The following is a 66,040-nucleotide window of genomic DNA, read 5'->3' as shown; positions in this document are numbered from 1 at the left end:
GTAACAGGCATTTTTCTCCTTACTTACAGGGTTAGGCTCTTTCAAGTGACAGGATTCCCGGACTTATTGGGAATTTTCTATAGAAATGTTCTGTTTTTGGTGTTCATTGGTCTGGACAACAGACAAGCAAATTTACAAAGAAGCATAACCAGTTGTTAGAAAGCAGAGCTCCTCCTGTGGGCAAGCTGCCCTGCAGTGGGCGGCCCCTGATTGAAGATTTCAGCCTATTGTGTACCACGGTCCCTCTGGCGGGCTGGTGAAGCCTACAGACATCTTCGAAGAATAATGTTCATAAATACATAAAATGCATAGAATTATGAAGAAAACCAATACACTAGGATATTTTATGAAAAATTTTAAAAAATGTATAGTGTAGTTGTCTTGACAGCCAGCTCTGTCACTTCAACACCTGGGGACAGACAGCGATAACGTGTGTTCTAACAGCCTTCTAATGAGTGGGTCTAAGAACTATCGTACTTTTTTTTTTTTTTTCTGAGCAGATTTAGCCAATATGCTAAGCACTTTTATTATTTATTTATTTTTATTTTATTTTCTTTAAGATCTGGGATACATGTGCAGAACGTGCAGGTTTGTTACGTAGGTATACATGTGCCATGGTGGTTTGGTCCACCCATCAACCCATCATCAACCACATGCATTAAGTATTTGCCCTCTCTCCCCTTGTCCCCCAACCTCCCTGAGTATCGTACTTTTGAAATACAATTTCAATTAAAATGATATTTCGAGATACCTGCAGCAAATTTAATGTGATATAAAAACATATGCAAATTTTTTATTGTAGATCAAAGTATGATCAGTATTACTGATGCTACTTTGGTTTGTTGCATAGTCATAATTAAAGGAAATATTAAATTTTTGTTATAAGTTAGTAAAAAATGACACTTCTTTCCCATCTAACACCCCACTCCCCCAGATATTTATCCATGGGGTATTTTGGAAGTTCTTGGACACAGATTAAAAACTCCTGCAACACAGGATCCAAGAACAAAGGCATGACAATCAGTCACAAGCATCATTTTTTCCTAAATCTATCCTCAAAGGAAATGGCAATAATAATTATCAACCATTATCATATTAACAGCAAACATTTCTTGAGTCCCTTCAGTATGTCACTTATTATAATGAGTTTTACACATAGTAGTCCACTGAAATCTCTCAACAGCCCTAGAAGGCATTACTTGTCTCTATTTTGTAGACTTAAAGCTCAGTGAGGTTACATAATCTGTCCAAGGCCATATCTTTAGCAAATGAAAAAACTGTAGCAAAAAAACCCAAAAAACCAAAAAACCGAAAAAACCGATTTGAGTCTAAGTAGGTGTAACCTGAACTCTGTGTTTTCCCTGCTCCTCTCTTCTGCCTCATCTACCTTCTCTGCCACCAGGGCCCGGGGGCTAGAGTCTTCCTCTTATCCTACACTGGCACTCAGATACTCCACCTGCCTAATGGGGACTTTGGCCCCTGAGAGCCTCAGTCATCCCTATCCTAGAGCCCAAGTTTGAGTGACTCAACATTTCCCCTTGTTTGTGAATCCTTTAATAGTAGACATTGTCATCAAGTTACCTTATACCCTCGTTAAGTTCTGTTTATAGCCTACGCTCCTGGTTTGTAATATTCTGGGCCTTTCAATTTGGCTGGAAACTCCCTCAGGGGCTGTACCAAAACAGCTCATTCTTACCTGGCAACATTAAAACAATAAAAATTACTGTAGAATCTGAATCACTTGAGTAGTACACATGGCCTCTGAGTGTCAATTTACCATAGTTACCAAATTTATAAATATATTCCTACATAAAGGAAATATCATGTATTGAAATCTCAGACAATTGATAGAATGTTACCTTCACCACAGTTTGAGTTTCTTGTGTGTGTGTGAGTTCTTTTTTATTGTTTTCTCTGACACTTACCCATGGTGAGAACAGGTATGGGATTTGATGCAACTTTTCAGAAAAGCCATTTGGTGATACGTGTCCACAATATATAAAGGCAGCACGTCCTTTAGCCAAGTATTTTTACTTGTAGAAATTTATTTTAAGAGAATCATCAAGGATGTTCACAGTAGTTCAGCTTCCAGGAATAATCATGGAGTATTGTTTGTAACACCAGGAAAAAAACAAGAGTCTAAATCTCTGATAACAAGGAATTGGTTTGATAAATGTAGTTGGTGACTGTTAAATCAGGTAAATGTATGAACCACACAACATTACATGAAAAAGAAATTTTCAAAAATATAGAAAAGAAGGGTTCTATATCTCTCTCTACTAGGTATATGTATATTATAAATACCATTTAAATATATTACTGAAAAGGAATTTCAATCAGATTCGATGTGATTTTTGTCTTGATTCATTTCGCTTATCTATACTTTCTGAAATTTCTACCATAAGCACATATTACTTTTAGAAATAAAACAAAAATGAGATGAGAAAAGAGATGCAGTCCTAAAATAATTCAGGGAACAGTGCACAGTCTTTAAGGGAAACTCCCCAGGTATGTGAGAAAACCATTGTTCTTGTGCTTGGACAGAGGAGTCATCCTGCCGTAAATGCGGGGGAATAATTATGCCTGCAATTAGGTGAAGGGATGGGCCAGGTGAGGCTGGCAGTAACCACAGGCTAAAAATATAATGGGGAGCCCATAATTTCTGTTGTGTGTTTGGGAAATGTTAAGTGCACAGTTTCTACTTAGTCTAGCCACTAAGTAAGATTTTTACAAATATCAACCATGTATCTGTTTTCTGTATTTTAAAAATGAAAGTAATGACATACCTTTACTTTGAGCATTTTTATCAGGGCTTTGTGTACCACAGCTTGGATTTTCCTTATTTTAATTTTCTCGGCTCTCTGCAACCTCCGCCCCCTGGGTTCAAGCGATTCTCCTATCTCAGTCTCCAGAGTAGCTGGCATTACAGGCGCACGCCACCATGCCCAGCTAATTTTTGTATTTTTACTAGAGACAGGGTTTAATCATGTTGGCCAGGTTAGGGGTCTCGAACTCCTGACATCATGATCCTCCCGCCTTGGCCTCCCAAAGTGCCGGGATTACAGGCATGAGCCACCCTCCCTGGCCGTCCTTCTCTTAACATTAAATATTTTCTGTATGCAAGTCCTGACCAATTTAGACACATACTTTAATTATCGTAGTTAAAGAAGTCTATTATGTTTTTCTGGAGCTAGATTTCATGTTACTTCCTAGAATCAATTACTTGCTCTCATCTCTCTCTCTCTCTCTCTCTTTCTCTCTGTCTCTCTCTCTCTCTCTCTCTCACACACACACGCACACACACACACACTTTCCTAATATACAGCAATTAAAAAGAACAAACTATTTCTGCATGAGACAACTTGGATGATTCTTGTAAATAATGAGAATCAAGGCCAGGCGCTGTGGCTCAGGCCTGTAATCCCAGCACTTTGGGAGGCCGAGGCGGGTGGATCACCTGAGGTCAGGAGTTCGAGACCAGCCTGGCCAACACGGCAAAATCCCATCTCTACTAAAAATACAAAAATTAGCCAGGCGTGGTGGTGCATGCCTATAATCTCAGCTACTGGGAAGGCTGAGACAGGAGAATCGCTTGTACCCAGGAGGCCGAGGTTGCAGTGAGCTAAGATGGCACCACTGCACTCCAGCCTGGGTAACAGAGTCAGAATCCATCTTAAATAAATAGAATCAAAACAATCTCTCCTCCTTCCCTGCCCCCCAATTTTGAGGACACAATAATTCTGCATGTAATCTCAGCTAATGTAGCTAACTCCTTGAGACAGAGACAGTAGATATCTCATGAACATGTCACACACAGATTTTCGTATAGGAGCAATAATACAGTTCCCCAAGAGGTGCCATTTCGAGTACCTGTGTTCAGTAGTTGCAGCCTGCAACTAGAAAGCTCTGTGTCAAGCATTCCACCAGCGACTAATTCTCACCACACTCCTCTTTGTTACATGTGTACAGATATCCTTGATTCGTGTGCAAGACTAAGGGACAATTGAAATGGCCACTCCTGTCTCAGATGATAGATGATATCCATATAATAAACTGTCATATATTCAATACATGAAACAGCATGAATGAATCCCACAAATATTAAGAACCCAAATCACCTACTCCCTCCTCCCCCAAGACTCACACAACTTGGGCATGGAGAACTGAAACCATAAACTGCTCCACAGCTTACTGTTGACATCCTCATGGTTTTATTATTCCATACTCTTGTTGAGCACAGTTTTACTATTCCAGGAGACTCTTTCTTAAGCAAATAACTTTATTATTTATTATTGGAACTCTCTGAAAGATCCATCATCTCCTCAATAGAAAACATCAGCAGTTTATATCTCAAGAGCCTTTGAACCCCCTACCTCAAAGCCCTTGCCTTGCTGTTTCCACCAGTCTTAAGAAATTATATCACAATCTTTACTGAAGGGTTCCTGTTTTTGGTTTATTTTCTTTTCTTTTTTTTTTTTTTTTTTAAACACCATGACCAAATGGTATTTATTTCAGGTATGAAAGTCTGGTTCAACATTTGAAAATTGATTAATGTAATCCATCACACCAACAGGCTATAGAGGAAAAATCACATGATTATATCACTAGTTGTAGAAAAAGTATTTGAAAAAATTTAACACTCATTAATGATAAAAACTTCCAGCAAGCTGGAAATAGAGGAGAACTTCCTCAACTTGATGAAGAACATCTACAAAAAGCAGCTAACATAATACTTCAAGATGAGGAACTAGAAACTTTCCCACCAAGATTGTGTACAAAGCCAAGTTATCTCCTCTCACCATTCCTCTTCTTTTTCCTTTAGTTTTTCATTTTTTTATTTTTAATTTTTTTGTTATACTTTAAGTTCTGGGATACATGTGGGGTACATGTTCTGGGAACAAAGGGGGTGTGGTAAGAATTAGTAGCAAGTGGAATGTTTGACACACAGAGCCTTCTAGTTGTAGGCTACAACTAGTGAACATAGATATCTTGAAAAGTCACCTCTTAGGAAACTAGTGTTGTTTCTATACAAAAACCTACGTGTGATTCCTTTGAATTCATTGACATGAAAAATAAATACATAAAAATAAAATACAAAACTTCTGTGTGAAATGTTGCAGTGGAGTAGAATAATATCCGTTATTCTACTGATGGACATTGAGTTGTTTTCAGTTTTGGGATCTTAGGAAATATGTTGCTGTGATCATTTTTGTACGTCTTTTGGTGCATTTGGTGCATATGAGAACTCACTGATTTGTGTGTGTTTGTTTGTTTGTTTTTTGTCAAGGAATCAAACTGCTAGTGGAGCTTCTTTTGTTTTGCATTACTTAGCATCCCAGGGTTCCCAGAATTTTCCTCTAGCCTAGCACTCTCAAGGTTTGGCTCATCTCTTCCTGTCCGGGGGACTTCCAGTCACTCACTGATTCAGTATTTATGGATTGCTCATTGTATGTCATGCACTGCACAAGGTGCTGAGGACACAGCTGTGAACAAGATTTTCCGGCTCTGTGAGAGCAGAAACCTTGACTATGTTGCTCACTATTGCATTGCCAACTTCTAGAATAGTGCCTGGCATATAGTAGGTGCTCAGTAATCCAGGGTCAGCAAACTATGGCTCAAAGGACAAATCTGGTCTGTTGCCTGCTTTGTCAATAGAATTTTATGGGAACACAGAAACACTGATTTATTTACATGTTGTGTATGGTTGCTTTTCCCCTATAATGGCAGAGTTGAGCAGTTGACAGAGATTATAAGTCACACAAAGCCTAAAATATTTATTCTGTGGTCATTTGTGGAAAAAGTTTGTTTCCAATGTAGCTGGCTATTTGCCTAGATAAAAATGGATACTTCTATTACGATGGAAAAGGAGATAAATGGGTATTTTTTGTTAATTTTATACTTATGATAGAAGTTTTCAAATATATAGTTTTTAAAACAAAGAAGTAAAGAGAGGAGAAACTGAGCCTGATTTACCCACCACCCAGCTAGAACATATGGGTTTCCTAGGGCTGCCAAAACAAAGTCTGACTAACTGGTAGGTAGCTTAGAAAAACAGAAATATATTGTCTCATGTTTCTGGAGGCCAGAAGTCTGAAATCGAGGTGTCAGCAGGCTCATGCTCCCTCTGAAGGCACTGGGAAAGGTCCTCTGTTACAGATCTCTCTCCTAGCTTTGGGAAATGTCAGACATTCCTTGGCTTGTAGATGGTCATCTTCTCCCTGTCTCCTCACATTGCCCTCCTTCTCCCCATGTCTGCCTCTCTGTCCAAATTTCCTCCTTTTTATAAGGACACCAGTCATGTTGGAATAAGGCTCACTCTAATGCCTTCATTTTAACTTGATTACCTCTGTAAAGCCTGTATTTCCAAAAAAGGTCACATTCTAAAGTGTTAGGACTTCAACATGTCTTTTTTAAGAAGACACAACTCAACTCATAACAGAAAAAGGGATAGCAGTCTCTGAGACCTCAGCAGCATCTTCTGAACTAAACACGTCTTATGAGATGCCTTGAAAAAGTCTGGGAAATAATATATACCAAATAAATCTTCCAAAAGATTCACTACACACATGGACATTCCACTAGCTCTGAAAAATCTTGTTGTAAAAACCTATTTAACTCAAAACTTCTGAATTATTTAACTGTGAGACCGTAGGGCTACAGCTTTGGAAAGAGAATGAATAGCAGATGTAACAAAAAGCGCAGAGCTGGAAACATAGTAAACTCTCATTAAATGACAATAGATACGTGGAATTTGGAAGAGTACTTCAATGACAACCAAAAGCTTAGGATGAGAGAAGAAAATTTATCACATTATAAGCTGCGGCCTGTTCAATGGATGGGAACATGGATATGCTTTGTCCATGTCTTCTGCACTCAAACAGGTCTGCAGGGCTTCTACCTTGTTGTTCTTGCTTCAGTTCTCTAGGAAAATACTATATGTCCTTTAAACAATTCAGCTCCCTGGGTTTGTAAGGCGAGTCCTGATTTCCGATGTCACAACTTTGGAGGAAAAAAGTCCTATTGTAGTTGACTTGTAAGAGTCTTCTCTAAATAGGAGAGACAACAGAATTTCAGAGATAGAAGTACCACTCAATATTTCTTAATCCCAATAATGCTTATCATAGGGTACGCTTGTATGTAAGTGTGGGCAATAGTATATGTCACCTACAATCCCCTGCAGAGGTTGAAAAGAGACTTCCATGTACATTTGCCTATGCATCCTTTTATGCATGGGAGTAGAGGTATGGGTGGCAAGGACATGCTATGGATGAGGGGCACACAAAGCTTAAGGTTGGAAAAAGACAGAAATGAAATGACATATTAGTAAACAGTTTCTGCAAAGGCAAGCTAGGTGATTCAGTCTTCAGTGTCCCTGGCCAGAGCATCGAGGTGCCCTGTGAGTCAGGCAACCTGAAAGCAATCAGGTGTTTTTTTTTTTTTTTTTTTTTGGTTTGTTTTTGTTTTGTTTTGTTTTGGCCCAAAGAAGCATCACACTGGAGGCCATTGTGAGTCTCATTTTACAGAATGAGAGACATATCCACATCCACATTGTCAGGGCTCCTTATGCATGTGAGGGCATCAGGGTTTCATGGTTGTAGAGCCATGCCAGGTGGGAGGACTGGGCTCAGGCACAGAGAAAAAGAATGAGGAGGGCTGCAGAGGCTCCCTGGGCCCTCCTTAAGCACCACCCTTTCCATGGCTCCCCATCTTCCACTCTCCCATTGGCAACACTCAGAAACAGGTTTGAAGGTAAAGCAAACTAAACAGTTCCCATAGACCAGAAGTAGGTGTTGTTTTTTCCCCATTTGGCTTTGTGAATATTAATTTTTTTCTTTGGAAATTATTCTCTCTTTAATGTCACAGAGAATTAACTGACAACTGTGTTCTTAATGTCACAGGGAATTAAATGACAACTGTGAAGTACATAGAAAGTAGCTTTAAGTAGCTGAGCAACCATATGATTTGAACAACTGAAGAAACAGGCTGCTGGGCTTCACTCAAGAACCTTTTGTTTGGGTCATGGTTGCTGATCTTAGACAAGTCACTTTTTCTCTCTGAGCCTCAGTTTCCTAATCTGTAAAATAGAGATGATAATACTACGTCTACCTGCCTACCAACATTGGGATGGTTCAATTAGATCTCATATGAAAATTCATCATAAACTATAAAGTTATGCATCAGATATGATTATTATTTTGGCCATAAAAGACTTAGAACTGTAGTTTCTATTATACAATTGTCTCCTCAGTTCTTGCCCCATTTTCCCCTTCCTCACACAAATCATGAACTTTGGGATTCTTCTTCCCAGCTTTATTGAAGTATAACGGAATAAATAAAAATGTTATACATTCAAGACGTAGAAGGTGATGATTTGATATACATATACATTGTGAATTGATTACCACAGTTAATTAACACATCCATCACCCCACATAGTTACCATTTCTCTGTGTGTGTGTGTGTGTGTAGTGAGAATACTTACAATCTACCCTCTTAGCAAATTTCAAGTATACAGTACAGTATTATAAACTATACGCACCATGCTGTACATTAGATCCTCAGAACTTATTTATCTTATATCAGAAAGTCTGTATCTTTTACCAATATCTCCTCATTTTCCCCACCATCAGGTCCCTGACAACCACCATTCTATCCTCTGCTTCTATAAGTTCAACTTTTTAAGATTTAAACGTATGAGTGAGATCCTGCAGCATTTTTTTCTTTCTATGTCTGGCTTATTTCACTTAGCACAATGTCCTCCAAGTTCACTCATGTTGTTGAAAGTTGAATTTACTCATTTTTTATGACTTAAAATATTTCATATATATTTTCTTCATCTATTCATCTGTCAATGGACACTTAATACTGAAATTAACATGGAAGTATAGATATCTCATCAAGGTACTGATTTCATTTCCTTTGAATGTATTAAACTCAGAATTGAGATAGCTAGATTATATATTAGTTCTAGTTTTAATTTTTTGAGGAAGCCTCATACTGTTTTCCATAATGGCTGTATTAACTTGCAGTCCCACCGACAGTGTGCAAGGGTTCCCTTTTCACCACACCCTTGACAATGTTTGTTATCTCTTCTCTTTTTGATAATAGTCATCCTAACAGGTGTGAGGTGACATGGCATTGTGGTTTTGATTTGCATTTTCCTGATGATTAGTGCTGAGCACCTTTTCATAAACCTGTTGGCCACTTGTACGTCTTCTTTGGAAAAATGTCTATTTAGGTTTGTTCATTTGTTTGTTGCTATTAAGTTCCCTACATATTGTGGACATTAACCACTTATTAGATATATGATTTACAAATATTTTCTCCCATTTCATAGATTGCCTTCTCATTTTGTCAATTGTTTCCTTTACTGTGCAGAAGCGTTTTAGTTTGATGCAATCCCAGCAAGTCATTTTATGGGTGTCAAAACTGATTTTAAAGTTTATATGGAGAGGCAAAGATACACCGTAGCCAACATGATGTTGCGGGAGAAGAGCAGCATTCAGCACTGACACTGTCTGACTTCAAGACTTACTATAAAAGCTACAGTCATCAAGACAATATGGTATTGGTGAAAGAATAGAACAATAGATCAATGAAACAGAATAGAGCCCAGAAATTGACCCACATAAATATAGTCAACTAATCTTTGACAAAGGAGCAAAGTCAATACAATAGAGAAAAGACAGTTGTTTTTCAATAAATGATGTTGAAACAACTGAACGTCACATGCCAGAAAAAAGAATCCAGACACAGAACTTATACCTTTTACAAAAATTAACTCAAAATGGATCATTGACCTAAATGTGAAAAGTAAAATTATAAAACTCCCAGAAGATAACATTGTAGAAAGCATAGATGACCTATGGAGATGACTTTTTAAAATATAACACCCAAGGCACAATCTATAAAAGAAATAATTGACAAGTTGGACTTCACTAAAATTAAAATCTTCTGCTCTATGAAAGACACTATCAAAAGGAATCAGAAGACAAACAACAGACTGGAAGAGAACATTTGCAGAATACATATCTTTTAAAGGACTGTTATGCAAAAAACACAAAGAACTCTCAAAACTCAACATAAGAAAACAAACAACCTGATGAAAAAAGGGGTGAAAGACCTGACCAGACACATCATCAAAAAATATATACAGAAGACAAATAGGCGTATTAAAAGATGCTCAACATCAGAAATCACTAGAGATTTCAAATTAAAACAAGATACCATTATAATCCCATTAGAATGGTCAAGGTCCTTAACATTGACAACACCAAATACAGGTGAGGATGTGGAGTAAGAAGAGCTCTCATCCATTGCTGATGGGAATGCAGTTTTGGAAAACAGTTTGACAGTTTTTTACAAAACTAAATATACTCTTACCCTACAATCCAATAATTACACTCCTTGGTATTTACCCAAATAAGTAGAAATCTTATGTTCACACAAAAACCTATGCAAGACTGTTTATAGCACCTTTATTTATAGTTGCCAAAACTTGGAAGTAACCAAAATGTCCTTTGATAGGTGAATGAATAAATAAACTGTGGTACATCTGGACTTTTGGACCATGGGATATTATCTAGCTCTAAAAATAAATGATCTATAAAGTGATGAAAAGACATGGAGGGACCTTAAATGTATATTATGAAGTGAAAGAAGCCAGTTTGAAAATACTACATATGGTATGATTCCAACTATAAATGCCATGGAAAAGGCAACACGATAGAGACAGTAACTAGATCAGTGGTTGCCAAGTGTTAGTGAGGAGGGAGGGAGGAATAGGTGGAGCATAGAGGATTTTTAAGAGAGTGAAACTACCCTGTATGACATTATAATGGTGGATATATGTCATTTTTCATTTGTCCAAGTCCATAGAATAAACAACAGCAAGTGAACTCTAATGTAATTTATGGACTTTTAGTGATAATGATGTGTCAGTGGAAGTTCATCAGTTGCAACTAATTTACTGCTCTGATGCAGGATGTTGGCAGTGGGGGAGATTTTGTGTGTATGGAGGTGGCTGTGGGCTTGAGGGTGGGGAAAGGAGGTATATGTGAACTGACCCCTCTTTACTTTCAGTTCAATGTTGCTGTGAACTTAAAAGTGATCTTAAAACTAAATAGCTTTTTGTCTGACATCTTAGCGAGGTTAAAGTGGTTACTGCTACCCCCTGGGCATCGTGATGCTGCCCAAGGATGACAAGAAGAAGAAAGACACTGGAAAGTCAGCCAAGAAAGACAGAGACCCAGTGAACAAATCTGGTGGCAAGGCCAGAAAGAAGAAGTGATCCAAAGGCAAAGTTTGGGACAAGCTCAATAACCTAGTCTCGCTTGACAAAGCTACATATGACAAATTCAGTAGGGAAGTCCCAGCTGTAAGCTTATAATCCCAACTGAGGTCTCTGAGAGACTGAAGAGTAAAAGTTGTCTGTCCAGGGCAACCTTTCAGGAGCTGTTTGGTAAAAGACTTATCAAACCGGTTTCAAGGCACAGAGCTCAAATAATTTACACCAGAAACACCCAGTGTGGAGGTATTCCAGCTTCTGGTGAAGATGCAGGAGCAAGTCCAACCAATTGTATATTTGGAAAAATAAAACCTTATAAAATAAAATAAAATAAAATAAGGTCTGTATTAAAAATATCACCCAATAGCTTTCAAAATTCCCAAAGCCTAGGCCAAACCTGAAATCAATTAAATCAGGATATATGAGGTGTGACCTAGACATCAGTAAGTTTTTGATAGAACCCGTGAATCACAAAGAACCGTCAAGGCTGAGAACTACTGCCCTAGAGAATGCTACTCAATTAGAGTCAGGTTAGACTCACCACTTGTAGCTCACTTAGAGTTAGATTAGAATTGCCAATTAGAATTATCCAGGCACTTTAAAAAAATATATAGATGAGCAAGCCCCACTCACTGAAATTCTAATTCATTTGATCTGGGGCAATGCCTGGGTATTAGTATTTTTAAAAGCTCTTCAGATGATTCTAGTATACAGCCATGATTGAGAATCACTGACCTCAAGAATAGTAAATTCCTAGAACATATGCTTCCAGCTCTCAGTTCTACACCCATGGTAAACATCGCTACTCGTTCCCAGAACTGTTTGCCAATGAACCTAGGCTTTGAAATCCATCTCTCCTCAGCCTGTCAAGCAGGATCAATAATTGTTCTGAGTTGCCAGTGGAATCCCCTTTGGCATCTCTGTATTATACATGTATTCCATCCCCAAACCAGAGATGGCTTTGTTGGACCTGACCAGCTTGATTCCTTCCTTCATCTCCATGACTTGAAAGATCTGACATTTTCACAGGAAAGCTTTCCAAGGCTGTGACCCTTCGACAGCCTTGTTTAGGCTTTAGGACAATGCTGTACTTTCACACTGTGCCTACAATCTTCATATCTCAAGGACTTTCCGCAAACATTAACTCATTTGTTTGAAAATGTCTGGTGTTGTGAGGACTAATGAGATAATGTTTCTGAAACACTCTGTGTTCCCAAGATGAGAGACAGCATGTTATTCATGTAAAAGTCACATTGAGAGGTCTCTGAAAACTCTCGCCCAACTTGGCTGCCTTTTTTGCTTTGCTGTGAAAATCCTTTAAGGCCAATGGACAGGCCACACCACCATTCTTTAGAGAAGGTGCAATGACACGGGAAGGCGGGCGGTGAGAATAGCCTGGTAGAACTCCAGCCTCTATCATTTTTTAGTTTTGTGATCTTAAGCAAGTTTCATAGCATCCTTCAGCTTCTCTTCCCTCATACGTCCGACAGGAATGATAATGTCTGGCTCAGATAACGTAAGCGAGAATGCTGGCATGGAGTAGACGTTCAGTGTCAGTTATTCTAAGGAGCTGGGAACTGCCTTAGGCTGATTTTAAAGGGCCACATAGGCAATACATTCTCAGTTAAGCAAAAGAAAATGTAGAGGACAGTGCTGATTAAGAAATCTGGAAAAGAGCCTTCCTTTGACTAACACGAGATTCAGAAGAATTTATGTCTTCAAAACACTTTCCACGTGGATAGATAGTTAAGAACAAGATCTGGGCTCACTCTGAGAGGCCAAGGCGGGCGGATCACGAGGTCAGGAGATTGAGACCATCCTGGCTAACACGGTGAAACCCCGTCTCTACTAAAAATACAAAAAGTTAGCTGGGCGAGGTGGCGGGTACATGTAGTCCCAGCTACTCAGGAGGCTGAAGAAGAAGAATGCCGTGAACCCGGGAGGCGGAGCTTGCAATGAGCTGAGATGGCACCACTGCAATCCAGCCTGGGTGACAGAGTGAGACACCATCTCAAAAAAAAAAAAAAAAAAAAAAAATTCTCCACCGAGTCCTGGTATATTATCCATCTCTATTAAAAACAAAACCTTTCAACAAACATATACTGACTGACTACTCCTCATCAAGCTGAATAATGGGGATGAAAAGAAAGCTTTTATTTTCCCAATGAATGAGAAGAAATCCCTGTTACAAAAATGCAGGCAATATGTTTCATCAATTATAAGATGCACATTTTTGTCACCCGATAACATACCTGAAATTTGAGTGTATCTTACAACTGAGGGCAGGTCATAGACTCATTAGCAGCATTTTTTGCCCTTTTAACTATTTCATAGACTAGCTCATGGACAGAAGAATGGCTCATAGATGGGTCTTCCTCAAATTGAGGCATCTTAGATTAAGTTAAATATGACAATAACTATCCCTCAGGATTGTTCAAGGGGTAACCTTGGAAAAGCACTTATTCATTATTTACAGCTACATAGCAGATTACTTCAAAACGTAATAGTTTAAAACAACAGTTTTTTTCTCACAGTTTCTGCGGGCCAGGAATCCAGGAGGAGATTAGCTCAGGTTCTGCCTCAGGGTCTCTGAAGAGGTTACAGTCAAGGTGTCAGCTGGGTCTGCTGTCATCTAAGGCTTGCTAGAATGAAGTATCCACTTCCAAAATCACCTACACAGCTCTTGGTAGAAGGCTTCAGTTCTCCACACTGTGAACCTTTCTATAGAGCTTCTTACAATAAGGCAACTGGCTTCTTCTAGAGTGAGTGATGAGAAAGAGAGCCCAAGATGGAAGCTGCAGTCTTTTATACCTAATCTTGGAAGTTACCTATTATTCCTTCTTTCATATTCTATTGTCACAGTGGCCAACAATAGTACAAGATGGGAAGGGACTACCCAGGAGGCAGGGATCACTGGGAACCACCTTGGAGATTGGCCATCATAGAACCCGACACACTGAATGATGAAAAGAAAATAAGAAATAAGTGTTAGTCGCTTTCCTTCTTACCTCATGTGGATGCTGTTGAAAGAGTCTACACTTAAATTTATATTACTGTCAAACTCAATAACTTCAGTCTGTATCAACTCCAGTTGTGTATCTGGAGTGGCAACTGGAAGGAGAGAAAGATGCTGAAGAGAGTATTTTGTGTTTGACTAGTTGGTATTGTTGGTGACGGATGAAGCGCTTTCACCTATCTTGTATCAAGTTGGAAAATCTTAGAATTTTACTGGTATCTGTTTTGAAAGAAATGCTGAAGAAAGCTGGCTTAGGCCCTTTTTTGTCCTTCTGGTTTCTGTCATATGAGGACACAGCAAAAAAGGCCCTTATCAAACACCAAATTCCAGTGTCTTGACCTTGGACATCTTAGCTTCCAGAACTGTGAGAAATAAATTTCTATTGTTTATAAATGACCCAGAGTGTAGTATTTTGTTATAGTAGTACAAAGGGGTTAAGATAGGTCACAGAAACAACTCACTGTGGCCCCGGAGTTGAGATATTTTGACAGTCCTTGCAAAGTCTATCTACCTAATTCAGTGGGTAGCTGTAACAGGCCACTATGATTGGCCAACTGAACAGGATCACATGAATGCTAGAGGGTAGTTCTCAAAAGGCAAGAAAAAGGGGATTCCAGGTGGTCAAAACAATAACACATGGTTGCTATGAGTGGACATGGTGGGAAGCTCACAAGTACCTGGGGTGGAGAGAGGGATATGGAAAATAGAGAGCAGAGTGAGGTGGCTCCAATGACCAGTTACAACTGGAACTCAGTGGCCCCTGGTCAGATGCATGTGTATTCAGTGCTGGAATGCAGAAAACCAGTGCAGATGCTGACAGACCTAACTTAACCACCCACCTCATCTCACTTCTAGCTCCCATCCAATCTGTACGTAATTATTTGGCCTTCCAAACCTAATAATACCTCCAGAAATGGAGACACAGGATCGTGTTGTGGAAAGAGCAAGTACTAGTAGTCAAGGCCCTCAGTCTCACGTTTGCCCCTGACTTGATCAAGTTCACTTCCTTCTCAATAAATATGGTACTAGGCCAGACAATATTTAAGCAGAGTATGGTGAAAATATGGGCAGGTCTGGGGGTGGGGGAAATAAAAGGATAAAATACCCCTGAGGGGATCAGATATATTTAAAATCACAAAGGTATTATATCATAGATCTCTAACTTTACTAAAAAATAAAAATGATAGAATGAAAATATAATTGTATTATTTTATCTTAGCCCTACAAGAGAAGCTAATCTTCTCTTGTGACTCTTCAGTTTTTAGTAAGAGAAGTGCAAGCAGCTTTTTCTTATGGGCCAGGATGAAAAAGAGCCTTATGAACTCCCAGGAGGAGTTTTTTCTTAAGGAAATTCATATCATTTAAACCACAGAAGAGAGGTAAGCAAAGACCTAGATTGTCTAGAAAAAGGTGGTATTAGAGAGACCCTTTATGTTTTCTGAGTTGCAGGGTTGTGGTGGGAATAACACTGCCACCTACCCCTTGGCCATCATTAGAAGGAAACAACGGGAAGCAGTTCTGTAAACGGTGGAATCCATTTGACTCAAAGCTTCTGGGGCCAGCTCCAGTGTACATAAACTGATTTTATGAATTTAAAGGGCTGCCACATTGGGGCCCCGAGCAGAGCTACATGTTGTGGGAGGCCACTGTCCTCCAAAAAGGGCCCTGTGGCCCCAGCAGGGGCTGGCACCTCCCTGGATCCTCACAGCAGACATGATGTTTGGTGAACCAACTGGTCTTCAACAGTGACACCGTGTGGCCTAGAGAAGTAAAGACAGTGAAGTAAAGACAATTTTACATTTCTGAAAATTCTTAACTACATAATATTGACTTTTGCAAGTTTTTGGGAGCCCTTGAGCATCACACTCCAGGCCACTAAACACAGCTTTGTTTCATTTCCTGTTTCACTTCGTGGTATGCAAACTTTTTTTTTTTTTGGAAGAGGGGAGAGTGGGATGACCCAATTTTTGAATTTCAAATAACACTACACTGAATTATTAGTTTTTTCTCTAACGTATCTTTCAGTTGAAATGTCTACAATTTTATACGGAACTGTTTAATTTTTAAAGAATCTCCTGGGAAAGTTATTCATTCCACTCACTATGGTCTTGTAGTTGGAATGTTTGATTTTATTTCTAGTTGAACACCGCAGTCTGTTTCTTGTGGCATTTTTTAATATATAGGAATACGACTGTGTGAATTAGTCAATGTCTATAGTTCATGTGGTTTAGAGTGTGAGCCCCAGTAAGTGTCAGGCATTTTTCTGGCATGGAACAGACAGCAGTATAGAACAGAACACAGCCTCTTCACTCAAGGAATCTACTTGGCTGGAGAGAAGTACAGGACAGTTTTAGGAACAGAGAGGAGGAAGATCTGAGCTAATTTCAGTTGCCACCACTAACTTTGAGAGGCATAAATGTATGTACAAATACCAAAAACCAAAAATAGAGCCAGTTCATGAAATCAGTAATTTACATGGGAGGGAATGCTGCTCAGAAATTGTCAGGTGTTGGAGTCAAGGATACTTGGTTTTGAATCCCAGTTCCACATTTACCAACTGTGTGATCTGAGCACATCACCCTATGTGCCTCAGCCTTCTCACCTGTGACTCAGAGAGAATATAGATCTACCTTCAGAGAGGTTTAAATTAGATAATACTGGCAAAGTGAAATGCTGAGGATTGCTTTATAAATTGAGCTTTATTATAATCATGAAAATGAGTCAAAAATGTGTAGATTGATCAGATCATCAATGCATTTTTCTTATGTTCAAATCAAGAGTTGATCCATTTAATAAAGAGCTACAGGTTTAGACCAGATGAGATTCACCATTGTTAAAAGAAAAATTTTCTAGCTGAGCACAGTGGCTTATGCCTGTAGTCCCATCAACTCAGGAGGCTGAGGTGGGAGGACCACCTAAGGCCAAGAGTTTGAGACCAGCTTGGGCAACATACCAAGACCCCATATTAAAAAAAAAAAAAAGTTAAGTATAGTGGCTCACACCTGTAATCCCAGCTACTTAGGAAGCTGAGGCAGGAGACTAGAGCCCAGAAGTTTGAGGCTGCAGTGACCTATGATCACACCACTGTACTCCACCCTGGTGACAGAGTAAGACCCTATCTCTTTACAAAAAATTTAGACAAATTAAATTTAACAGAGTTTAATTTAGCAAAAAAGGATTCATAAATTGGGCAGCCTCCTGAACCAAAATAGGTTCAGAGAGACTCTGGCACTGTCGTGTGATGGAAGAAAATGTATGGACAGAAAAAGGAAAGTGGCATACAGAAAACAGAAGTGATGAACAGAAATAGCTGGGTTGGTTACAGCTTGGCATTTGCATTATTTGAACATGGTTTGAACAGTTGGCCACCTTTAGTGGCCAAAACTCAGTGACTGGTAAAAGAGTAAAAGAGTAGGTAACAGCCCATTTATACATCCAGTTAGGTAACAGTTCACTATGTACGGAGAAAACTTTAGGCCAGATTTAAAATATGTAAGGAGGCAGCTTTAGGCTGAACTTAATTGAACATCGTATTTCTCTAATTCTGTGGATCTTGACCTCAGCTACGCATTAAAATCACCTGGGGAGTTTTAAAAATACTGTTGCCCAAACCCCAACCCCAAATAGTGTGATACAATTGATCTGCAGTATGCTTTGGGTTTAGGATTTTTAATCAGGAATTAATGTGCAGCCAGGGTTGGGACCCACTGGTTTAACTGAATATGGAGGTTGAGCAGATCTATGCTTGGGTCACAGGCAACCAGAGCAGTTGCCGATGAGGACTTCCCCCTTATACACCCACATTTTGAGCTAGAAGTGGTCTTGGAAACACCACTGGGGAAGGGAGTCACCTCTACCAACTGGAGCTCAAAATTAACTTTATCTCCCATCCTGTTAACCCCATGAGGCATTTGTGACCCCTATCAGTACCAGGGCAGGCTCCTCAACCAGCAACTATGGAATGCCTAGAAAGGTGGATTCCAGAGGCAGCTCCATCCTAGCACAGCCGAGAGACTGCCTCTCCCACTTCTCCCATCTTGGCTTTCTTATCTCTTCGTGTGTTAATGAAGATGACAGTGTCCTTCCTACATACCTAGCAGGGTAGTTGTTAGGTCCATGAGACTGTGTCAGCAAAGTACGTTGTAAACCATGATATATGAATGGAATTAAGTACCCAGTGGAGATTAGACATTATACTTTTTGAAACTGTAAAAACGGCTGTTTCATAAGTCATAGCTTTTGCTGTCCAGCGGTAACTTTTCTACCACCTTGTAGCAGAGCTGTGTTAATTCAGGCATAGAAAATCTTGTATGCAGAATTACCTTGTATAGGGAATTGTTATATATAAAATAGAAATTCTGTATACAAGGTTTCACAAAAACAATACTGCAGTGTACTCTATTTTCTATCCTAATCAATGTCCTGTCATGACAAATCTAAAACATTCATCTAAAAACACCCATTTACCAGAGGGCTCTGCCTAATGACTCCTTTGTTATGGAAAAACAATTACTGTATTTTTTTCATTATGCAAATATGGAGCACAAAAGTACACGAAATCTTAAAGAGAAAGATAAAAAGTAACCAGAATTCGAATTAAGGGTTTTAATTAGTCATGTCAATTTAGGGGTGGGAGGATGTTTTTAAGCAGAAAGATGCCTTCTGTATTGTGGTGACTTTAGAAAATGGCTTCTTGTGCTCTGATTTGCACTGCCTAGTGTGTGTGTACCTGATTGTGTGTTCTTACAGAGTTGTGTGTGTTGTGTTGTGAGTAGCTGGATGCAGTTGTGGTGCTTGTAGATGGGGATTGCAGGAGAAACGTGCAGGCTGACCTCTTCATCCCACACTGCCGAAAAAGGCAACTACCAACCTAACAAAATGTTAAAGGCACTTTCTCAAGAGACAGCCTAGAACATAGACTCCACGCAGAGCCACGTTACCCAGTTTAATCTTAGCTTAACTCTTACCAGCAGTATGGATTCAGGCAAGTAATTTGACCTCGCTGTGCCTTACTTTCCTGAAGATAGTAATGGTACCCACTTCATTGGATTGTTGTGAGGATTAAATGAGCTAGTATTGGTAGAATACTTAAAATAATAGCTGGAAGATAGTAAGCACTATATAAGTGCTAAATAAAATATACTTTCTAACTCAGTTTTGTTTTATTTTATATCATCTGTAATTTAGTCCAAGATGCATCAGTATAAACAGACTATATGGGACTTTAAATTAATCTACATCTTTGTGGTGAGAAACGAACACTGAAATACCCAGTTTAAGAGTCCTCACTCCAGGAGTGGTTAGAGAAGAGTTTCAAATATTGCTATATAAATCTGTACCAGAAGGTACCAGGTAAATCAATTTACTTTTAAGAGGAAAAAAAGGAAATTATGACAATAACAAAAAAGCAATTTATAGAATAATATGCTTTGTACTATCAGTTACTTTAAAATACATTCATTCGTTCATTCATTGAGCGAACAGTTATAAAGAATCTACTCTGTGCAAAGGGCAGAGATTGGAGTGATGCTGCTTAATTAAGGAACATCAAGGATTGTTGGCAACCACCAAAGCTAGGACATGGGTATGGAACAGATTCTCTCTGAAAACTTCCAGAGGAAAGCAACCTTGTCAGCAGCTTAATTTCAGACCTTTAATCACCTGAACTGGGAGACAATACATTTCTGTTGTTTTAAGCCACCTAGTTTGTGGTAATTTGTTGTGTCAGCTATAAGAGGCTGTGATAGATCTGGAATGAATTCACTGCCTACTTGCCCTGTGACTACCGAGGACCTCTACTGTAAGCTGTTGGGGGCTGGCATGGACCAGACCCCAACCAGACCATCCAGACCTTGCACTATAAATCTTGCTCAAGGTGCTATACCCACTGATTGCAGGACCTTAAGGAAGCTGAAATAAGCAGCTCCCACCACAAATCTTACTCAAGGAAGTTAACCCTATCTCCCTCATGCGTACAAAGCCAGGAGAGTGACCAATCCCTAAGGTTAGCTTCATTATAATACTAAAAATCACACCCAGAGGTAGAGAGTTAACATGCTAATAAGACATGTGATATCTGAAGGAGCATGAAATCAAACTGTGCAGGTCTTAAAAGTTCTCCGCCTCTGCATGCCTAAACCTCACTCCTTTAAAACTGCCTTTCTATCACCTTCCGAGGAGGCCAGCCAAATAATCTCTGTCTTGTGCTACCTCCCTTATGCTTGAGCCTTGTCTGGGAAAACTCTTTTGATCTCATGTCAATTTATTTTTCTTCTTCTTTTTTCTTTAAGAGACAGGGTCTCACTATCCTGTCCAGGCTGGTTTCAAACTCCTGGCCTTGAGGGATCCTCCTGCCTCCGCCTCCCAAAGTGCTAGGACTACAAGCATGAGCCACCACCCTTGGCCTCAATTTTTATTGCATTGAGAGCCCAAGACCCCGATGGTAGGTAACAAAACTAATACACATCTCTTTAACTCTTTGCTCTCAGTCCTTTTTCTGGTTTCCTCTTGCTAGGCATACTCCTAGTGCAATACAAAGTTTCCATCCTTTGTTAATACTCTCTCCTTATGCTGTCTTCATGCCACATCTTGGCAAACAGCCTTACTTTCCACCCTAGTCATCTGGGAAAGAAGTATGGGAGTTGGCCTGGACACTTTCCTCTATTCCAAACTCCACATTCAGTTAGTCACCAAGTCCCATGGCCACAGCACTTATAATTATATTTCAAGAGAAATAGGAGAGTAACACCTGCATATGATTTAAAAAAAATACAGTATGAATAGAGACAGACAAATGGAACAGACTAGACATTTCCAAATAGACCCAAGTATTTATGTGTTAAAGAAAAAAATAAATGGAGGCTACAGTTTAAATATACCCCAAGGCTAACCATCTTTAACTATATAACCAAAAGTTCATCTCGATTTTCCTGAAATGCTAATTTCTAAACATAAACAAAACACAAAACATAGCTTCATGTCCTTGCCAGTATAATTCAGTGAAATTAAGCCAATCAGCTATAGATAAATTAGCTTGAACAGCACTATTTGTCCTAAAAAGAATGTTAATGTATAATAGCCAATCATGAAAACGGTGAAAATAATTTCTCCTTTATGCTTTGAACACTGTGCTATAACTGCTGTAAGGTGAGCTTCTTACCATTATTACCTTCTTACATTTATTCAAATTCTCCTGGTTGGAAAACTGTTCTTTTGTAAGTATGATACATTCTTTAAAATTTTCTAACTTGATCTGATTTGTTTTTTGACATATAAAAATTAGTAAATAACAAAGATATTAAAGAAAATAATAACTTTTAAAAATGGTGTAGTGATAACTACAACAGACATTTCAAAAAGATAAATTCGGATCCCTATCTCACAGCATATACCAGAATAAATTTCAAGTGGATCTGCAATCTAAATGTAAAAAAAAAAATGTAAAGCAAAAAAGTACTAGAAGAAAGCATGAATAAATTTTTATAACTGGGTTTGGAGATAATTATTTTCAAAGCTATAAAATGAGATCCCAAAGTAATAATAGAAAATCTTGATAAATTTGACTACATGAAAATAAAGGTTTTTTTTTTTTTTTTTTTTTTTTGGCAAGGCATACATCATAAACAAAGTCAAAAGACAAAAATAAATACTAGTAAAAATACTTGTAACTTATATTGCAAAGGACTAATCTCTTCAATATATAGTGACTAAAAATCAAAAGAATAAAATTTAAAAACCTGATGGAAAAATTGACACAATCATAAACAGTTCACAGAAAGAGATATATAAATGGCCCTTAACCACATAAAAAGAGGTTCAACTTTACTGATAATAAGAAAAATGTAAATTAAAAGTACGTAGAGATATCATTTATTATTTATTACACTGGCAATAATTCAAGCACTTGAGAACACACTTTGTTGGTGAGGCTGGGGGAACCAAGCACTGTCATACAATGCTAGTGGAAATGCAGAATGATACAATCCCTGATGGAGGAAACTGGGAAATATCTAACAGTTATGATTATGGTTATTTACCTTTCCACCCAGAAAATGCACTTCTGGGAAACTACCTTGAAGGTACATGTCCACAAATATGAAAGAACATGCATACAAAATTTTTCATCACAATATCATTTATATTGTGAAGTACTGGAAGCAATCCAAGCTGCCACTAATAAATTAAACTGTGGCACAGCTACATGATGGAGTACTATGCAGACACAATAACAATAACAACAAGTTTTTTGTTGGTGGTGGTTTGTTTTTTGTTTTTTGAAATGGAGTTTCACTCTGTTGCCCAGGCTGGAGTGCAGTGGTGCAATCTCGGCTCACTGCAACCTCTGCCTCCTGGGTTCAAGCCATTCTCCTGCCTTAGCTTCCCCAGTAGCTGGGATTACAGGCACATGCCACCACATCCAGCTAATTTTTGTATTTTTAGTAGAGACGGGATATCACCATGTTGGCCAGGCTGGTCTTGAACTCCTGACCTCAAGTAATCCACCTGCCTTGGCCTCCCAAAGTGCTGGGATTACAGGCATGAGCCACCTCGCCTGACCAACAACAAGATTTTTATAAACTAATATGCAGTGACTTCTGGGAGATGTTATTAAGTGAAAAATAAAAAGAGAACATATATAGGACACTACCGTGTGGAAAATAAGGAGAAATGTGTGTGGGGGTGTGTGTGTGTGTGCTTATTTTTGCAAAACAAACAAACAAAAGAAACAAAAAGGATAAAACAGAGACTAATGAAAATATCTACTTATGGAGGAGGGTGGGAACAGAATGGAAGCAAAGGATGGGAGTGGCACTTCTTTAAATATACCTTTTTATATTGTTCTGACTGTCAAACCAAGTAAAAGTGATTCATTTAATTAAAAGATTTTAAAAAGCAAACCCTAAAGGAGAATATAAAAGAAAACAAATGAATGTCTATATCAAATTATTATCGAGATTTCTTTGCAAGACCCCTTTATCCTTAGAACACAACTTACTAAGAATATACAGTCAGAGTACTGTTTTCAAAGTTACTTGAGAGCTGGACATGGTGGCTCATGCCTGTAGTCCCGGCTACTCAGGAGGCTGAGAAGGGAGGATTACTTGAGGCCAGAAATTTGAGACCAGCCTGGGCAACATAATGAGATTCCATTTTTAATATCTGAGAAGTAAAAATAAACCCAAAGGTTACTTGAATTACTCTTTTCCATACCAAACACAATACCTGATGACCCATGCTTAGTGTCTTTAGATTCTAAAGAAAAAAAGGGACCACAAGAAATCTAAACTTTACTTCATAGATGTATAATTTATAGTTATATTGGTATTGGAATTCTAAAGCTATTTTATGTACATTGTAGAATTTTAAAATATGCTAATTCAATAAGGAATCAAGATTTTCCATTTTCAATGTGGCCATGTAGAAGAATGTTCTTGGTTTTAGAAGGTGCCTATGAAGTTTTTTTAGTGGTTTCATGATGTCTACAACTTTCAGATGGTTCAGAAAGAAATTATGTGAGAAAGATAAAGAGGATAAAATATGAACAATTGATGAATCTGGTTGAAAGATAAACGGTGATCATTGTATTATTCCTTCAGTTTTTCAAAGTACTAAATTTTCAGGAGAAACATTTTAGAATAAAGTAATATATTTACTTTTTTGGAATTTTTAAAAACGTATGTTTTTCTATTTAACTCTAATCAGAAACACATCATTTATATCAGCAAAATGAGCTAGATTATGCTTCAGTAAGCAGCAGTATCAAAATAGCAAGGGCTTAGAAAATCAGAGGTTTATTTCTTACTTATGTGATATGCCCATTAGAGTCAATATAGAAAGTCTGTTAATCATACTACAATTGTAGAGTCATCTCTAACATTGCCATTCTCCATGCAAGATGCAAAAACCAGCCATGGAGAGTCTCTCACAATTAAAATGCTTGACTGGAAATGACATGTACAGCTCATTAATCACATGACCCAACTCACCCCTAGGGGGAGTCAATGATTTGGAAATATCAGATGATTAGTGTTAATGACTATCACTCCATTCATTTGTTGTGTGTTATGCCACGGTAAACACTGATAGATGCAGTAAATTAATACAGGGTATGTAGTGGTCAAAAGCAGATTCTGCAGCCAGATTATCATAGTTATAACTCAGCCACTTGCTTGCGAACCTTTGGCACGTTATTTAACCTCTTTGTGCCTCGATTTCTTCCTGTGTAAAAATTGGGTCTAATAGTCGTAACTGGGAAAAAAAATTTGGTGAGTTAATATACCAAAAGCATTTAACAATGGCTGTCATTTACTATCAGCAGCATCATTATTATTCTAAAGTATGAAACTCATACTTGATGCAGTAAGGAAATTTCTCAATGTTTTTCCCACAAATCAAGCAGTACAAAGATTTACAGTGAAAAGGAAGTTTCTCTCTCACATCTGAGCCTCATCATCCAGTTTTCCTCCCTAGATACGACTGCGACCAGCTGTGGCATTTATGAACCCATTGCCTTTCTGTGCCAAACGCACCCTTCCTTTCTCTGCTTGAGATACTGAAACATCTTTCCTTTCCCAGCTGACACAGTGTTAAGTTTGCTAGAAGGCCTGGAGGGACTCTGGAAGAAAAAAGGGGATTCTCTTCCTTCCTGATTCTCGTAGACCTTCTGCTCTTGCTCCTGTGGTGCTGGGCTGGTATGTGAGCGACGCAGTGATGGAGCTCACACCAACAGGTTTGGTGGGTGCCCCAGCTGGTTTCCCTGTGACCAGTTCCTCAACGGTCCTGCAGCAGCATCCTGGAAGCTTTCCAGTGTGTCCCCACAGTGGCCCAACCAGTTTCCCACAAGTTCAACGCACTCCCCGTGGGCAGTTTCCCCATGAATTTTGTCAGCACCCCTCAGCCATGGATTTCTTGCTTGCCAGCCTCATCCTGATGGTTCCCCCGTGGGGGAATTTGCACCTCGCTAGCCCTGGCTTATTACTCCCAACCTGTCGACTGGGGATCAGCTCTGACCTGGAGCAGTCCAGCAAAATGCACATCCAGAGGGCTGCACCCTCTCCCAGGAAGTCTGGATCCAACCTTGAGGGACACCCCTTCCAAGCTCATTTCTTCCTTGGGTACTCTTTGTCAGCCCTAGGGTATTGTTCAGAGTTCTCTTAGTGTTCCTTTTTAGTAAATTCCCTGTACATAATCATTCTTCATATGAAACCTTCTGTATTCAAATTATTTGTGGTTTCTGTCCCTGAATCTATCCTGACTAATGCAGCAGCTTCCTATTGTAGTCTTCCAGAGATTTTTTTATGCCTACGCAAGCGTATGTGTGTATACACACGCTTTTATTATGTAATGGGAACACTTTATACACAGTCTTTTTTTTTTAATTTTTTTGAAAACGGGGTCTCTTTCTGTCACTGCAACCTCGAACTCCTGGGCTCAAGCTATCCTTTTGCCTCAGTCTTCTGAGTAGCTGGGACTACAGGTGTGTGCCACCATGGTCAGCTAATTTTTAAATCCTTTGTAGAGTCAGGGTCTGGTTACATTGCCCAGGCTGGTCTCGAACTTTTGGACTCAAGTGATCGTCCCACTTCCGTCTCCCAAAGTGCTAGGGTTACAGGTGTCAGCCACTGTGCCCAGTCACATGTTTGTTTGTTTGTTTGTTTGTTTGTTTTTAAACTTAGCTATCATTGCATATCAGCAAAAATACATTTATCTCATTTTTAGCAATCGTATAGTAGTTCATTGCATAAACAATTCCATAATCCATTTCACCAGTTTTCTATGGATGGGGAGATAGATTTCCAGTCCTTTCTTTCCACAGTAGAATTCTTATTTGATAGGTTTGTATGCCCATGTGCAACCATATCTTATCTGAAAAATTCTTCCTGTAAAAGATTCTACTCTTAAATTATCTCCACGTTCAATGCCACCACCATATTATAGGTGTTCCTCATTTATAAAAGATGGATGTGTAGTATTTTTTATTGATTAGAATTAAGAAAGCATTTTTATACATTTTAATTGTTTAAAGAACATATAAAATCAATGAAAAATATATCCCAAGGAAGTGCTTCAAGACAGGCATGCCCATGCGTATATTCACACAGAGAAACTTAACTCTGTGTGATCCTAGAACACAAATCTCTTCTTGAGAATCCTTTACATGCTTTTTAAAGTTATACACATTTAAAGTTAATAATACTTGTGCCAAATTGGCCTATGCCTCCATTCAAGTTACTATAACAAAATTTTTTTTTTTTTTTTTTTTGAGACGGAGTCTCGCTCTGTCGCCCAGGCTGGAGTGCAGTGGCCGGATCTCAGCTCACTGCAAGCTCCGCCTCCCGGGTTTACACCATTCTCCTGCCTCAGCCTCCCCAGTAGCTGGGACTACAGGCACCCGCCACCTCGCCCGGCTAGTTTTTTGTATTTTTTAGTAGAGACGGGGTTTCACCGGGTTAGCCAGGATGGTCTTGATCTCCTGACCTTGTGATCCGCCCGTCTCGGCCTCCCAAAGTGCTGGGATTACAGGCTTGAGCCACCGCGCCCGGCCCAAAATATTTTTTTGAATATTTAAAAAAAATAGTTTTCTTTTCAAATTGTAACTTGTGGTAAAACATAGAAAAATGTACTAAACAAGCTTGTATAAAACAGTAAAATGTTCAAATAAGCCCAGGGAAAAAGCACAATGCTGGAAAGAATGCGGTACAAGGGGAGAGGAGAAAAGATTTCATACAAAACTACCTATTACAATACAGAAAAAAGTATAAAATGTTCCTACTTTGGAACTTAAGTACAAAATGACACTGGCATTGGATCACTTCACTATCTAAGCCTGAGGAGCTCTCAGAGGGTGGGGAGAGATGCTAGAAAGAAAAGGAATAGCAGTTTTAAAATCTCAAGTTGATCAGTCCAAATTCCACCCGTTTTTTTTTTTTAGCTGAAAATATCATCCCCCTCTGTAACCTCTACCCATATGGCAAAGTTCATCCAGGCCTCAAAATATTCCATTAGGTAGTCCACAAACACCCTACTCATAGGGGCTGGGATCTCTGTGTGCTGGAATTTGGAAAATGGAAATAAATCTACAGGCTAAATGGTGAACACATTCAGTCTTTAAAAAAGAAAAAAAAAGCATATCCCTGTGAAATTTTATACATATATATATGTATATATATATGTATACATATGAAATTCTCTGTAGTTAGAAACATATTTAAACTAGCCACAGACCAAACTAGACCTGCATTCATCCAACGCTGGAATTTTATGCTAAATACTAAGGTCCTTCTTCTTGGTCAGAAGCAGGCAACAGTAAAAGTGGTGCTTTGTTGTGCCACTGAAACCGCTCCCTGGGTGGGTCTTCCCCATATCATGTGTTGGTAGCACATGCAAACCCCTGCTTTTAAGGAAAGGACTGCTTGGGACTTTGGGACCTGTCCAGGGCTCATGTGCTGTGCCTCGGGATAGGATGAAGCTACAGATGATAAAACAGCTACGTATAAAAGCGGGTGGATTTTGTATAGGGACATATAAATAGGAAAGGTCCTGGAGGAGGGGACTTATGCCTGTGCCCCAAAATCCAGTTTACAGTCACATTCCTGACTATACATCATGAAAATTGTGTGTGTATGTGGTGTGTGTGTATGTCCATGTATATGCTGGTGGTTTTTATCCCTACCTTTTGCCCATGCCCTTTCCTACTTCTTAGTAAGGCCTAACAACAAGAATTTATATGAAACCAAGATTCTTTCCAGGCTCTTCTCAGTCCCATAATTAGGGACTGAGCGAGGCTGGAGCCCTTTGAAAACAAGATGGCAGAACCGAAGAAGTGAAAAGCAGTCTCTCTCTTCAGATTAGGGATGTCCCTCACCCCTTTCCCAGCACCAAAGTTTCTTTGCAAAAATAGTATCTGAGATACAAAAGGAAAGGCAGATGTGCTTGTGAATGCATCTCACCAGGGCCTGGTCCAGGATCAAGGGTGCTACAAGAACAGAGGGCTGGGAGCAGCTGTTTCCAAGGCCTCTGGCTGTAGACAACAAAGAGCTGGTCCCCCACATGGTCAAGGTCTGCTAACTGAGACAGTCTTCACAAGAGTTTTCGGTGGAGGATCTCCCAGACCATCCGCTTCCGGAAGTATGGCATGTGTTGCTGTGTGAAGTTGATTGGTCTGTCTTTGGTAATACAGTTAGCATATTTGCAGGCAAACATCCCATAGTCACTTCCATTCATCTGCTGTGGAATTTCCTGGCTTTTCTTGATGAAGAGCTGCCAGCCATTGGTGTCAAACTCTGTCTTTTTCTTGTCAATGTTTTCTTGCTTTAGGTATTGCAAGAGAATTCTGCAGGCTTCATTGTTTATCCCACCCATAGAGTCGTAATAGGTAATATTCTTCTTTCTAAAGTCCACAACAGCTAGACACCAGTGCACTCCCAGGTGAATGGGCACCAAAAGAATGTCAACAGAAAATACATCTACTTTCTTTGTCCAAAACGGCCTGATAACCAGCCGTTTTTAATTTAGTGAAGAAAAACATATTAAATGCATGCACACTTGGCAAGCCCTTCTCTTTACTTCGCTCCATCAGCATATTCATGTAGAAATTGATGATCTCATCATTGAGCCAATTCAGATGGTTTAGAGTTTGAATATCTTTGCGTGTAATGGTCAGGCGAAATGCTTCACTGAGAACTTCATCCTTATTCCCATTACGAAATACATTCTTTATTTCTTTCTCCATTTCCTGGTTTTGAAGCTGTAAGGCCAATGCTTTCTGTTTTTCAATGTGGCGCAATCTTTCTCGTGCTCGAGAATCATGAACACTAGTTAATTCTTTGATCCACAGCTCTGCCTGGAAGAAAGTAGAACTGGGAGTTGGAGTCTGGGAATCTTTCACTTTCAGTAAAATCACAGAGTCTGATCCTTCAGATTGTGTATTTGAAGCTGCTAAGTTATCTGGCTGATGTGGAACAGAGTGGTGATGAGGGGGTTGATGAAGAGTATCAGAATCTTTGGATCCAAATGCAACAACATCTGGGGTATAAGAAGAGAGGGAATATATACTGTGGGACAGCTGTTCCTGGTTAGTTAAAATGCTGGCAGATCCAGATGATGAAGTATCAGAGCCAATGATCTGAGATGCACAAGAGTTTCCATTTTTAAATAGTGAGTCTTTCAAAGTATTTTTACTGGAACTAAAACATTGAGACAGGTGTAAAGGAAAATGTGTGGTAGGTTTGGCTATAGAAAACTGTTTCCCTGTGACCATCTGTAGCAGCTGTCTGTAAATCTCTCTTTCTTCCTCTTGAACTGTCTCTTCTGCTGTACTAACATGTCGCCTCTGAGTTTTCTTGGGGCTCAAAAGGCTTCGACGACATGAACCACTCCAAGACGGACTTGGAACAGGTTTAATAGGGAAAGATTTTTCATATGCAGATACATGGCAGTGATGGTTTGACTTTCCCGCAAAAATGTTTGATAATCCACTTGAGGTCTTTCGGGTTTCGAGGTAAAGACTTCGGCTGTTTCTTGATTTCTGTAAAGATGAGCTTGATGATGGAGTAGAATTTCTCCATTGGCCATTTGCACTCTGGCCAAAGGTTCTTAAGTCGCCTAAGCCAAGAAAACTGTCTGAGGAAGGATTATCTGAATAATAGCTTGGATTATAAGCTGCACTTCTTGTGGAACATGTAAAAGATCGGTCCAAATGTCCTTGCCTGGAAGATAAAATCCATTTCAAGTCTTTTCACATCACTGACTTTAGCAAAGATACAAAGTCCGAACCGGAACCGGCTGCCATGCGAAGGGGTTTCCCGCCCGGCGCGGAATGCCACAAAATGTTTTAAACCCACTAATTTACAAAGAACAGAAATTTATTTCTCACAGTTCTAGAATCTGGGAAGTCCACGATCAAGACATCAGCATATTCAGTATCTGGTGAGAGCTGTTCTCTGCTCCATGGATGGCACCTTCTCTGTGTCCTCATGTGGCAGGAGGGCAAGGCAGCTCCCTTCAACCTCTTTTATAAGGGCATTAATTCAATTCATGAGGCAGAGCCCTCATGACTTAATCACCCTCTAAAGGCCCCACCTCTTCATATTATTGCACTGCGAGTTAGGTTTCAACATATGAATTTAGGGGGAATACCAACACTCAGATCACAGTAGCCTCTAATGTAACAACATGAAAATGAACAAAAATATTTTAGTACATTCTGAATTACTCCAAGATGTAACTTGGTTCAGCATTTCATCCTTGCGGTAGTCACTTGGCTGTATCAGGTGCTATTCTCTCATATCGCTACTTCTTTTATTAGTGTATCCATCTTCTGATCACTAAAACATCTTTCACTTTTCCTATAGAATGTTTCCATTGAGTAAAATTTACACTTATAGGTACATGGTTTTGATAAATGTATACAGTTGTGTAACTACCACCAGAAAGATACTGTAGAAAGTATTTCCATGACCCCAGCAAATTATATGTGCCCCTTTGTCATCAACCGCTTCCCCTACCCCAGCTCCTCGTAACTACTGATCTGATTTCTGCTCCAACAGCTTTGTCTTTTTCAGAATGTCATATGAATGAAGTGACTTAGTATGTAGTCTGACTTATTTCACTTAGCATAAAGCTTTTGAGATTTATCCATGTTGTAGTATCAGCAGTTCTTTCGTTTTTATTGATAAGTATTCCATTTATGAATGTACAATTTATTTAAGTATTTGCCAGTCAATGCTTCCAGTTTTTGGTGAGTATGAATAAAGCTACTCTAAATAGTCCTCTATAGGTCTTTATGTGAACACATTTTCATTTTTCATTAATAAAAATCTAGGAGTGGAACTGCTGAATTGTATGGTATGTGCATGTCTAAGTTTGTAAAATAAATAAATAAAACAAAAACAAACAAACAAAAAACAAAAACAAAACTGCCAAACTGCCTTCCAAAGTGTCTGTACCATTTTGCATTCCCACCAGCAATGAATGAGAATTTCTGTTGCTCCCCCTTCACATCAGCGTTTGGCCTTTATCTCTGATGGAATGACTGTAGTTGTCTCTGGACTGATCTCTTAGTCCTATACCTTCCAAACTCTAATCTGTCTTTCAAACAGAAACCAGAATGAGTCTCTAAAAATGCCCTCAACTCCTTAGTGTCTCTGACATCCTCAGGATAAAGTCCAAATTACTCAGCATGACATAGAGAAGATCCTTCAAGCTCTGAGCTCCATCCTCCCCCACCCTCCCAATCATATCTCTTGCATCCCACAAGCAGCTGGACACAGCTAAGCTTAATTGGCTCCAAGTTACAGCGGGTGCCACTCTTTTCTAACACGGTGAACCTGTGCTGGCAAGTGCAGTAGTTTGGACAGAGCATTTATTTTCTTCTTTGTATTCCCAAGATGAAATTACCCTCTGAATTCTGGAAAACATTGTCATTCATATAACTGAGCGTCTGCTAGGTTCTTCTGTTGCAACTACTTTTTACGAAAATTTCAGGAAAGTGGAAAAACTAGTACAATGAACATTCAGATTTAAGTTCAATAATTGTTAATATTTTGTCACATTTGCTTCATTTATCTATCTACCATTCTTCTCCTCCTCTTCCTCCTCCTTCTCTTTATTCTTTTGCTAAACCATTTCAGGGAAGGTGTATGTGTCTCCTAAAATTTAGAGCAACTCCTTCATAACACCATCATTACATCCAAGTTAATAACAACCTTCTAATATTGTCTAATACTGTCTACATTCATACATTCATATTTTTCCAATCATCCCCAAAATGTGTCTTACCATGTTTTTTCTAAACCAATATCCAATCAAGCTTCACACTGCATTTATCTACCAGTGAATATCTAGCTTTTTTAGTTTATTTTTATTTATTTATTATTTGTGTGTGACAGGATCTCACTCTGTCACCCTGGTTGAAATACAGTGGCACAATCACGGCTCACTGCAGCCTCATCCTCCCAGGCTCAAGCTATCCTCTCACCTCAGCCTCCCAAATAGTTGGGACTACAGATATGTGCCACCATGACTGGCTAATTTTTAAAAAAATTTATGCAGAGACGAGGTCTCGCTATGTTGTTCAGACTGGTCTCTAACTCCTGGACTCAAGTGATCCTCCTGCCTCGGTCTCCCAAAGTGTTGCGATTACAGGAATGAGCCACCACACCTGGCAACATTTAGCTTTGATTGAGGCTCAGTTTACCCAGATACTTGCATCTTAACCGTGAAGACTCCGTTTTGTCCCCCAGACTTCCAAGAAATCTCACTTGAACTCCAGCTCCATTCAAGGTTCCTGTGTCTTTCAAAAAGCCTATGGTTAAATCTATTGGATATTCAACACTTTGTATTACAAATTTGTTGTTCAACTTTTTTATTTCCTCAACTAGACTCTGAGCATTTTGAGGGAATGAGTGTTCTTTGCATCAGTCATCATGTGTCTTCATGTAAATGTTCAATACACGTTTTAAAAATAAATGACTGAATACAGTTTCTTGCTCCCCTACTATGAAGAGCTTCAATAAATAAATCAATTCTAGGAGGCAGGGAGCCAGTCAGAAGGGAGTAAAGGGAGGATTCAACAATGGTCTGAGAGGACATTTCAAATACAGGAAGCTGCTTTGGAGAACTTTGAATAGAAATAGGAATACTCTTCTCCCTGTCTCAGTAGGGAAAAAGCTTAATGTTTATCATTAATTAGAGATAAACCTGGAATCTATTGGCACTATGAACATTTTGGCCAGATAATTCTAGAGAAAGGATTATAAATACAAAATTCAGGAAAACTGCATCAAAACAGCACACTTCTGTTTACACAGCTGCCCTGCCGTTGCTTTTCTAATGTGTTTTTAAGCAAACATTCACTCCCAGTGAGTCCCTAAATTGGACCCAGACCAGTGCTTTATGCCCATGCTCCATGGAAGAAATCACAGTTTATCTACTTTAAACTCTGAAGGTGAGATTTCTCCCTGAATATTAGCCTTTTCTGCTGTTAAAAAGTCATATTCATGGACAATTTCTCTTTTGGATAAACTTTTTTTTTCAGATATTTCCTTCTTCCCCACTTCCCATCACCTGTGGGGCTAATTCCAGGATCTTATATTAACTGATTTCAAAGTGAAGTGACTCAGAGACTGCATACCACGACTATTTTAGGTGGAGTCTTTCCTCCTGAGTCACCCTGTCCCCTGGTAGCAGGCATCCTGCGGATTTCCTCAACTCTGCTGTGGAGAACAGGAAGCCAAGGCCAGAAGCAGCCAAAAAGCAAGGCATCCCAGTGGCTCCTCCCAGTTACTGGAGGACCAGCAAGAAAACCCTGATTTAGTAAGAATTCTTTGGCAAAAAAATTAAGAGTTTACCGGAGGCAAATGGCTTTAAGAATGTTATTTATGAGCAAACATAGTTTTTTTTTTTTCCAGTGGCAGGTTAAAAGTGTTTTCTTAGAAAGGAAATTAAGTAAAATGCTGAGTTATCTGAGGAGACTTCATTAGCTATTTTCACTAATAGGGTAACCAAAGACAAATAAATTACTCAACTCCCTTTTCAACAATTTTATCAAGTTTTCCAGCCAGGAATATCCTCTTCATTCACTTCTGTCATTCTTCTGGAACCATCTTCCAAATAACAATTGGTCATGTACTTTCTCACCAAGCCTTCGTAACTACCTGTGACATGATACCATCAGTAGAGACATCATTTGGGGCTGGACAAAGACTAGGGAATACTAGCCATGCATGTTGTTCTTCTCTGACCCCATCCCCATAGCAGACATCATTCATCTATCTAGCTAATCTGTATATCTCTCCCACTGTAACCAGTGTGCTTTCAAAATAGCACTGTAGGAAGCTACTACCAAGGAATCAGAACCTCCAAATTTGAAACCAATTTACAATGAAGAAGAGAGGGGTAATGCACAGCAATGTTATCAGGCAAGGGTGAACATGGTGGAATAGTATAAAGAACGTGAAAGTCACACTTAACTGCTAGTTTCTGAGCAAGTTTCTAAATTTCTTTTGTAGAAAAATCCATGTTCTACCCAAAAGACACGTGTATGCTCATCACAGCACTATTCACAATAGCAAAGACATAGAGTCAACCTAGGTGCCCATCAATGGTAGATAGGATAAAGAACGTGTGGTAGACATACACCGTGGAATACTAGGCAGCCATAAAAAGGAATGAAATCATGTTCTTTGTGACAACGTGGATGCAGCTGGAGGCCATTATTCTGAGTGAATTAATGCAGGAACAGAAAACCAAATACCTCATGTTCTCACTTATAAGTGGAAACTAAGTATTAGGCACTCTTGGACAAAAAGATAGCAATAATAGACACTGGAGACCACCAGAGTGAAGTAGAAGGAAAGGAAGGACTTTAAAACTACCGACTGAGTACTATACTCACTACCTGGGTGATGGGACCATTTATGCCAAATGATCCAAAACTTCAGCATCATGCAACATGCCCATGTAACAAACTTGTACATGTACCTTCTGTATCTAAAATAAAAGTGGAAATTATTTTTTAAATATCAATAAAGTAAAAAGGACAGTTTTTTTTTCTTACATCCATTTTTTATACATGCAAAATGGGGTTAATAATGCCTTTAGTGTTATTGTAAGAATTCATTTTTTGGCTTTTTGTTTCTAATGCATGTGAAAACTTCTAGCACAGTGCCTCCACATAGAAGATATTCAATAGACGTCAATTTATCATAGTTAATTGAAAGGAGACCCTGACTGAGAGTGACAGTTCGCTTCACTGACACTGAAGATTCCTGGGAGCCACAGCATTTTTACAAGGCAGAAAATGCTCAATGATTCTGCTCACCACAAACGTTAACAAAACGTAATCTTAGTCACTGCTCTCCAAAGAGCAAAATATTGGCAATAAAAAGTTTTTTTAAAATCAAATCACAATTAAGTTAACCATCCTTAGAACCTTGCAAGAATGTCTGGTAGAACACAGTTACTTCTGGGTTTCCTGGTAGCCAATGACCCTCTTCAGCGATTATTCTGCCCCCACCCCTTCTTAATTCTTGTTTTGGTGCCTGTTAGAACCTCTACGAGACAAGGTTTCACATCGAGGAAAACTAAGAGCCAAATCACTTTCTTTTTTTTTTTTTTTAAACTTCTTGTTAAAAATTATTGGGAAGGGAAGTGGTGACTGCTGGTTTAAGAAACTTTAAATTTCAATGCTAGATGATATTTCCATCTCCCATCTGCAGTTCAGTCCCCCTCAAGATTACTTTCTTTCATTCCTTGAAGAGTCTAGCGCCTGGCTTTCTAAGTGTAGTCATTCTCTCCCAAATTGACATTGTCTAGTTTTTTATTTTAGTATTCATTATAAATGATCATTCCAAATACACTGCCCTTTCTGTTCCTTTTCGTCTGTCATCTTGTCCTCCACCTCCCTATGCTACTGACTCCTAGGGTCACACCTTGTGTCAGTCTGCTAGGACTGACATAACAAAACACCACAGACTGGGTGACTTGAACATAAGACATTTATTTTCTCATAGTTCGGGAGGCCAGAAGTCCAAGGTCAAAGCAGATTTGTAAATTATGTGCCAAATCTTTGTTGGCAGATTGGTTTCTCCTGGGGCCTTTCTCTCTTTGGCTTGCAGATAGCGCCTTCTCACTGTGTCCTCACAAGGTCTTTCCTCTTTGCACCCCTGGAACCTCTTTGTGTGTCCAAATTCCCTCTTTCATAAGGGCATCAATCTGACTGGATTAACCCCACCATGCTGGCCTCATTTTAACTTCACCACCTCTTTAAATGCGCTATCCAAATACAGTCACATTTGAGATTATGGGGAGTTAGAGCTTCAACACATGCATTTAGGAGAGACATGATCAGCCCATAACACACTTCCAAACTTTTTCTTCACCTATTCCTGAAACATCTCTAAAATCTCAAATTCCAGCATCACACTTCTCAATCACTACCTCCTCTCTTTCTAGCTCGCTCTGTTACCTAAAACCAATAATTTTTCAACCACACTGGGACACACAATTTACAAATCCAGTGCCTCTTTTACTATTATTTCTCACACTCCCTCACATCCTTACTTCCCTCCTTATTCAGCTGAAGTTCCACAGTCCATCATTGTAACCATTCACTTGCATATATTCTTGAATCCTTTGCCCATCCCTCTCTTCATGGTATCTGCCTGGCAAAGTCCCAATCCAGGTTGACTCCAGCTTTCTTCCCACTTGCTGGCTATACCTCTGCCACTGAACCTTACTAGGAAAAACACCCAAGTCTCCTGTCTAGTCTCACTATCCATTCACGGTCACAGACTCAAGTGTCCCTCAGCACCTGCCACATTTCTCTAGTCTGTTCACTCTCCCACTTTCCAAGCCAACTGTTTGAACCTCTCTTCTTTTAAACCTTTAACCTTCTCTCCCCATCCTCATTCTCAGCTGATAAAATTCTCTCCTGTTTCACTGAGAAAACAGAAGTATAATAATGAGAAGTTTCTGCTTACCACCTCCAAGCCCATTGCTATGTCCTCCTTCTGTTGCTGACACTGACCTGCCCTGCTGCCATCTAAGGTCAGCTCCTCCGTCTATGCACACACTCCCACCCTTTCTCACCTACTCAAGGAGCCTGTGCCAGCAATTCTCTCCTTTATCTCCTTTACGGTAAATACCTACCTCCCCTCCCTCATCCCCCCTCCTATAACAGTATACAAATATGCTACAATTTTTTCCATTAATTTTTCCCCTTGGCTTCTACTTTTCCTCTAGCTGCTGCCCAATTTCTCTGCTCTCCTCTACAGCAAAGCTCTGCAGAAGAGTTACCTCTTCTATTTCCAATTTCTTTCCTCCCATTCTCTCATGAACCCACTCCAGTTGGACTCTCATCTCATCTCTAACTCACCAAGAAAGCTCCTGTTATCAAGGCCAGCAGTGACCTCCACATTGCTCAACCCAGTAGCCGATTCTCAGTTCTTTCATATGATATGCGCTTTGGCAGCATTTAACTTAGTTGATCATGCCTTCGTCTTAGAAAGTCAACTTTGAGAATAAGTTCCTGATCTTCATTTCTGACTCACTGGCCATTTCTCAGTATCCTTTCTGCCTTCCTCTCATGTCCCCAAACTCGGTCCTGGGCTGTCCAGGATTTAGTCCTTGGGCCTCTTTTTTATCAACATGCATTTCCTTAGTGTCTCATGGCTTTAAATACAATTTATATGCTGACAACTGTCATATTTATATGTCACCCAGACCTCTTCCTTGAACTTCATATTTGTATATCCAGTCACCTAGTTGACATCTCCACTTGGATTTCTAAAAGGTATTTCAAAACTTAGTACATTCAAAACTGACCATGTCATCCCTCTTCTCCCAGCCCTGCTCAGTCAGCTGACTTGCTCACTTCTGTTAATGACAATTTTATTCTCCCAGTTTCTCAGGCCCAAATTATATCGTCTTTGAATTCTCTCTTTCTCTTACACCCACATCCAATCTGCCACCAATCTTGTTGGCACAAGCTTCAAAATATATCCCAAATCCAGCTTCTTTTTACCACCTCTGCTACTACTACCATCATGATCCGAGTCATCATCATCTCTTACCTGGATGGTGGAAATGGCTTCAGAACTCATCTCCTTTATCTCCTCCACACCCTTTACCACCTATTTACAACACAGCAGCCAGAGTGAACCTTTTAAAACATCAAGCACAGTGCCTGCCACATAAGCGATGCTCAATGAATACTCAATCAAAAATATTATTCTCTTCCCAATCATCCCAGGAACTCTAGTAAATATGATTTTATGCTGCTTCTATGTGACTGGAAAAAATGTCTAATGCCCAGATTTTTTGATGCACTTAGATCAAAAGCATTAGAGGGAAAAAAATCATATCCACAAGGGGGTGCCAAGAAACCTCTTTGGAACCTGAACTGCTAGTTTCTTTCTTTCTTTCTTTCTTTTTCTTTCTTTCTCTTTCTTTCTTTCTTTCTTTCTTTCTTTCTTTCTTTCTTTCTTTCTTTCTTTCTTTCTTTTCTTTCTTTCTTTCTTTCTTTCTTTCTTTCTTTCTTTCTTTCTTTCTTTCTTTCTTTCTTTCTTTCTTTCTTTCTTTCTTTCTTTCTTGAAACAGAGTCTCATTTTGTCACCCAGGATGGAGTGCAGTGGAACGATCTCGGCTCACTGCAACCGCCATCTCCCAGGTTCAAGTGATTCTCCTGCCTCAGCCTCTGGAGTAGCTGGGATTACAGGCGCCCACCACCATGCCCGGCTAATATTTGTATTTTTAGTAGAGATCGGGTTTCACCATGTTGGCCAGGCTGGTCTCAAACTCCTGACCTCAGATGATCCACCTGCCTCGGCCTCTCAAAGTGCTGAGATTACAGGAGTGAACCACTGCGCCAGCCCTACATTTGTTTTCTTAATAGTAGGGAAAATATACATTTATTTCTTTTATGATTTTTCAGAGAGGTAGAGATAATAGATGCAAACTCTTGGAAGGAAAGCTGTACTGATCTAACCAAGATATTTTGTTTTTCTCATCCACCAGTTCCCTTCTCAGTCCTTTCTGTATCCCTTGCAATTTGAACAAAGCTTGGTGAATAGTGAGCACATAAAAAGCATATTAGGTGAAAGACAGATACATAAAGAGGGTAAAGTCAGGACATTTTAACAAACATATCAAGCTCTAAATATAAGCCTCCTTGGTAGTTTTCTCTTTAACCCTCTCTCCACTGTTGGATGAAATTTACTACATTCAATCCCAGTCCCCACCCCAACTTCCTTCTTAACACAGGGTCAGGGTTAAGCCTTCAGTGCTTTAATCCAGAGGAAAATGACTTATTTTAAAAAGCAGTGAAAAACACCGCATTCCTTTGGCACAGGATGAAGACCAGCTCAGCTCTTCAGTTGTTGATCATTGTCTATTGTTCTCCAAACAGTAAACCACTATTTCACACTGAGATTGTCGGCTGCGGATATATTCCAATTCCCCGGCTCCTCATGAATATGAAGTGAAGGGCTCTGACCCTGAAAGTGGTAGGTAATCTCAAAAAACAAAAAACAAAAAAAAAGAGAGAGAAAAAAGGTCAGGTAGGAAGAAGAAAACTAGACTTTCTGTGGCTGTATACTCTTGAAATCTCCCACAGGTTCTAAGCAGGGCAAAATGGGGTCTCGGAAGTGTGGAGGCTGCTTAAGTTGTCTGCTGATTCCGCTTGCACTTTGGAGTATAATCGTGAACATATTATTGTATTTCCCGAATGGGCAAACTTCCTATGCATCCAGCAATAAACTCACCAACTACGTGTGGTATTTTGAAGGAATCTGTTTCTCAGGCGTCATGGTAAGTGTGACTTTGGAGACTTGGGAGAGAAGGGGGAGTTGTAATTGAAACTTACCTTGTACCTAGTAAAAATAATGAACAATGGAAAAATCATTTGCTAATCTTGGGTGTCGGATTTGAAAGAGGGATGGGGATGAAGGGGCAGGTAATCTGCTAGGATTTGGGGCATAACTCTGTTTTCAATAAGCTGCTCAGCAATGCCGCTTCAGTAATGCAGGAAATTAGTCCTAATGAAAGTCTGTGGGACACTGGCCTGTAAAAAGAGTATGTTCTCATGAACACTGCATATCAATTTAAGCTATTTGATCTTCAATGGCATTACTGTTTTCTAGAACAGATTTTCTGTCTGCACTCATGTCTTTCTAGCTTGAATGGGCTTTAGGACAGCATGAAAAAAAAGCAGCAACTTGGATATTCAGACAAACCTGCATGTCAATCTAAGTTCTGTTGTTTGTGCCATGGAACTTTAGCACGTGACTCAGTATCTTTGAGCCTCAGTATTCTAATGTGAAAAATGTGAATAATGGCATTTTCTTTTCAAGATAAAATATATATATAGATAAAGTGCCCAGGAGAGAGACTGACATGTAGTAGATAGTCAGTGACTGTTGTAATTATGATTATTAAAGAATGAGCTGTGTCATCATTAAATAATCCTACATTGAGACCCTAATAATGGAGGGAGTTTTTGAAAAGTAAATTGAATTATCAATGGTAAGAATCCATGAACGTTTTCCTGATGACTTTGTGTTCTTTAAAAATAAACAAACTGATAGTAAATCATGTTGGCAACTCAGAGGAAAAGACAATTTCCTGGTCAAGTCATTTCTTTTTTTTTTTTTTTAATTCTTTTTTTTTATTATTATAGTTTAAGTTCTAGGGTACATGTGCACAACGTGCAGGTTTGTTACATATGTATACATGTGCCATGTTGGTGTGCTGTACCCATTAACTTGTCATTTACATTAGGTATATCTCCTAATGCTATCCCTTCCCCCGTTCCCTCCCCATAATAGGCCCCGGTGTGTGATGTTCCCCTTCCTGTGTCCAAGTGATCTCATTGTTCAATTCCCACCTATGAGTGAGAACATGCGGTGTTTGGTTTTCTTTTCTTGCGATAGTTTGCTGAGAATGATGGTTTCCAGCTGCATCCATGTCCCTACAAAGGGCACAAATTCATCCTTTTTTGTGGCTGCATAGCATTCCATGGTGTATATGTGCCACATTTTCTTAATCCAGTCTATCACTGATGGACATTTGGGTTGATTCCAAGTCTTTGCTATTGTGAATAGTGCTGCAATAAACATACATGTGCATGTGTCTTTATAGCAGGATGATTTATAATCCTTTGGGTATATACCCAATAATAGTGCATTATGGACTGTAAGCTAATCAGACCACCAATAATGTAGAAGAAAATTCATTATGATCTATTTCTACGTGTTTTAGGGGTGTTTAATTATTATATTTGAACAGCTATGTTGTAAAGCAATTTTCATTTAGTTATTCATTTTGCATATTAAATTAATAAACTTTAAAATATTAATATCCAATGCTATTGAAGCTGCTATGAAATAAGTACATAACTAATGTTGGCTGCACTACAAATAAGTGTCAGTCTTTTGGGGAAGAGTTTGGTGTAATATATCAAGATCCATGAAAATGCTTATGTCATTTGACTCAGTAATCTTATGTCTCATGATTTATTCTGAGGAAATCATCCAAAATAAGGAAAGAGCTATGTGCACAAATGATTGTGGCTGCATTGGTATAATAGCAAATAATTAGAAGAAGCATCTTACAGAGAAGTAGTGAAATAAATTATGGTACATTGACTTCATACAGTGGTGAAAATTATAATTATGAAGATGTAACAACATGGAAAATGCACATTATTTCAGGTTAAGTGAAAAAAGGCACAACAACGTTGTGGGTAAATTACTATTGCAGCTGTGTCAAATAGACACATGTAGGAAAACACCAGAAATAAATGCATGAAGACACACAAGGGTGGTGGAATTATGTGTAATTTACCTCCATTATTCTTGACTCCTCTATATTGCAGTTATATTTTAAAACAAAAAAAGAAGGCAGTGTCTCTTTCGACAGTTGATGCCTGAGCAATAAGACTACAGGCTCCAGGTCTAATGATCTCTATCAGTATTGTAATGAAGCTGGTTACTATGCTTTGGCCTTGTCTCATCATTGTTTCCCTCAATATGCAATTGCAATAGATGGAAGAGCTGCAAGACATAACTAAGATTAGACCCGAATTTCTTTCAGTCTGTCATAACTAACGATGTTGGAAGGAGGGGAATATAGGACTCTTTTGCTTATATTCCATGTAAAAATTAAAACTGGGAAAAGAAACCTGTTCTCTATTTTTTTCATTTTCCAGGAATTATTAAAATATATTACTATAACTGCATCAAATCCTTTTAGGAGAAAAGGAGAAGAATATAGGTAAATAATTAAATGAACAAAAAAATTAATGAAAGCTGAAGAAATTTGGAAACTAGAAACATTGGCTACAAAGAGTAAAATAACAGTGAACTCAGCTGTAGGATTCAGTCCTGAATAGTAAGAGTAAAAACCAGGTGGAGAATTTCCCATAAGCAATTCATGGTCTGTATCTAGCCTAACCAGAGATTATAATGGTAAAGAAATACATGTTCTTTCCAGAGCTCTGGCCTTTTGCCTAAAATAAAATTTTAAAAAGGCAATAAGATGCATTGATTCTCCCACTTTGTTGGCTTGATACAGACAAAACACAGTGAAACAATTTAAACCTGAGATGGTTTGAATGCATGGGGAAATTGAAGTCACTTTAAAGAGATAGGTTTCAGGTTAACTGAGCCTCTCACCTGCATTCCCAGAGGACAGTAAACGAAGAGAGGTTGGCAAACTACCAAGCCTGCTGAATGATTTTCCTTGGTTCTCCACAACTGGGTCATTGAGAAAGGCAGGTTTTGCTGCCCAGGGTGGTATTCTCATGTCCATACCATTTACTTCTCCTTAATCATTAGCTTTCAATGGTTGCTAACCATGATAATGATAGCTAACATTTATCAGTCACTTACTATCAATCAACCACTATACTCAAAATGTCACATATATTACCTCATGACAACTTCTTGATACGATTTTATAGAGAAGGTGTTTCAAATTCACACAGCTAGAAAGTGGCAGAGCTTGGATTCAAATCCAGATCTACCTGACCCCAGAGTCTATGCTTAAAGTCACTGTCCTCTGATTATAAGCACAAATGTAAACAAGCATTTCATTACTAACATTTTATGTCTTCCCTCCTATAGATGCTTATAGTAGCAACAGTTCTTCTGGTACTGGAGAATAATAAAAACTATAAATGTTGCCAGAGTGAAAACTGCAGCAAAAAATATGTGGTAAGAGCAATAGTTTTTTGAGGATGGTTGAGTGGGTTCCAGCTTTCTTTCCTCTCACTCAGAAACACAAAAATATTGACAGTATTGTACCCTCACTACTGTTGAGTATGGTACAGAGATCAAGAATTTACTGCCAAGATCATCTTCCATTTTGCTTAGTCTTTCCTCCATCTTTGTTCTACTGATGCACTTTCAGAAAATCAACATTTAAAGATACCTAAAATTAGGAAATCTTACTTTTTCCTAACTGAGTTTCTATTAGTCTATTTTCTCTTTATAAACTTTACTGAGGGCTAAATTACATATAATAAATAGCATCCATTAAAAGTATGCAATATCATGAGTTTTAACAGTTGACTATACCCGTGAAACCACCATTGCAGTCAAGATAACAGAATATTTCTGCCAATCCCAAAAGATTAACCGTTGATTTACTTTTTGTCATTATAGATTAGTTTGTATTTTATATATGTGGAATCACACAGTATTTGTCTTTTTTTATCTGTTTTTTTTTCATCCAGGATAATAATTTTTAGATTCATCCATGTTGTTGGGTGTATGTGATGTGCATTTTTTAAGTTGGCACTTTAAAAATAATTAAAATAGTATCAGGAAGAATAATACAACCAAATTTTCTAAGCCAGTGCTCTTGCATTTCTACCATTCTCCTTATCCACTTCCTCCTCTTCATCATTATTCACACTTGCATAGAGAACCCACTCTACCTAGAAAATAACAGGTCTTCAATAGATAGTTGTGGGTTGATTGATCACGTCCTTCGGTGCATTTTCATAATAGGTGATCATTATTTTGATATCATAATTCCAGAAGGAAAGAATAAATTTAGTAAATTTCCTAGTTACCTCTATGTGATGCCAAACAAAATGTTATTTAAAAACTTATTTGTAAGATCAAATAGGTTTGGGTTACTTTTTTTTTTTTATTTGTATGTGGGCATATAGTATTGTATAGACTGCATGAGCTTGGATGAATAGGGGAATGTAGTTATCTGATAATTTATCCACAATATCCCCTTGTCATTGCATTCTATGGTACTAACCTGCTTCTGTGTTTTAATTTAGACACTGCTGTCGATTATCTTTTCTTCCCTTGGAATTGCTTTTTCTGGATACTGCCTGGTCATCTCTGCCTTGGGTCTGATCCAGGGGCCATATTGCCGCACCCTTGACGGCTGGGAGTATGCTTTTGAAGGCACTGCTGGACGGTAAGGAATAATTCCCCAAACCAAGGAGGTCAGAAAATCAGAAATACCTGGCCTCATGCTCATGCTCACGCTCATTTTCCATGATCACTTTGGGGTTCCATGTGGCTGTTTTAGTGCAGAATCTTCCTGTTAGTTTACTGACATCCAGACCAATTTGTTCTTGCACAGATCTTTGTTTAGATTTTTTTCTTCAGTCTTTTAATGCGATTTTCATTCAATGTCTTGAGGCTGTCATGGAGCTATCCAAATGAAAGGTGTGTTTCTCCCTACCTCAGATTAAAGTCGTGTGGTTACTATGGTCTGATCTGGTAACAGCTGGAGCTTATGGCCTGGCTGGATCCAGGAACTCAGTTTTGTTTTGTGGCCAGGTTGGACATGTGGTCTGTTACAACTGTGAAAGGGCTTGGGAAGGAGAGAAACCATGGTGCTCTTGGATGGTGCCACTCAGGGCTATAGTAGGAGGGATGATAAAGAGATAAAACAAGGCAGGGTGAGCAGGAAAGTGCAGTCTGTGATCCAGGGACATGATTAGGTGCAGGAGTTTGTGGAATGAGCCAGAGCTTATGCAGTTTTTACTGGAGAAGTGTCTAAAGAGGTGGTCTTGCTCAGAAGGCTAGTAATTCAGTCAGGAGTCTCACAACCCAAACCCAGATCTCAGAATGCCTCACACTAGCCTTGTGCTGGGCTTATTGGATTCCCAGCACCAGATGCAGATTAGGAGGTAGCAGGGCCCAGAAAGAAATACAGAAGAAGTCCATTGAATCTCTCCTTGTTTTTATCCTGTGCTCAGAATTCTAATGGAGTAAAATGAGGGAATGTCTGTACCATTCACTGGGGGAAGTTATATTTTCTTCTCAACTCTCCATGATTGGCTTTATTGTTCAAGGCCTGTGTCCATCTGAGGTCTTACATGTGCATCTAGGCCTGCATGGCAGAGTTGCTTCTGTGCCTGTACCTGCCTTCATTCTGAAGATTTTTACAGTGTGCTACATACCATGACCTTTCTTAGCAAACATGAATCTCCCTCAGGTCAGGAAAACCTAGACAATAACCTCAGGCTTTCCTGAGAAATTGGAAGAGACACTCCTGGGGGATTGACGGGGCTCAGTAAAGAGGACCCTAATGTAGAAATTCCCACTAGGTGCGAAAGAACCCTTTTTAATGCCATCAGTCCCTGAACTTTTCCCTACCTCAAAATCAAAACTTCCCCTTTTAAGTCATGACTCTCTAGGCTGCCTGTATGCCCCTCCATTACTCCCTTAAGCTGCCCCGGAGGCTTGTTTTCACCTGTTTCCATCTATGTAAAAATGTTTAAAGGTGAAACATTGATAGGAGGCAACACAGGGAAGCTAAGTCTCTGGTCCCCTCAAGAAGTTTCCAAGGCTTGACAAATACAGTGTGGAGCAGGTGTTAATATTGAATTGTGCATATCAATTATTCATTTGTGCATTTATTCAGCAAATATTCATTGAGCACTGACTAGGTCCAAGCCTTGCACTAAGTACTGGAGAATCAGAGGTAAATCACACAGAGTCCTTTCCCTCCAGAAACTCACACAGACCTGACAGAACATTCTACTGAGATGGAAACCTTAAGGTGAATGAACATTGCCATTGGAGTACAGGTCTTTGGTGGTTATAGATCGAGATTCAAGTCCCTCCCTCCTACTTATAAGCTACACGACCTTAGACAAGTATCTGGCTATCTTTGAGCCTCTGTAAGTTGGGGACAATAATCACTTCTACCTCATAGAATTTAGAATTAAATGGAAGTAATGGACAAATGTGATGTGATAAATTTTCAGGTTTTATTATTAACATTATTTCCCTATATATTCCTTTAGGCCACATGACATTCCCCACCTGCCAGGTAGCCAGCAGGTTTAGTCACTGCCATGGTGGCTGGTGAGGATCCTGAGTTAGTTTTCATTCAACAAATACTTAACTGATCTTTACAATTTGTCAAGCGTGATCTTAGAGCTTAGACCTGGCAATTCAGAGTGAACAAAACATAGTCAGTGCTCTCAGAGTACACAGCCTGCTAAGGAAATAGAAATAGATGCAGATACAGATGCAGCCACAAAGAGATATACAGATACAGATAGAATTACAATGAATGAAGTAAATGCTGCCATAGAGCTGCGTGTGGAGGTAGTGGAGGGAGTGGGTGTCAGGGCAAGCTTCTATGTTCCTCCCCAACCCTGCCAGGGCACTTATGCCCCTCTGCAGTTTACAAGAAGGATTAAACAGTATCATAGTCTGGGAAAAAAACAAGAGCCTTGCAATATCGGGGGAACTCCTGCCAATATTTCAGTGTAGGTTCTTTCTATTTTCCATAAGTGTTGGCTGGCTGAGAAATAAAGAGAAAGAGTACAAAGAGAGAAATTTTACAGCTGGGCTGCCAGGGGTGACATCACATATCGGTAGGACCATGATGCCCACCTGAGTCTCAGATCAGCAAATTTTTATTAAGGGTTTCAAAAGGGGAGGGGGTGTAAGAACAGGGAGTAGGTACAAAGATCACATACTTCAAAGGGCAAAAAGCAGAACTACTAATAAGGGTCTAACAAAGATCACAAGGCAAAGGACAAAAGCAGAACTACTGATAAGGGTTGATGTTCAGCAGTGCATGTATTGTCTTGATAAATGTCTTAAACAACAGAAAACAGGGTTTGAGAGCAGAGAACTGGTCTGACCACAAATTTACCAGGGCAGAGTTTCCCAACCCTAGTAAGCCTGAGGGTACTGCAGGAGACCAGGGCATATCTCAGTCTTTATCTCAACCACATAAGACAGACATTCCCAGAGTGGCCATTTATAGACGTCCCCCAAGGAATGCATTCATTTCCCAGGGTATTAATATTAATAGTCCTTGCTGGGAAAAGAATTTAGTGATATCTCTCCTACCTGCATGTCTGTTTATAGGCTCTCTGCAAGAAGAAAAATATGGCTCTTTTTGCCCAACCCCTTAGGCAGTCAGACATTATGGTTGTCTTCTCTTGTTTCCTAAAAATTGCTGTTATTCTGTTCTTTTTCAAGGTGCACTGATTTCATATTGTTCAAACACACATGTTTTACAATCAATTTGTACAGTTAACACAATTATCACCGTAGTCCTGAGGTGACGTACATCCTCAGCTTACAAAGATAGCAGGATTAAGAGAGTAAAGACAGGTGTAAGAAATTATAAAAGAATTATTTGGGAATTGATAAATGTCCATGAAATCTTCACAATTTATGTTCATCTGCCACAGGTCCAGCCGGTCCGTCCATTCGGGGTCCCTGATTTCCTGCAACATTGCAAGTCATCTTGTTTTAAATTGCTAGATGATCTGTGCAGAGCATGTACTAGGAACAGTCTAGACAAGGGATCTGGAGGGACTCATTTCCCTGGCGGCTGAGATGGAGATAGGGGCCAATGGGGATATGAGATAGGTCTAGGGAAATTTAACAGAAAACCACATCCGTGTTGTACTTTACAGGTTCCAAACCACTTGTATACACACTCTTACCAAATATTCACAATTACTCTGTGGTTAGATATTTAACCCCATTATCAAGATAAGAGTCTGTAGGCCAGAAGGGTAAAGTTCTTTGCTCAACATCCTACAGATCCAGGAATTCTGATTTCATATTCAGTGCTCATTCCCATTGGAGACAAGAGCTATTGGCAATATAAAGTAATTCTCAGAGTGTCTCTATTTCCTGGAGCATTAGAAGGTAGGAGATAAATAAAGGGGCAGAAAGAGTAAAAAAGAAGGAAGTAGGAAAGAAATGGAAGAGGGAGAAAGAAAAATGGAGAGGCCATGAGGGTGGTAAGGCAAGCACAACATTTATAATAAACTATGTATCTAGCTCAGTGCTATGCATATGATGTGTCCAATATGTGTATCTGAATGGTTTTTAAAATACATTAATTCATATCTAATAACTATATATTTTAGTCACACAGTAATTTCTCAAACATACAAATACCTGTAGCTTTCTTCCTTGGACCCAGTATGTAGATTTGGCCATGGGTTTCTCTCAGTTTCCTTACAGATTCCAGCATATGGATTCAGTGCCTGGAACCTGCACATGTTGTGGAGTGGAACATCATTTTATTTTCCATTCTCATAACCCTCAGTGGGCTTCAAGTGATCATCTGCCTCATCAGAGTAGCCATGCAATTATCCAAGATACTGTGTGGAAGCTATTCAGTGATCATCCAGGTAACAGATTCTCATGGGCACCTGTAGCTCATCCATATTATCCCCACTTCCCAGGATTCAATGAGGCTTTCTGAAAAGACTCTAGAATTCCATCACTTTCCCCCCATTTCTATTGCCCTCATCTTTATTCAAGCTCTACTATCTCATTTTTTTCTGATATCCCAATGTGTCTTGGCTTATGTATAAGGGTTGAATCAACTCAGTAATTGTAAAATCTGCATTTCTTGTTGTATGGTAAGGCTTCATAAGTGTTTTGAATGAGCAATGTTTTAGTATTCTACATAGAGATAACTCAAAGCATGAAGAAATTTTACCATTTATCAAGAATTTCCCTGTTCATAAGATAAGCAAAGGCTCCTAACCTTATCTCATTGAAATAACTTCTCTTCTGAATGCTGCTACATTCAACTAACAAACCTTTATCTTGAGTGCATAGTGAGTGCTTTTGAAGAAGAAGGGAAATATGTATTTATCCTATTGAAATTACTTCTACTTCATCTGCTAAAATACTAATGTTAATTTAGTTATGGTTGAAACTGCTATCAACAAGTCCAGTGAGAAGAAAAATTATGAATGAGATCTCTTGTATTTTGTTTAGCAACATAGAATGTGTAATACCTTTCCTACAAATTTCTAAGAGATGTGTTTCTGTTCTATCATATTTTGAATATGAAATATAAGTTTATGTTGCTACCTGGATTATGGATTACTAATCAAGCCAAGTTTATAACTTTAATCACTTTGTTTTTCCTTTTTTCCTATAGCCTGGAATCATTTGAATAAGGACAAAAATGTTTTCCATTATCAAGACATGGCCATCTATCTAAATATTATATCAACTGTGTAGACTTAAGGACAATATTGAAATGATGGTGCTTTCTCCATTTGGTGTTTATTTGTAAAATTTGCAGTCCTCACTGCACATGCAAGTATGCCACTCTTTCATTTAGAATGTTTTTTAAGCAATATGCATCAGGAACTTCAGAAATATTTCTGCCCTTTCATCAAACAAATCCATTTCCAAGAATCTATACTAGGGAAGTAAATAAGAATATGAGAGAAAACTTTATGCAAATATGTATATTGCAGCATTATTTAATATTCTAGAAAATTAGAAACACCTCAAAATTCTAAATTCAGAGGAAGGATTAAGTAAAGAGTGGTACATACTGTAAATGCTTTCTGATACTAAAAAATAAAGTAAATAAAAAATAAAGAGTACTAAATGGTTGTAAAATTATAGTCATTACAAATTATGTTTTTGAAATTATAAATACTAAATCAAAAAACAGGTCACAAATTCATGTTTACAGTATAACTATTTAAAGCAAATGAAGCACTAATAATCAAAATTTAGGATGAAACTAAATCTAAAAGGAAATATAACAAAATGCCAATTATGCTTGGTTTGGGGCATTGATGGCCCTTCTTCCCACTTTTCTATATTTTCCAAGATTTCTTTATTGAATATGTTTTACTATAAATATTTTCTAAACTCATATTTTCACTATTAAATTTTTTTTTATTTTTCCAAACTTTAAGGCATATGCTCTTTCCACATTCCTCAACATTATTTGCAAACATCATGAAATGACACTTCCATTCAACATTCAATGAGGAAAGTAGTGATATAGATAAGCCAAAAAGAGTTTTATATAAACTTATACAATCTAAACTCTTGCTCTTCCTTTCTGACTCCTAATGGTGAGTGTGATGGACTAGAAGAGGTAGCCTTAAAATAAGTGAGCAGCTAGGGAACATGCTCAATGGGCAAGAGAAAATGACCACTGACCAGTCAATACCTGTGTCAGGGGGAGGTACCAGTACCTATATTTATTTTTAAAGTAATTAAAAAGTAGAACACTTACAAATTTTCCACCTATACATGCCATGACTTCCTCCGGGACAGTAGCCACATCTTATATTTTCCCACCATCCATAGGACCCACTACACAGTGGAGCCAGTAGGCACTCAGTGTTGAATGCTCATACCAGGTTTTCTGCTTCCTGTAGTTATGCTGCTGAACACCGCTTCCATCACAGGTGCACTGGGCCTCAACACTTCTGCTATTTCCCCATTTGTCTCCTCCATGGACACTGTCAACAATGGTCTGTCAACACCTGCTCTGTGCCAAAGCCAGGGAGTAGGCTGGGGGGATACGGAAGAGAATATCTTTCTCCTTGATGCCTGCTGCGCCAACAGCTGCCTTTAAGCCCTGTTTACAGCTTTTGCTGAAACAAGCATCTTGAAAGCAAGCCATGTTGTATACCACGTGACCTTCATGCTCTGGGACCAGCTGACTGAACTGGGGCAAGCCCCAGAGTCTTCGGCAGCCTATTGTCTTGCTAATGGCCTCTGACTTAGGATGGAGTAAAAGACTATCCAAGCAAGACTGGTGGTTATTCAAGCATGAGAATTTGAACTAGGAAGCCAAGAATGAAGCAACTGGAGTATTACCATCAAAAAGTGGTTAAAGGATGAAGAAGGAAGCCAATATTTAGAGAGAGTATCTGGTTCATTTTAATAACGGTATCCTATTAAAAGGAAGATATGTGAACTTCTGCTCCAAAAGTTCCTAAAACTGCCTTTGCCCACAGTGACAGTGTACACTAGGCCTGGTTTCTGTTCTTGGATTCCTAGATAGTCTTTCTTCTTTGTCACTGTGCTGATCATTTCAGTAAACCCCACCACTAAATCAGTGCAGCTCTGCCTATTGCAACCAAAATGACCGAACCAAAGTCTCCCTTTTCCAGATGTTGGGTTGGAGGGATGCTAAGACAAAGATGCTTAGGCTCCAAAGTTTTACGGAGCTTCATTCAATAACACTTTAGTTTCCAAAGAACTTAAACATGAGATCCGAAGGACTTGGGCCAGGAGACAAAACCACGCTACAAACACCATGTTGTACTCAGAGTGACCTCTCCTCTCTGACAGCCCAGGATTTCTCTATCAAGTCCGTAAGCTAGTCATATCCAGGACCATCTTGTTAAAGATTCTCCCAGAGTCTCCTCAGCCCTCTTGTAAATAGACTTCTGGAAGGTCCACCTCATCGGTTTGTCAGATATTTTCAGACTGTCTATCTCTTGTTTAGATTCAGCATGGCACCATACATTGAATGGACTATGAATAGATGTTTGCTGAATGACTCCAACACAGCATTGGACACATCAGGGGTACAGCCAAATGCAGCATGATATCTCTATCAGGAAAATTAAATTTTAACACAGCCACCAAATATTCTATATTTGAAGAGTATATGCTAATTATGCAATTTTAAGTAAAAAAAGCTGAATACAAAAAAGCTGAACACAAAAAAAGCTGAATATGTGTGTTTCATATCCTTGTGAATTCAAAGTAAAAAGGAAAAAAACTCAAAAACCAAATATATGTATACAGTTTGAAGCCAAATTTTTAATTAAGTAACCATATAATTACATGTAGACATGCATAAACCTTCAGATATGTAAAGACCAGAAAAATATTTAAAAGTTAATAGTTACATCATCTGTGGTCATAACACCCTGAAAATGCCTAATATTGGAAGCTTAAGCAGGATTGGGCCAGGTTATTACTTAGATGGGATACCAGATGCTATAGGCTGAAAAAAGAAAGCGTAAGTATATACAAGTTAATACTTAATAATTATCTCCTGATGATAGGACTATGAGTTAGTTATATCTCTTTTATTTACATTGTTCAGTATTTTCAAATTTCCCTTTGAAAATGTGTTATGTACCTGAATTATTAGAAAAAATAAATGTCATTTTAAAAGCAATGGTCCTCTAATTCTTTCTGTAAAATTCATTTAAGGAGTTAAAATAGAAAATACATATAGGTATGTGTGTGACTGGCCTTCTCTTACCCTTTCCAGAAATAATCTTTCTACTTCCTAATCCTGAAAGAGAGTATTACCAGCTAATCCTAATTGAGAATGATTTATGTTTTATGCATTTCTGCACTTATTATTTATCTACTATTCTCCTTGCTTCTGTCTCATTGTTATTTTCCTAACTTCTTAAATTGAATACCTAGCTTATTGATTTTCTAACTTTCTTTTTCTTAAAACAAGCATTTAAGACTAGACATTTTTCTTTAATTACCATTTTGGCTGAATCTCACAAGCTTTAAAATGTTGCATTTTCCTTGTTTAGTTATAAATATTTTCTAGTTTTCTTTATGATTTATTTTTTGTTCCATGAGGTTTTTAACGCGCTTTAAAATTTCCAAGTATATGGCTGGGTGCAGTGGCTCATGCCTGTAATCCCAGCGCTTTGAGAAGCCAAGGAGGGCGGATCACAAGATCAGGAGTTCGAGACCAGCCTGGCCAACATAGTGAAACCCTATCTCTACTAAAAATACAAAAAATTAGCCAGACTTGGTAGTGGGTGCCTGTAATCCCAGCTACCTGGGAGGCTGAGGTGGAGAATCTCTTGAACCTGGGAGGCGGAGGTTGCAGTGAGCCACGATTGTGCCACTGTACTCCAGCCCGGGCAACGGTGTGAGACTCCATCTCAAAACAAACAAACAAACAAACAAAAAACTTTCCAAGTATATGAGTTTATGTTATGTTTTTGTGATTTTGAACTTAATTGTATTGTGATCATAGAAAGTGGTCTGTATGATTCCGATAATTTGAAAGTTTTTAAGATTTATTTTATGATTACTTTTTGTAAATGTTCTATGTGCTGTAAAATTATGTGTTTTCTCCAAATATGGAGGTCAGAATTCTATATGTGTACTAATATTAGGTCAAGTCGTTAATTTTGTTCAGGTCTTCAATATTCTGTTTGGTTCTTTGCTTGATTTAGGGTTGCTGTGAGGATTAAATGAATATATAGAGAGAGTAATTTTATACTTTTATTGATATACATATCAGAAAACAGTATTTGGCACATAGATATGATTTATAAGTGGCCTATAGCACAGTGGAATAAAGATGTACTTTGGAGTCAAGTTGCTTGGGTTTGAATCTGGGTTCTGCCTTATTAGGTGTGTGACTTTGGTCAAGTTTACTTAACCTCTGTGAGCATCAGTTTCTGAGTCTGTAAAACAGGAATGATAATAGCGTTGTTGTGAAGATTAATTGAGTTCAAACATGTAAAGCTCTTAGTGCCTGGGTGACTTAAATCAGAACCCAGGTGCAGTTGGAGCAGATTTGGGATGGTGGGGACATGGAAATGCCACAAAAACAACAGAAGGGGAAGGGGATGGAGAAAGGTCATAGGGTCATAGAGACAGCAAAGGGTCAGCCATTTTAGGAGAGAAAGAAGGTGAAGGTAGATAGGCATTGTTAGGCTAGACAAAGTGCACAAGAGGCCGGCACTGCCTTACCTTTTGTCATGTACTTGTAGACTGTGAGCTTAGCAGACATCATATTCAGATTCCTAAAACCCCTGCCTCTGACCTATACATTTCCATCCCTTTGGAAAGCTATAAGGAATAGGGGCAATCCAAGGTTATTATTGTGAAAACCATAACTATTTGTATTCAGAAAGAATCCTGCTAGCTCTGCTTCCTGCTTTGTGAGATGAAGCTGAAAATTAAGGACAAGATTCCAGTTCTAGAAGAACCGAGATCTATGGCAGGAAATCAAGTTAAGGAGTCAAGTTTGAGTGTGTGCAGCTGGACAGGCAGGGCAAGATACACAAACCTGGCCACTGAAATCTTTTTATGTTAGAAAGAGCACTGGATGTGGTGCCTGGCTACCGAGGTCAGAGATCACACCATGCCTAGTCAGTTCAAGGAACTTTAACCAATTCAGATAAAATGCTTGATCTGGGTTAAGATGAAAACACACACACATACACACACACACACACACACACACATTTCACTCTGCCTAAAATCACACTAAATTTACAATAAAAGTTTTTTTTTTAAGACATAAAACCACAAATATGGGGAGATTAGGAGAGGTGTCAAAAGAAATAAAATTTTGGAAGCTACAAAACATATTGATGACAAGTAACTGATCAAACCAACTCAAGAAACATGAGAATCTTGAGCTGTCAGTGGGGGAAGCTGAAGGCTACCTGATTTATACCTCAGAATTTTCCAGAGACTCCCAAATTGATAGTGTCAGAGCCCTCTGGACCTCGAAGTGAAGGAAGACCATTAAAACAGGAATTCTGTGAGTCCCTGCATCCTTTCTCCTCTCCATGCCACTGGGAAGTGACTGGCATCTGAAAATTCTCTGGACAGGGTAAAATAGATGGTCTTCTCTGAGTTGGAGGAAACTAGATTCACTAAAGATGTGAATACAATCCCAAAAATCAGAAGAATTAAGTAAGTGGTATATCCTGAAGGATGAATGCTGAGGCACTCCCCCCACAAAGCAGTCTTAACCCACTCAGATCTCAGAACGCTGGCGGCCAGTCAGAGCTTAACCTTCCCAGCTGGAGACTCTCTAGCGAGTCTGCCCAGTACCAGGGGAAGATTTTAGATACTGGCTGTAGTAGGCTAAATAAACAAAATGCCATATCCTAATCCATGAGACCTGTGAATATGTTACACAGGAAAGAAAGGAAATGCATTTTGCGGTTGTGATTAAATTAAGGATCTTAAAATGGGGGGCGGGGGGTTTCTGGATTTTCCAGGGGAGCCCAATGTAATCATACAGTCCTTGTAGAGGGAGGTAACAGTATTAGATTCAGAGAGAAAATATGTAAAGATGGAAGTAGGAATCAGAGAAGAGAGAAGTCGCTACACTGCTGGCATTGACCATGAAGGAAGGGGCACAAACCGAGGAGTGTGAGGCCTCTAGTAACTGGAAAAGATAACGAAACAGATTCTCACCTAGATTCCTCTGCATATGGTTAGCCAGCTATCCCAGCAGCATCTATTGAATAGGGTATCCTTTCTGCATTGTTTATTTTTTGTCAACTTTGTCAAAGATCAGTTGGTTGTAGGGTTGTGGCTTTATTTCAGGGGTCACTATTCTGGTGCATTGGTCTATGTATCTATTTTTGTACCGGTACCATGATGTTCTATTCATAGTTACTACAGCCTTGTATTACAGTTTGAACTGGCTTTGTTCTTTTTGCCCAGGATTGCTTTGACTATTTGGGCGCTTTTTGGGTTGCATATAAATTTTAAAATAGTTTTTCTAATTTTGTGAAAAATGATGCTGGTTATTTGATAGGAATAGTGTTGAATCTGTAAATTGCTTTGGGCAGTATGGAAATTTTAATAATACTGATTCTCTCAACCTGTGAGCATGGAATGATTTTCCATTTATTTGTGTCATCTATTATTTCTTGCAGCAGTGTTTTGTAGTTTTCCTCACAGACATAGTTCACCTCTTTGGTTAGATGTATTTCCAGGTTATTTGAGTGTGTGTGGGTGTGTGTGTGTGTGTGGCTATTGTAAATAGAATTGCATTCTTGATTTGGTTCTCAGCTTGAATGTTATCAGTGTACAGAAATGCTACTAAATTTTGTACATTGATTTTTGTGTTCACAGACTTTCCTGGATTTGTTTACCAGGTCTAGGAGCCTTTTGGTGGAATCTTTTGGATTTTCTAGGTATAGATCATATCCTCAGCAAAGAGGGGGGTCATTTAATTTCCTCATTTTCTATTTGGATGCCTTTTATTTCTTTCTCTTGCCTGATTGTTCTGGTTAAGACTTCCATTACTATGCTGAACAGGAGTAGTGAGAGTCGGTACCTTGTTCCAGTTCTTAGGGGGAAAGCTTCCAGCTTTTTCCCATTCAGTGTGATGTTAGCTGTGTGTTTGTCATAGAGGCTCTTACTACTTTAAAGTATGCTCTTTTGATACCTAGTTTGTTGAGGGTTTTTATCATGAAGGGATGTTGGACTTTATTGAATATTTTTTCTGCATCGTTGAGATGATCATATGGTTTTTCTTTTTAATTCTGCTTATGTGGTAAATTACATTTATTGATTTATATATGTTGAACCTTACATCCCAGGAATAAAGCCCACTTGAAATAACTTTTTGATGTGCTGCTGGATTTGGTTTGCTAGTATTTTGTTGAGGATTTTTGCATCTATGTTCATCAGGGATATTGGAATGTCACTTTCTTTTTTTATTGTTCCTTGATAGATTTTTGGTATCAGGATGACACCGATTTCATAGAATAAGTTAAGGAGGAGTCCCTCTTCCTCAGTTCAGGGCTTTTTTGACTGGTAGGTTTTTAATTACTGCTTCAATTTCATTACTTGTTTCTGTTCTATTCAATATTTCTGTTCCTTCCTTGTTCAACTTTGTTCATTCTTCCTTGTTCAATTCCTTGTGTTTCCATAAATTTATTCATTTCCTCTAGTTTATGCAAATAGATATGCTCATAGTAGCTTCTGAAGCTCTTTTGTATTTCTGTGGGATCTATTTTGATGTCACCTTTATTAATTTCTAATTGTGCTTGTTTGGATCTTCTTTCTTTTTTTTTTTTTTTGTTAATCTAGCTAGTGGTCTACCCTTTCAAAAAACCAACTTTTTATTTTATTGACCCTTAGTATGTTTTTCTAAAGAACAATTTTTTAAAAGATCAATTTGGATGAAACAATCTTGGAGAGAAGAAAACTTTTTTAAAAACTGTTATCAATATTCTTAGAGGGGTAATAAATGATCCTCTGTTCAGGAAGCAATATGAAAATGCTTTAATAAAAGCCCATTCACAGAGTAACACAAAAATAATTCTTGAGATTTAAAAATAAGATAGCATAAATGAGAAACTCAATCAAAAATTTGTGAAATGAAGTCAAGGAATCATCCAGAGACTAAAGCAAAAAGAATAAGAGGTCTTTTTTAATGGAGAAAAAAGCTAAGAAAATTAGAAAGCCAGTCAGGCTATGTAGTCCCAGCCCAAGTAATAGGAATTTCTTGAAAGAACATAGGATTGGAAGGCATAATTCACTATTTTAAAACTCTGAGGTGATATGGATAGTTACAAGCCTCCAAGAGAAATAGCAAAGGTCACAAAGAAAGTGTAGGGAATTACATTGGCTTTAGACTTCTGAATAGCTAAACTGGATTAAGACTGTGGAGCAATGCCTTTAAAATTCTGAAGAAAATTATTTCCATGATTTTCACATTTTCAAATGAACAGATTCTCAAAAACTCTCCCTCCCAAGAAGCCAATGGAGAATGCACTCCACCAAAATGAGAGATTTCCTCTTCTTCCAAGAACAGGAAGAAATGGGATTCAGGAAACAAGGCACAAGAGAGAGGCAAGAGGAATGCCCAGGAAAGAGCATCCCAGAATGACAGCCGTTCAGCAGGTGTAGAGCAATCAGTCCATGGGAGCCGTGTGACCTGAGAGTTAGCTACGCCAAGAGTGCTCGTCAGCAAGATCCCTGCTACCAATGTACATACATTTCTTTTAACTTCAGGAAAGCATGCCTGGGTGAGAGTCTCATCTTTGCTTGGCTTGACTTAACTTTGTGCTGAAGATGTTCCTGCTTTCCCTTCCACATTCTTCTGTTTGAATCAGCTAAGAACACTCATTTTCCTACACAGAAGTGCTTCTCTTGGCCTACTTCTGAGAGCTGGAGTTAGGCCATGGGAGCTTTAAAGGGGAAAAGACAGGAGCTCATCACGCCTGGCATACTCTTGTCAAATATTTAGTACCTGGTCCAAACCACAAGCTTGCTAGCCTCTCTGACTCTGGCGAGCCCTGTGTTTAGCAGAAGTCACCCTTGACTTTCCAAGACTCTTAAAACTTCAGGTAGCTGAAACCAAACTGTGACTTAAAAAAACACCTCAGCTGATCTTCTCCCAGGAACCTTCATCAAACAGTAGCACAGTTGCCCTTTTCTCACAAATAGTTTTGTGAAAGGAAAATAAAACTTGGGAACCTAATTCACTATGCCAAAAGGAAAATTTAAGCTGAAAGCTGAGTCATGCAAGAAGCTGCCTTTCCTTTTGTTCCTAAGTAAACAACTACAGAATAAAGGTTAAATATTTTCACAGGCAACTGTTCTGTGTTCACCTCATCTCATGTAAAGTCCTGATTTACTGAGTATGAGATGGATACAGAACTGACTATTCCCCATCTGCTTATTTTCTCTTGCAACATGTGGATTCAGTATTGTGACGATACCCTTCATTTTCCCCTCCAGCTGCTTTTTCCCTTTAAATACTGAATCCCTCAAAATCATCTTTGGAGAAAGATACAGACTAATTTCCCAAGCATACCCCAACCTTGGCAGGATAAACTTCTAAACTGATTGAGACTAGGTTATACTTGCTGGATTAGTACATTCTCACATTGCTATAAGGAAATACCTGAGACTGGGTAATTTATAAAAAAAGTGGTTTAATTGTCTCATGTTTCAGCAGGTTGTGCAGGAAGCATGATGCCGACATCTGCTCAGCTTCTGGGGACGCCTCAGGAAACTTACAATCATGGCAGAAGGCAGGGGAGCAGGCATTTCACATGGTAAGACCAGGAGCAAAAGAGAGAGGAGGGAGGTGCCACACACTTTTAAATGACCAGATATTGCAAGAGCTCACTCACTATCACAAGACCAGTACCAAGGAGATGGTACTAAACCATTCATGAGAAATCTGCCCCCACAATCCAATCACCTCCCACCAGGTCCCACCTCTAACATTGGAGATTACATTTCAATATGAGATTTGGGTGGGGACACAGACCCAAACCATATTACTTGTTATTCCTCTTTCTTCAAAAATAAACAATGTATTGTTTAGTGTTAGAAATATAGGTGATACATGATACAGGAGAGAGTATTTTCCAGGAGATGAGTTGTATTCACCAAGGTAGATTCCAGTGTCACTCTGGCTATTGCTGGGTCTTTAGCAATAAGTTCTGGATTTTTTACAAAAGGTCTTATTGGAAGAAACTTGAGGAATTCAAGTTTACAAAAAGCCTCGAGCACAGTAGCTGAAGAACTGATGTTAATACTGAGGTCTTGGGGCCTTTATCATATTCTCCAAAATTTGTAAGTAACCTCTGTATAACCCAGATCTGGTTCTGCTCCATCTGCCTTCAGATGTTTAAGTACCTTTGAGAACCTTGGTTGTGGTAGAGCTCACAACCTAACACTCTAGGCACAAAGACTAATATAGTTGAGTGAATCTAAACATATTGAGAGGAACTCACTTGGGTCTATAGACAAATTTGGAGACTGAAATCCTTACAGGGAACTCGATACAGCTTCTGGGCTCCCCCACCCCCCTTTTATCTTCAGTGTAGTTCTGTTTCTCCACTTCCAGAAACACTATACCTAGTAAGGATATAACAGAAGGCACTCATTGGTAGTTGGAGCTTGTTTAGGTTTCCTTGGGCTGGGAGCTGGAATTTCCTCTGAGGATAAAGGACACAAAACCCTGCTAAATGGGAACTGAAGGAGCTTTCTCGGCCTTAGGGCATCCAGATGAAGCTATTCATGAGGGATCTAGGAGAAAAAAAGACCCTAGAAACGAGAAGCCTGGGAAATGAATGGAACATGGGAGCTTCTACCTCAGATGTCAGGCTAGAATATGTTAGCTGAGTCCTGCTGCTCTAGGGAATCCATCAAGTCTACCATGATGGGAACTCTAGTAAGTACAAACACTGCTTCCTATGGGACAGTCCTTCATGTTCACTTGAGCTGAAAAATGAGGTTCCTAAAAGTCTCTTAGTGTTCTTGAATATGAGAGGGTAAGTCTCTTTGTTCTGCCTCTGAGCTCTAGGCCTTTCCTTTTTATCTAGTTTGGCAAAGTGCAGAGGGACCCAGCTGTAGGCATAAGGACAGAGAGATTGAATGAAAAACACGTGCAAGAATCCTGGAGGCAGTTTCTGGCATCTTGGGTCAGATTCTATAGCACTAGAAAAACTCTAGGGATGAGTTCCTTTGAACAGGAAGACCTGAGCTGATAGCCAGAGGGGAAGACTCCAAGGCATCAGGAGCTCAGGCGAGATTAAACTTCATTAATTACAAATTTTTGGAGCCCAGAGATCAGAACTAGGATCTGATCCACTGTGTTAAGGAGTTATGAATGAATAATACTAAGATGAAATGAAAATGTGCTTGGGTATTAAGATATTCATTTGATAGCAAAATCTTACCTTTGAGATTACTTATAAATTACAAAAGGAGAAAGATACCTTTATAATGAAGAGCTCTGGCAGACACCACCTTCTTCAAGTGACCAAGTTGAGTGCCACCATGGGCTAAAGTGCTCTGGGATCCCAAATAAATGAAAGGCAGTCTAGGCTGCAAGGATTGCAACTCCTACGCAAGTACTAGTGCTGTGCTGAGCTGGGAGGCAGTGAACTTGGGCAGCACATAACCTAGTGAGACACCAGTCAGGGTGGCTAAGAGAATGATGGTACCACCCTTCCCCCAACGCCAGGCAGCACAGCTTGTAGCAGTGAAAGTGACTCTTTCCTTCTACTTGAGGAGAAGAGAGAGGAGTAAAGAGAACTTCATCTTGCATCTTGGATACCAGCTCAGCCACAGTAGGATAGGGCACTGGACAGAGTCATGAGGCCCCCATTCCAGGCCCCAGCTCCAGGATGATGTCTCTTGACACACCTTGGGCAAAAAGGGAACCCATTGCCTTGAATATAAGGAACTAGTCTTTCCAGGATTCATCACCTGCTGACTAAAGAGCCCTCAGGCCCTGAATAACCATCAGCAAGACACCATGGGCCTTGGGTGAGACTCTGAGATGTGCTGGCTTCAGGTGAGAACCAGCACATTCCCAGCTATGGTGGCTAAGAAGAAAGACTCCTTCTGCTTGAGTAAAGCAGAGAGCAAACTAAAGGGAACTTTGTCTTGCATCTTAGGTACCAGCTCAATGACAGTAATGTAGAGCACCAAGCAGGCTCTTGGGGTCCCCAGTTGTAGGTCTTGACACTTGGGTGGCATTTCTGGACCTGCCCTGGGCCAGAGGGGAGCCCACTGTGTTGAAAGGTGAGACTCAGGCCTGGCAGTGTTCACTGTAAGTTGACAGAAGAGCCCTTGGGCCTTAAGTGAACATCATTAGCACCCTGGCAGTAGTCCCCAAGGGCTTGTGACGGTGGTAGCCATGGGGAGAGGCTCCTCGGCCTATGAAAAGAGGAAGGAAGAGTGGAAAGGACTTTGTCTCAGTGTTTGAGTGCCAGCTTAGCTCCAACAGAAAAAGCACCAGGTAGATTTCTAAGGTTTTTAACTTGAGTTCCTGCCTCTCAGACAGGATCTCTGGACCCACCCAGGGCCTGGGGGAACTTGCCACTCTGAAGGGAAGGACACAAGCCTGGATGGCTTCACCACCTGGTGACTGTAGAACCCTAAGGGTCTTAAGTGAACACAGGCAGTAGCCCTAAGGGTCTTAAGTGGGCCTGGGGCGGACCCAGTGCTGTGCTAGTTTCAGGTCTGACTCAGCACGGTCCCAGTATTGGTGGCCACAGGGGTCCTTGTGTCACCCCATCCCTAGTTCTATGGAGCTCAGTACAGAGAGACATTCCATTTGCTTGGGAGAAAGTAAGGGAAGAGACCAAGAGTCTCTGCTTTGTAATCAAGAGAATTTTTCCAGATCTTATTCAAGACCACCAAGGGAGTTCCTCTACAAGTTTGCAAGAACTATAGCATTATGAAGCTTGGGGTGCTCCCTAATGCTGATACAGTTTAGATCACAACACCCAATCCCTTCAAATACTTGAAAAGCCTTCCTAAGGACAGGTACAAACAAGCCTAGACTGCAAAAGACTACAGTAAATATCTAACTCTGCAGAGCCCAGACACTGACAAACATCCACAAACATCAAGTCTATTCAGGAAAACACGACCTAACCACATGATCTAAATAAGGCACCAGGGACCATTTCTGTAGAGAGAGATATGTGACCTTTCAGACAGAGAATTCAAAATAGCTGTGTTGGGGAAACAAAAAAATTCAAGATATCACAGAGAATAAATTCAGAATTATATCAGATAATTTAATAAAGAAATTTAAATAATTTTTTTGAGACAGAGTTTCACTCTGTCACCCAGGCTGAAGTGCAGTGGCATGATCTCAGTTCCTTGAAGCCTCGGGCTCAGGGTTCAAGCAATTCTTGTGCCTTGGCTTCCCAAGTAGCTGAGACTACAGGAATGTGCCACCATGTCCAGCTAATTTTTGTATTTTTTGGTACAGACCGAGTTTCACCATGTTGACCAAGCTGGTCTCAAACTCCTGACCTCAAGTGATCTGCCTGCTTTGGCCTCCCAAAGTGCTGGGATTACAGGCACGAGCCATTGCACCTGGCCAACAAGGAGATTGAAACAATTTAAAAGAATCAAGCAGTAATTCTGGAGTTCAAAAATGAAATTGACATACTGAAGGATGCATCAGAGTCTCTCACCAGCAGAATTTATCAAGTAGAAGAGAGAATTAGTCAGCTTGATGGCGGGTTATTTGAAAATACATGGTCAAGGGAGGCAAATGAAAAAGAATAAAGCACATATACAACATCTAGGATATAGCCTTGGAAGAACAAATCTGAGAGTTATTGGCCTGAAAGTGGTGGTAAAGAGAAAGAGATAGGGGTAGAAACTTTATTTGAAAGGATAGTAACAGATACCCTCCCATGCCTAGAGAAAGATATCAACATTTAAGCACAAGAAGGTTATAGAACGCCAAGCAGATTTAATCTATAGGACTATCTCAATGCATTCAATAACCAAACTCCCAAAGGCCAAAGATAAAGAAAGTACCCTAAAAGCAGCAAGAGAAAAGAAACAAATAACATACAATGGAGCTCCAATATATCTGGCAGCAGACTTTTTAGTGGAAATCTTATCAGTGTGGCATGACATATTTAAAGTACTGAAGAAAAACCTTTTACTGTAGAATAGCATATCTGGTGAAAATATGCTTCAAACATGAATTAGAAATAAATTTTCCCAGACAAACAAAACTTGAGTGATTTCATCAACACTAGACCTTTTCCTACAAGAAATACCAAACAGAGTTCTTCAAGCTGAAAGAAAGGAACACTAACAGCAATAAGCAATTATCTGAAGGTACAATTTCTAGGTACAATAATTACCTACAAAACTCATAGGTAATAGTAAGTACACAGAAAGACACAGAATATTGTAATACTGTAATTGTAGTGCGTAAACTACCCTTAAGTAGAATGACTAAAAGATGAACCACTCAAAAATAATAATGACGACAACCTTTCAAGACATAAACAGCACAATAAGACATAAACAACAGAAAGTGAAAAAGTGGGGAGATGAAGTTAAAGCATAGGGTTTTTATTATTTTTCTTTTTGTTTACTTGTTTATGCAATCAGTGTTAAGTTGTTGTCAGTTTAAAATAATAGGTTATACGATAGTATTTGCAGGCCTTGTGGTAACCTCAAATCAAAAAAATATACGGCAGATACACACAAAATAAAAAGCAAAAAATCAAATCACACCATTAGAGAAAATCACCTTCACTAAAAGGAAGACAGGAAGCAATGAAGGAAGGAAAGAAATAAAAGAATACCACAAAACAACCAGAAAACAAATAACAAAATGGCAGGAGTAAGTCCTTACTTATCAATAATAAAATTGAGTATAAATGGACTAAATTCTCCAATCAAAAGACATAGAGTGGATGAATGGATACAGAAACAAGACCCCGTGATATGTTTTTGATAAGAAACACACTTCACCCATAAAGACACACATAGATTGAAAATAAAGAGATGGAAAGAGATATTCCATGCCAATAAAACCAAAAATGAGGAGGAGTAGCTATACTTATATTGGACAAAATAGATTTCAAGTCAAAAACTATAAGAGACAAAGAAAGTCATTACATAATAATAAAGAGGTCAATTGAGCAAGATGATATAACAATTGTAAATATATAAACACCCAACTTTGGAGTATTTTTATACCCAGATATATTTATATACCCAGATATATAAAGCAACATATGAAGATAAAGAGAGAGATAGGCCCCAATAAAATAATAGCTAAGGATTTCAGCACCCCACTTTCAGCTTTGGACAGGTCTTCCAGGGAAAAAAATCAACCAAGAAACATTGGGCTTAATCTGCACTATAGACCAAATGGATCCAACAGATATTTATAGAACATTTCATCCAACAGCTACAGAATATACATTCTTCTCAGCAAATGGATCATTCTTAAGGATAGACCATATATTAGGCCACAAAACAAGTTGTAAAACATTTAAAAAATTGAAATAATGTAAAGCATCTTCTCTGACCACATTGGAATAAAACTAGAAATCAATAACAAGAAGAATCTTGGAAACTATACAAATACATAGAAATTAAAAAATATGCTCCTGAATGACCAGTGAGTCAATAAAGAAATTAAGAAGAAAATTAAAAAGTTTATTGAAACAAATGATAAAGGAAACAGAACATATCAAAACCTACTGGATACAGCAAAAGCAGTACTAAGAAGGAAGTTCATAGCTATAAGAATCTACATCAAAAAAGAAGAAAAGCTTCAAATAAATAACATAATGATGCTTCTTAACTAGAAAAACAAGAGCAAACCAAATCCAAAATTAGTAGAATCAAAGAAATAAGATCAGAGCAGAAATAAAAGAAATTGAAATGAAGAAAACAGTACAAAAAATCAACAAAACAAGAAGTTGGTTTTTTGAAAAGATAAACCTTTAGCCAAACTAACCAAGAAAAAAGAGAGAAGCCTCAAATAAATAAAATCAGAAATGAAAAAGGAGACATTACAACCAATACCACAGAAATTCAAAAGATCATTGGTGGCTACTATGAGTAACTATAAGCCAATAAATTGGAAAATCTGGAAGAAATGGATACATTTCTAGGCACATACAATTGCCCAAGATTGAATCATGAAGAAATCCAAAACCTGAACAGACCAATAACAAATAGTAAAACCAAAGCCATAATAAAAAGTTTCCTAGCAAAGAGAAGCCTGGGACCAGATGACTTCACTGCTGAATTCTATCAAACATTTAAAGAAGAATTAATACCAATCCTACTCAAACTATTCCAAAAAAAATACAGGAGGAGAGAACACTTCCAAACTCATTTTACAAGGCCCCGATACCCAAACTAGACAAACACACACATAATAAAAATAAAACTACAAGCCAATATCCCTGATGAATACTGATGCAAAAATCCCCAACAATATGCTAGCAAACCAAATTCAACAGCACATTATTATAACAAGATCATTCATCACGACCAAGTGGATATCCTGGGATGGAAGGATGGTTCAACACATGCAAATCAATCAAGGTGATACACAATATCAACAGAAAGAAGGACAAAAACCAAATGATCATTTTAATTGATGATGAAAAAGCATTTGACAAAATTCAACATCCTTTCATGATATTAGGTTGGTGCAAAAGTAATTGCAGTTTTTGCCATTACTTTTAATTGTGAAAACCTCAATTATTTTTGCACCAACCCAATTAAAAAAAAACTGGGTATAGCAGGAACATACCTCAACATAATAAAAGCCATATACAACAGACCTACAGCTAGTATTATACTGAATGGGGGAAAGCTTTTCCTCTAAGACCTGAAACACAAGTGTGCCCACTTTCACCACTGTGATTCAGTACAGTACTGAATAGCTAGAGCCATCAGGCAAGAGAAATAAATAAAAGACATATGAATTGGAAAGGA

The 66,040-nt window shown here is 38.9% G+C and overlaps 2 protein-coding genes and 1 pseudogene across 7 annotated transcripts; 2 read left to right on the top strand and 1 right to left on the bottom strand.

Moving 5' to 3' along the window:
* The first annotated feature begins 11,185 nt into the window (after nt 1-11,185).
* LOC144339463 (small ribosomal subunit protein eS25 pseudogene) lies at nt 11,186-11,616 on the top strand (annotated as a pseudogene).
* A 16,646-nt stretch (nt 11,617-28,262) lies between these two features.
* On the bottom strand, nt 28,263-37,906 carry LOC714066 (sentrin-specific protease 1). The gene is given in 3 exon segments (XM_077994095.1): nt 28,263-28,785; nt 28,787-30,035; nt 37,828-37,906. Coding segments are annotated over 3 exon segments (1,731 nt in total). The 3' UTR covers nt 28,263-28,382.
* Nucleotides 37,907-39,106: 1,200 nt separating this feature from the next.
* Nucleotides 39,107-52,226, top strand: TM4SF18 (transmembrane 4 L six family member 18). Of its 6 annotated transcripts, XR_013413415.1 has the most exons (7): nt 39,108-39,307; nt 39,418-39,611; nt 42,926-43,015; nt 44,098-44,240; nt 48,270-48,450; nt 49,215-49,379; nt 50,464-52,226. XR_013413415.1 is itself a non-coding variant. In XM_015131760.3 (6 exons), exons 2-6 carry the CDS (start codon nt 39,435-39,437, stop codon nt 49,227-49,229), a joined length of 606 nt encoding a protein of 201 aa, XP_014987246.1. In that variant the 5' UTR covers nt 39,107-39,307; nt 39,418-39,434; the 3' UTR covers nt 49,230-52,226.
* The last annotated feature ends 13,814 nt before the right edge of the window (nt 52,227-66,040 follow it).

The sequence above is a fragment of the Macaca mulatta genome, chromosome 2 (assembly GCF_049350105.2).
Source record: "Macaca mulatta isolate MMU2019108-1 chromosome 2, T2T-MMU8v2.0, whole genome shotgun sequence".
Classification (NCBI taxonomy): Eukaryota; Metazoa; Chordata; class Mammalia; order Primates; family Cercopithecidae; genus Macaca; species Macaca mulatta.
The sequence above is the reverse complement of the archived record's forward strand: the minus strand, read 5'-3'. Positions and strand labels throughout refer to the sequence as shown.

Bases quoted from the DNA above. Each gene is read 5' to 3' on its own strand.
- TM4SF18 (XM_015131758.3), top strand. From the start codon at position 39,435: ATGGGGTCTCGGAAGTGTGGAGGCTGCTTAAGTTGTCTGCTGATTCCG. The intron at 43,016-44,097 runs GTAAGAGCAATA...GTTTTAATTTAG, and splicing joins ACTGCAGCAAAAAATATGTG to ACACTGCTGTCGATTATCTT. The intron at 44,241-48,269 runs GTAAGGAATAAT...GGTTTCTCTCAG, and splicing joins TTTGAAGGCACTGCTGGACG to TTTCCTTACAGATTCCAGCA.